The following is a 72,089-nucleotide window of genomic DNA, read 5'->3' as shown; positions in this document are numbered from 1 at the left end:
GTTGACTGTTGTGGGTTTGTGTAGACCTCCCAAACAGACCTCCCCTACAATGACCCATCCTAGGTCCAGTCTCTGGGCATAAGGAGTGTTGTGGGGACCGTTGATCTGTTGTCTAACCTTGTGGACTTGTAGAATATCTCTACCAGGGAGCAAGACTATCTGAGCCTCTGGATCAAGGTTTGGGATTAGGTGTGCAATATGCTTCAGATGAGGTTGATGCGCTGCTGCCTCAGGGGTGGGTATCTCAGGCCTATTGTCTGGAATTTAGTTGCATTCCAGTATAGTTGGCAGGGGCAGACACACCTTGCCATCTATGGACTCTACTACGTAGTCTCTTGCTCTCCTTCCAGCCGTCTGTACCATACCGGCACATGTTTTTAGAGAGTAGGGTACACTGGGTCTTTCAATATTAAAGCTATCAAAGAAGGCAGACTTGGCTAACGACCTATTACTTTGATCGTCCAGAATTGCGTACATTTTGATGGCTTTGTTCCGGTCACTTGCTGGGTAGATTCTCACTAGAGAGATTTTAGAGCAGAACCTGCCTCCTCTTAGGGCTCCACATACCTCTGTACATTTAGAAGTGACTGCTGGAGTGTCCGTATTAACGTCTTTTGACTCCCCGCTATGCTCTTGGGTTTGCGGAACAGTCCGCTGTGGTGGTCCAGGGTGTAGAGCTGAGTTATGTTCTGAGCTGTCACTTTGGATTGACCTCGCAGTCTCTAATGAAATGTGAAGTTGAAGAGCAGCATTTGAAGCAGATGTTGTTCTCCTTAAGGAAGGCTTTCCGGTCCTCCAGTGACTTTTCCCTGAAGGTTCTACACTTAAGTAGAGAATGTGGCTTCTTGTGTAAAGGACACTGTCTGCTTGGGTCCTTGTCTAGACATGGGCTAGACTCTTGGCGGACTGAACCTGTGGAGGAAACGTTAGTTTTGTGCACTTCTACCAATGCTCTACGAGGTTTACTAACATGGGTGGTACCACGACAACATGAAATCAAAGCTTGGATCATTTCTGATTTTAGCTTGTTCAGAGACAAAATCTACAAATACATTAAACGGGGGAAATGGCACTTTGTGAACCTGTTTATAGTGAGAACCATGTATAAGCCACTTCTCTTGTATATTATACAGGAGCTTCTGACCTATGGGGTTAACACCTCTGGCAGTATCAAGAAATGTCAATCCTACCAAATCTCCTTCTGCCGTTGCTACACACAACTCCGATAACAAGTCACTTAACCCTCTAAGCTTTGGATAGTCTCTGTTAGCTATTTTAGGAAGGTCTCGATACTTTTGAATAAGGCACTTTCTATGACGTCAGGTGAGCCATAGCACTCATTGAGTCTATCCCAGACCATTTTGAGACCAACATTTGGGCGATTTATATTGATGTCTCTGATTCTCTTAGCATGTTCTGCAGATTCGTTTCCCAACCACTTTACCAGGAGATCCAGTTGCACATGATAAACCTATGTCTCTGGTGGCGTTTTGGAAAGAGGCTCACCAGGCTCTGTAGTTTTCAGCACGATCAGTGAACTTTACAAGTCCCTTGGTGACCAACTCACGTCGAGCAAGGAACCTGGCAAAGTCCATGGTGACTGGAACGGCATTAGAACCAGCTGGTGGTGTGTTGTCAAAGTACCTGTGTGGTGTGTAGTCATACCTGGTGGATGTCTCTGGTTTAGTCCAATCTGTGTAGTACCTTTCAGAAGCAAAGGGTGTCTCTCTAAGTTGGGAAGTATTTTGGATCTTCCGCTCTGGGGGGGAGTTGTAGCCAGTCTTGCATTGATGTGCGTTCTCTGGTTTGTAGTAAGCAGAGTGGTAGTAGTCTTCCTGGTGATCTGCATAATCAGGTTCACTTGGTCTGTTAACGAAGGGCTTTGTATCTCTCTCTGCATCTAAGTGGTCATCTGATTTGGAATATTGGTAGACGTATTGTGAGGTATGCTGTTCTGGATCTTGGAGTTCGAGTTCTGGCTGGAGAATGTCGCGACGAATATCGGATTCTAAAAGTTCTGCAGCTTGTAAGAATCCTGCCTTCTGCTAAGGCGGCTGCCATCTATTTCTCAGCATCGAGGCGTGCTTTCTCGGCATCGAGACGTGCTTTCTCCATCCTTAATTGTATCTCTTTGGCTGTGAAGCTAGACATTCATGATTCCGGTGACGTGTCCCGCGGTCCCGGTTGGAGGGAGGTATGTCCCGATTTCAACTCAGATCTGCGTCCAGAGGACACAGATCTGAGTTGAACACATACGCGGATAAAGCAAGGAGCTGAGCACACTTCAGCTCCTTGCTACGCCGCTGCATGCCGCCTACTGGCTGTGTAGACTCAATGTGATGACGTCACATCGCGTCTACAACTGTTTGCGAGTGAGAGAGAGAGGCGCGGAGAGAGCGGCGGGGGAACGAGGAGAGGGTAAGTGCAATGTGTACACTGAGGTGGAACGTGAAACTGGGGGCAGATGAAGGAGAGGACGGCATGACACTGGGGGCAGAGATGTGGGGACATGAATCTGGGGGCAGAGATGGAGGGACATGAATCTGGGGGCAGAGATGGAGGGACATGAATCTGGGGGCAGAGATGTGGAGACATGAATCTGGGGGCAGAGATGGAGAGGACATGAATCTGGGGCAGAGGTGGAGAGGACATGAATCTGGGGGCAGAGATGTGGAGACATGAATCTGGGGGCAGAGATGGGGGGACATGAATTTGGGGGCAGAGATGGAGAGGACATGAATCTGGGGGCAGAGATGTGGAGACATGAATCTGGGGGCAGAGATGGAGAGGACATGAATCTGGGGCAGAGATGGAGAGGACATGAATCTGGGGGCAGAGATGTGGAGACATGAATCTGGGGGCAGAGATGGGGGGACATGAATCTGGGGGCAGAGATGGGGGGACATGAATTTGGGGGCAGAGATGGAGGGGACATGAATCTGGGGGCAGAGATGGGGGACATAAATCTGGGTACAGAGATGGAGGGGACATGAAACGGGGGCAGAGATGGAGGGGACATGAATCTGGGGGCAGAGATGGAGGGGGGACATGAAACTGGGGGCAGATGAAGGGTGTATATGAAACTGGGGGAGAGATAGAGGGGGGACATATAATTTACGGGTGACTGTAGGAGAACTATACTGTGTGCGGGCACATGAAAAATTAATGAGAATGGGCGGAGTCAACACAAAAGTGGGCGGGGCTAAATTTGCAGCGGCACGCAGTACCAGTACCTGGACTGTGGAGTATATACAGCTGAGTATCCACATCCTAGCCCACGTCCCCTGCTCATGATGACAAAGGACATTGGTGGCATCCCCTCTACAGTAGCTGGACTGTGGACTAGACACCCAGCTGGGTATGCACGTCCACGTCCTCACCCACGTCCCCTACTACTACGTTGCATGATTTGCTAGCTAGCTATTATTGAGCTCTGAAAGGAGCTGTTATTATTGACAACGGGTTTTTTCAATTTTTTTCACTGCCTCCGTTGTCGTAGTTCCTGTCCTACCTGCCCTGCACAGTTATTGGTGCAAAAAACGCGCCAGGGAAGGTGGGAGGGGATACGAATTTTTACTGCGTATGCGGCCTTGTATTCGATTGTGAATGAATACATCGATATTACCGATAATACCTATTCGATCAAACGGCGTTCTCTCATCTCTATTGGTAATGTGTGTGTCCAGGAGCACTGTATGGTGGAAACACGTTATGTATCTGGATGCAGAAACACACCTTTATATAGACTAATGTCCCACAGCGGCACCTACACATGGTATTATGTCTCATGGTGGTCTCTGCACATGGTATTATATCCCATAGTGGCTCCTCCGCATAGTATCATAATCTAACTTTAATAATATTCCAATTTTTGACATTCACTGGCTATTATTGTACTATGGGGTGTTTTTAGGGGGAGGTGATTAGACAAAAAAAAAATATAATGTTACTCACCTTCCCTGCGCTCTGGAGCTGCTCTGTTCTCTTCGGCACGTCTTCCTGAAGTCAGCGACCACTGATTGGGTCTCAGGGGTCATGTATGTATAATGCCACTGACATGACCCCTGCGGCCCTATCAGTGGTCTCTTCCGTCGGGCAGAAGAGCCAAAGAGAAGGGAGCGGCTCCTGAGTGCAGGGAAGGTGAGTAACATTATTTTTTTATGTTTCATAACTTTCCCTGGCGCTCCACGTATTACTCTCTGGTGTCTGAAGAGACCCCACAATATAATAATAGCAGTTTCGTTCCGGCGATGACTTGGCTGCCTGTGCCAGGGAAATAAGCATTGCCAGGCATTGCCGACCCCTGATGTAGACTGCAATATCTCACTCACTCTCACACATATATCTAGTTGTACAATGTAAGATAAAAGTATATCATATCTAAATAGGAATTCTCATTGTATTTTCTTCATGCACAGCTAAAAAAGTGCACCAATCTGCGTCAAATTTGGAACATAGATAAATCAGACGCCTCTGATGACTGCAGACTGAATATTTTAGAATTTCAGCACTTTAGATCATACCATTCCTGAGATATTCCCAACGGATCTACCTCTATATTACATCATATAACCTGTATTAGCCAATAGACGCTCACACTAACTTCACAGGAATTACAGCATGATCAGAGGATGGAACTTTTTACACCACTTTTTAGGAAAATCGGTGGTGTGGAGTGTGTTACGAGGTCAAGGCATCTTACTTCTGTTGCGTCTCACAATGATGGTGTGGGGGGGGGGAGATATTGGGACTGGTATAGGAAATACCATTCTTAGTAAATTCCCTCCATTGAGTACAATTTTAGACACCTTTTATGATACACTGTACAAATTCATGACGGGACTAAAAAACCTTCTTGAATGTCAAAAGAGCAAAGTTATGGGTACTCTAGTTTTGGAGACTGAAAATTACCATATTTAATATCAGATTTTATTCCATTTCTGTTCTGAGTATTTGATCATTTCCAATTAGCCTCCATTCATCAAGAACATGTGACCATCTAACTCCATCATAAGACCATTTACATCAGTACAGAAACAGACATCGCTGCGGCTTTCCATTGCATGGTATGCAGCTAACTTGGTGTGTCGATGATAAAAGTGTGAAGTTTTGGTGCTGGACAGGTCTGGGTATGTCCATTGGAATATTTCCAATATATAATGCATTAATATTATAACTGAATAGACTTCACATCTATAACTTAAAAAATCTAGACGTGTGAGGCAAATTCTGAGTTCATATTTGGAATCAGTGCGCTGATTTTAGTATAATCCACGTATTTTTCTCTCAGAATCATTGTTGCACAGTGTTATTTATTAAAAACTACTCGTGTTATTTGATAATAGACATTACATTGTTACTACTTATTGTAATTATTTAATTATTGATTGATGTAGTTAAAACTCTTTCCACTAGATGGCACCAGAGTTCTCCTAGCTCTATAACTATAAGTACTGATGGGGATTTCCCATTAGATTCCTGGTAGTCATCATAGGAAAGTCAACAGAACTCTGGTGCCATCTAGTGTCTCTAGTGTCTCTCTGTCAGAGAGACTAGGGGCAAGAACTGGTCCAGGTAGCAAGTGACTGTACTGCACGCTTCATACTACTCACTGGGACTGATGTGCAGTGAATAGTAACAGAGTGGCCTCAAGGTCCCAGAGAATTGTAGGGAGTATAATGCTGTGTGCGACCGCTAAGGAACATTATATTGTGTTGGGACAACTATGGAGCATTATATAATGTGGGACAACTAGGGAGCATTGTACTGCATATAGGGGACCACCGCAGAGGGAGCTTTATACTGTGTGTGGGACAATAGGGAAGCATAATATTTTGTGGGGGCGACCACTGTGTCACTAGGGAGCAGCACACTGCGGGGGCCACTGTGGTTGGGAGCCAGAGATCATTTGACATTGTGTGCAGGGCCACTGGCGAACATTATTCTGTGTGTGGGCATCAATGGGGAGCTTCATACTGTTTGGTGGGACACTCTGGAGCATTATACTGCATTATACTCGGCCTACCCTGTGATATCACCACCATCACTACAACTCCCATCATTCAGTTCTCTCCATTGGTTGTGGCTGTTATACACGGAGGGATTTTCAGAAAGAGATTTGTCTTTGCTGGACAATTCTGTTTCTCTTCAACCATGACTAAGAAAACCCTGACTGAGTCCTTGTGCAATTCTTACATGGTGACCACATGACCTGTATAACTATGTAGGATATATGAAGCTCTGTATCAGAAGAACACAGCTCTGGCCGCTGGAAAGAGATATAATGTGATCATATAATACTGTGTGGGGGCCACTGTGGAGCATGTATAACTGTGTGTGGGCCACTGTGGAGCATGTATAACTGTGTGTGGGCCACTGTGGAGCATGTATAACTGTGTGTGGGCCACTGTGGAGAAAACAATACTGTGTGGGGGCCACTGTGGAGAAACTAATACTGTGTGTGGGCCACTGCGGAGAAACTAATACTGTGTGGGGGCCACTGTGGAGAACATAATACTGTGTGGGGGCCACTGTGGAGAACATAATACTGTGTGTGGGCCACTGCGGAGAAACTAATACTGTGTGGGGGCCACTGTGGAGAACATAATACTGTGTGGGGGCCACTGTGGAGCATGTATAACTGTGTGTGGGCCACTGCGGAGAACATAATACTGTGTGGGGGCCACTGTGGAGAACATAATACTGTGTGGGGGCCACTGCAGAGAAACTAATACTGTGTGGGGGCCACTGCGGAGAAACTAATACTGTTTGGGGGCCACTGCGGAGAAACTAATACTGTGTGGGGGCCACTGTGGAGAACATAATACTGTGTGGGGGCCCCTGTGGAGCATGTATAACTGTGTGTGGGCCACTGCGGAGAACATAATACTGTGTGGGGGCCCCTGTGGAGAACATAATACTGTGTGGGGGCCACTGCGGAGAAACTAATACTGTTTGGGGGCCACTGCGGAGAAACTAATACTGTGTGGGGGCCACTGTGGAGAAACTAATACTGTGTGGGGGCCACTGTGGAGAACATAATACTGTTTGGGGGCCACTGAGGAGAAACTAATACTGTGTGGGGGCCACTGCGGAGAAACTAATACTGTGTGGGGGCCACTGTGGAGCATGTATTACTGTTTGGGGGCCACTGTGGAGCATGTATTACTGTTGGGGGGCCACACTGTAGAGCACATAATACTGTCCCAGTATTGTTTACATGCCGGGTGCTGCACTGCTCATCTCCGTATTCTTGATAACTGCAGCTACTAATGCTGTATCGCTTTCAAGTATCCTGCAACATCTATAACCGCCACTATCAAGAATTTGCTCTATCTAAGGAAGGGGTAGTGGGCCCTGGACAAAAGTTTGCACCGGAGCTCACAACACTTTAGTTACGCCACTGGGGAGGAGCGTTCCCTTCATGAATCCACCAGACTCATAACTATAAGGACCTTTCCCCATACTATGCTGCCGCTAGAGACAATGAGAATGAGAATTATTACATATAAGTGGAAATCTGAATGTTAAAGTGTTGTTACTAGAGAAATAACGGAGACGACACATAGTTCTAATACTAAGTAATCATTTATTTCTAACAATTATTATTATTACTATCACTACTTGTGTCACTGGAGAAATAACTCGAAACTACATCCCTATTCCTAAAGCTGTTGATCCAGAAGAAGGCAAAAACCCCTGGACACATTCAGCCAATTCGTGTCACAGGGGGAAAATTCCTTCTTGACCCCAGGAAAAGGCGATCAGTCCGAAGACCCCGGATCAAAGCTGCTGAAATCTATTATAACTTATCACTATAATTAATTATCCTAAATAATGATATAATATTTTTGTTGCTTTTTTAGATTATTATTACAGTATTTTACTAATGTTACTTTTATTACTATTACTAGACTATTAGTACTCTTAGTATATTATATTATGTATATATTTACCACTATTATATTATTATTACTATCACTACTAATATTTATTTTAGAATTCTCCTATGAACTCTAAACTACATCCCTGTTGATCCAGAAGAAGGCGAAAACCCCTGGACACATTCAGCCAATTCGTGTCACAGGGGGAAAATTCCTTCTTGACCCCGGGAAAAGGCGATCAGTCCGAAGACCCCGGATCAAACCTGCTGATTCCTATTATAATTTATTACTATAATTAATTATACTAAACACTAATATAATATTTGCTTTTTCTATATTAATACTGTATTATTGCAATATTATTACTATGCATATTATTATTATTATTATTATTATTATGCTATTAGTATTATTATCTTATGTATAAATTTACTACTATTATTCTGTTATTACTAATATTTATTTGATAATTCTGATATAAATCTAAACTACATTCCTATCCCTAAAGCTGTTGATCCAGAAGAAGGCAAAAACCCCTGGACACATTCAGCCAATTCGTGTCACAGGGGGAAAATTCCTTCTTGACCCCGGGAAAAGGCGATCAGTCCGAAGACCCCGGATCAAACCTGCTGAAATCTATTAAGATTATGCTAAATATTACCTATTAACCTAATTATTGCTATTATTATTATTATTATTAACTGCTACTACTAATATTATGAAGCTCTATGTATATTATTATTATTATTATTATTATTATTATTATTATGCATTTTAATTATTACTAATAATTATATTGATACATTGCTATAACTATAATTAGATCCCTATCCCTATAGCTGTTGATCCAGAAGAAGGCAAAAACCCCTGGACACATTCAGCCAATTCGTGTCACAGGGGGAAAATTCCTTCTTGACCCCGGGAAAAGGCGATCAGTCCGAGGACCCCGGATCAAACCTGCTGATTCCTATTACAGTTTATTAATTGTTATAGCTAATTAATCTAAATGATATTATTTTTTTACTATTTATTGAAGAATATTATACTATTACAACTATTTTTTGAAGATTATTATTATAATACTATTATTACTATTCTATGCCTATTAATAATTATTATTAATACTGTTATAGATGCTGCTGATGTTATTACAGCTCGGAGCTCCCATACTTTACCTGCACCATAGATGGAGGAGAATGTTGGACATGATGTTCTTCTTTCCTCCCAGCGTCCTGTAGATGTAGTGGAGGAGGGAATCTGGGTGAGTCGCTGGTCTTCTTTCCTGACTCTGGTCTTGAGGTTTCTCGCTGGTTTCTTCCTCATTCTTTGTCTCTTCATCTTCCCTTTTCTTCCTCCTCTTCATCTCTTCTTCATCTTTACTGGGCTTCTTCTTAATGGTCTTCTTCTTCATCTTCCTCTGAAACCTTTGTGTCTCTTCTCGTATCTTCTCTGTCTCTTCCGTCTCCTCTTGGTAAATCTCAGGTTCTTCTTCATCCGGTGGAGAGGGCAGGTACTTCTTCTGAGCTTCAGGGTTGGTTGGCATCAGGCGCTAAAAAAATAAGGAATCAGTCAATTGTCTATTGAGAATTTCTTATACAGCTTTTATACATCTATAGTAAGGGCATGTGTGAATCTAATGATAACATAGTAGGCAGAATGATCACTAACCTCCATCTTGAAGAGAGGTGATGGCAGGAACTTCATGGAGTAGATGAGGACTTGAAGATTTCTTTCCTCCACGGTGCTGGGATAATCTGAAGAGAGAACAAAATCAGATAATAGGATCAGTCATAAGATATACAGTAATCATTATATCCAACAAAATACAGTAAAATTCCTATATTCACTGACAATGTAACCCTCTAGGTGCTGGATTATCAGATATGCTGGATTATAGGATGGGCATCAAAAACATAAACAAATCCTTCAGTTTCATCAATGAGATTATGGGGCTAAAGATACTCACTCAAGAAGGGTGTCAGTCCGTACACGCACTCCTGGTGGCGGTAGATGTGCTAAGGAGAAGAGAATACAGTAAGTGTCACTTATCAGGGACAAAGCAGAGGACAATAGGACAAGGGATCAGGTATAATGAAGACACTGACCTCCATTGATCTGCAATCCATATCTGTAATCCGTAGCAAAATCTGTAAATCCAAAACCAAACTCACAGATGTGATAAAGTCTCAAACACTGCAGCTTTCCCCATGTACTGATAGGGGGTGTACGTCCAGGTGTCGCCCCCCTGTATCCCGTCCAGGTATCCCACTCAGAGGTCCAAATCCCCTGAAATGCCACAGAATAAAACTATAAATTGTAACTGCCTGCAGCCACCACTAGGGGGAGCATAGGAGCGCATTGCAAACTGTTGTATCTGTTCAATGTCTAAACCAGTGTTTTCCTACCTTCTTAGACTTGGGGCACCCCTGAAAAAAAAACATTTCTTGGGGCACCCCTACCAAATATTTTACCAGAAGACAAAAAAATGCAGCTTTTATGAAATTATTGGAGCAGTCTTTGCATTTACATGTTATAAGATGCTTTATTTGTTTCAGTTGTGATATTGCACCGTGAATACATCCTCAAAGCTACACTGCCCTATACTTCCCACCCAACCATCCCCACACAGCACATATGAAAATTCATCTTTTACCATCACCATGCTCCCTTACTGACCCCCACATAGTATCCGGCTCCCCAGGAAGCTGAGTCATCATCAGCAGCAGCAGCAACCTGTGCATAGGAAACAATAGCAAAGGAGGCTCACAATGCATCGTGCACCAGTCTAATTAGCATATGAATATAAACTGACTTATTCAGAAACCACTGAGGCAATTTACATACTAAAGGTAGGTGTGGAATAGCCTTTCTAAAGATAATGCAAAGCTGTGATTAGTTAAAAATGACTTTTCACAATGATAGCGCCCCTTTAAAAAGCGGCTAGCTAAGAAACCACACAGATTCCATTGACTATAACATACCTACCAACCGTCCTGGATTCTGCGGGAGAGTCCTAGATTGTGGGTCATGTCCCACAGTCCCGGTCGGTGGGAGGTATGTCCCGGATTCAACTCATCTGCGGACAGCTCCTGCTTCTCCGCTGTGCTCCCCGTGCACTCTGGTCATGGGTTGCTGTAGGCGCAATGTGATGACGTCACTCACATCGCGACTACAGCTCCTAGAACTCTCCGGGAGAAGAGACTGCCGACAGAGCGGCAGGGGAGCGAGGAGAGGTGAGTATCAGTGTTTTTTATGTTAAATTTTGGCTGCAAATTGAAGGGGAACATGAAACTAAGGGCAAATGAAAGGCGCACATTAAACTGGAGGCTGATTAAGGGGGACGTGAAACTGGGGGCAGACATAGAAGGGGACATGAAACTGGGGGCAGCTGTAGGGGGCATGAAACTGGTAGCAGTGATGGAGGGGGAACATTAAACTGGGGCAGATGAAGGAGGGTTATTAAACGGGACAGATGAAGGGGGTTATTAAGCTGGTGGCAGATGAAGGGAGGGCATTAAACTGGTGGCAAATGGAGGGGGTGGGGACATTAAATAGGGAGAGATTAAGAGGGACATTAAACTGAGGACAGCTGGAGGGGGACATTAAAAAATGTGGGTCACTGGACGGAGACATTAAGCTGGGGGTAATTGGAAAGGGACATTAAACTGGGGACAACATGTCTGCCTCTAGTTGCCCTACAGGTGCCCAACTGGACGACGGACGCCTGCGCAGTACGCTCTGTTCGGCGAACTTCGCCGAACAGAGCATACTGCGCAGGCGTCTGACGTCAAACCAAAGAAGGAAAGCGAGGATGCAGAAGAAGACAGGCGGCGCTGGAGTCGGTTTTCGAGCAGCAATGGGGACGCCCCCATCGCTGCGAGAGAACTAATTAGCATACCGGTACAAACCAGTATTTCGAACGAACAGCGTGGTGGAGAGCACTTCCAAAGGTAGGAGACGAATAGCCTTTCTAAAGGCTATTCCGACGTGTTACCTAGAAATTAAATTAAATTAAAACACATTTGAAAATAAAAACAACATAAAAATAAAGCCCTATGTGTCCCCGAAAAAAGACGCAAAAATTAGTTGACTGAGACATACGAGAAAAATGTTACAGACCTCAAAACCGCACATACAAAATAAACCTAAAATGTGTCTGGTCCTGGACCACAAATTGGCCCGGTTATGAAGTGGTTAAGTGAATGAGCTAAGCTGAGATATCAAGCACAGGTCTGTCTGGTGCTGTGCTTGGTAATTATTGAAGCGGCCGCAGTCCTCACCTGAATGCTGCAGTCTCTTAAAGAGGACCTTTCACCATTTTGCCCACAGGAAGTTCTATATACTGACGGAAAGCTGACAGTGCGCTGAGTTCAGCGCACTGTCGGCTTTCCTGATCTGGGCCCAGTGTGAAGAGCTTACGGTCCGGTACCGTAGCTCTTCTATGGTCAGAAGGGCGTTTCTGACAGTTAGCCAGAGACGTCCTTCTGCCTCGCGGCGCCTATCGTGCTGTACTGTGGAGCGGGGAGGAACGCCCCCTCCCTCTGCTCGCAGTACTCGTCCATAGACGAGCATTATCAGGGAGGGAGGGGGCGTTCCTCCCGGCTCTCACAGCACAGTGCGATTGGCTGTGCTGTGAAGAAGGACGTCTCTGGCTAACTGTCAGAAACGCCCTTCTGACCATAGAAGAGCTACGGTACCGGGACCGTAAGCTCTTCACACTGGGCCTAGATTGGGAAAGCCGACAGTGCGCTGAATTCAGCGCACTGTTAGCTTTCCGGCAGTATATAGAACTGCCTATGGGCAAAATGGTGAAAGGTCCTGATTCTCATCGATCGAAGAGGCCTCTTTACCACATACAAAGACACCAGTATTATAGACAGGACATGCTTGGTGGAGTCCCCACTGCAAAATTTGTAATGGGGCACCCACCTACTATGTGCGATCTATAATTAGAGTGTCTTCAAGTTATGCCTCTGGCTCATCTCATTGTGACCACCACAGTATAATGCCCCCTCATTGTAGTCACCACAGTATAATGTACCAAGCGAAAGGTCAAACCAAGGATCAGCCATGAAGAATATTTCCCAAGAAAAGAGAAACAGCCACATCCAGCTGGGTTGGAACCCCGCTGAACAGCTGGTTTAAAGAGGGCCTGGTAACTGGAATTGCATCCCTTGTAGCTGAGTGGAGCATTATACTGTGGGGGCCACAATGAGGGGAACATTATACTATAGGGGCCACAGTGAGGCGGCATTTTACTGGAATGGCTTCAGTATACTAACCCATTCATTTCTATGGTCACATACACACACTGATGTATTATCAGGGGCCTGTGTATGCAGAAGTGAGCAAGAGGAAAAACTCAGGTCCTATACTAAGAGCAGTGAATGGGCCATGGAGTCACAGGCAGCTCATAGATGTTATTCATGTGCCATCCTAAGGGCTACAACAGGAAATTCTATGGTGTGGAGACCACAATGAAGGGGCATTATACTGTGCTTAGAACACAATGGGGGAGGGGGGCTTTATACTGTGTGGGGAATACAATGGATGGACATTATACAGTGTGGAGACCACAATAAGATGGCATTATACTGTGTCTTAACTACAATGAGGTGGCTTTATATTGTGTTGTGACCATAATGAGGGGCCACAATGAGAGTTCATTATGTGTGAGGAACACAATGGGCGGACATTCTACAGTGTGGAGACCACAATAAGATGGCATTATACTGTGTTTTAACTACAATGAGGTGGCTTTATATTGTGTTGTGACCATAATGAGGCGCATTATAATGTGTGAGGAACACAATGGGCGGACATTCTACAGTGTGGAGACCACAATAACGGGGCATTATACTGTGTATTGGACCACATTGAGGTTGCATTATACTATAGCATACCTTCCAACCGTCCCAATTTCCGCGGGACAGTCACGATTTGGGTGACATGTCCCGCGGTCCCGGTTGGAGGGAGGTATGTCCTGATTTCAACTCAGATCTGCGTCCAGAGGACGCAGATCTGAGTTGAACACATATGCGGGTGAAGCAAGGAGCTGACACAGGTCAGCTCCTCGCTTCGCCGCTGCTGCCGGTCTCGCTGACACATATGCAGCTGAAGCGAGGAGCTGACCTGTGTCAGCTCCTCGCTTCAGCCGCATATGTGTCAGCGAGAGAGGCGCGGCGAGGGAGCGGAGGAGAAGGTAAGTTTAAAGGGGCTCTATCAGCAAAATCATGCTGATAGAGCCCCACATATGCGTGCATAGCCTTTAAAAAGGCTATTCAGGCACTGTAAAAGTTAAATTAAACTACCCTCCCCCCCCCCCCCCCGTTTTAAAATAATAACATATAAGAATGTTCTCTACTTACGGAACGTGCACCCTGGGCGGGCATTCAGGGTGCGCCGTCTTCTTCTTCCCCGCCTCTTCTTCCTCTGACGTCTTCGGGTCCCGTCCTCCTCCGGCGCTTGCTCGCGGACACTGATAAAAAAAAAATAGCCCGGGCGCATGCGCAGTAGCACGCGGCTTCTACTACGGCTACTGCGCATGCGCCCGGGCTATATTTTTTTATCAGTGTCCGCGAGCAAGCGCCGGAGGAGGACGGGACCCGAAGACGTCAGAGGAAGAAGAGGCGGGGAAGAAGATGAAGACACACCCTGAATGCCCGCCCAGCGTGCACGTTCCGTAAGTAAATCACATTCTTTTTTAAGTTATTATTTTAAAACGGGAGGGGGGGTAGTTTAATTTAACATTTACGGTGCCTGAATAGCCTTTTTAAAGGCTATGCACGCATATGTGGGGCTCTATCAGCATGATTTTGCTGATAGAGCCCCTTTAATGTGGAGATGGAACGTGAAACTGGGGACAGATGAAGGAGAGGACGGCATGACACTGGGGACAGAGATGGAGAGGACGGCATGACACTGGGGACAGAGATGTGGGGACATGAATCTGGGGGCAGAGATGGAAGGGGGACATGAAACTGGGGGCAGATGAAGGGTGTATATGAAACTGGGGGAGAGATGGAGGGGGGACATATAATTTACGGGTGACTGTAGGAGGATTATACTGTGTGCGGGCACATGAAAAATTAACGAGTGGGCGGAGTCAACACAAAAGTGGGTGGGGCTAAATTTTCCACGCCACACATTTATATCCTTTCAGTTCTTCAAAAATTGGGAGGTATGCTATACATGAGTCCCCCTTTGACAACAATAACAAAGGATTAAGTCCCGCCCTTCCTATTTCCGGTCGAAGATCTCTTTCCGGTTTTGAGAGTTTGCCATGTCTAGCAGGGGTATAGGCATACTGTTTCGTGGTTACGACGAGCCTGCTGCAGAACCTCATTTGCTAAATGCTATACAGTATATATATTCATTTGCCGAATGCTATATATATGTATAGCATTCGGCAAATGAACACTGATTCTGCAGCAGGCACGTCCTTGCCACGGGCAGGCAAGAGTTTTTCTCATTGGAATGAATAGTCCGATGTTAGACTCCGCCTCCTCAGACGAGCCTCTGGCAGAACCAGCGTTGATTGGCCAAATCACTGGCAACTGGCCAATCAACGCTGGTCTATTCATTTCAATGAGAAAAAGTCAACTGGTAACAGCATACTTACCTGCTCGTAGAAAGGACGAGCCTGCTACACAATCAGCCTTCATTTGCCGAATGCTATACACTGTATAGCATTCAGAAAATGAGGTTCTGCAGCAGGCTCGTCGTAACCCGAGGACCATACCCTGAAGTACATACCCAGCCCTGGTTAATTCACTAAGGAACAGGAAGTCTTCTTGCCGCCCTTCCATTGCGCATGTGCCAACCGGAAGTTCGCAGGGGGACTCATGTATAGGGTGTATTACACTATGTGGGGGCCACAAGGAGCCTAATACTCTATTGGGGCTATTAAAGAGGCATTGTACTGTGTGGGGGCTTGAAGGTACATGGATGGGTACAGGCGGTGCCAAAGTAGGCATGAGCAGGCTGCATTTGTGAGTTATGTTGCCTAAATTCGACATCCTTCTTTCAGTCCTTTGACAGTTGGGAGCATCAGGACCCCTTTAAGAAAGGCATTCACTTTTAATAATATGGAAAACCCCTTAATGTCTCATACACGAACATCAGGACTTTGCTGGAACCCATGTCATAAACCTGCCACCACCAATATGGCTCTCAGGGACGATGTCATTTTTCAACTATCTTTATTAAATCGTACAAGTCACTGAACTCTGACGCTGACAGTGGGCGGTGCTTGTAGGCTAATGGCGTCGCGAAGGCCTAAGTCCCCTCCGCCACCTATGGCGCGGTTTCCGCGGTGCCAGTCTGGACTGTACCCTATTGAGCTCGTCCTCTGACCGGCTGTCACTCTTCCGACCCTCCGGCCGCTTCTCTGCTCCTCTCACCGGTCTGACCTCAGCTGGAGTAGAGGCGCCGCGCCAGGCCTCGGCCTCAGGTAAAACTCGCGGCCGGAGCCGTCATAGCGTAGAGTGGCCTCACATAGTGGATGAACCCGCGGCCTGTATGTGGTGCCCGTGCCCGGACAAGGAGGCGAATGTGGGCAGTGGTAGGAGATTTATCCTCAGCCCCATCATCCTCATTGTTAGCTCCAGCAGTCTGACATATAACACCCGGTGTGAGGATGACAGCCATACTGGCCGCAGTGTCTGCACAGTGCCCTAGAATTATGTCACATTGGCCTTGTCGTCCCAGTCACTCAGTCCTGTAAGTGCGGATATAATGGACATGTGTATGAGCTAGTGATGCCAACCACAGTGCCCCTATAGCAGTCATATACCCATATCATAGTAGTGCAGTGACAGATCCCTCATAATGTCTCTGGTATGTGATGACAAGCGTATAGTTCCTGTAATAATGGTTATTGTATGTGATGCCAACCATGGTGTCCCTGCAAAAGTGCCTGCTCTATGTGATGCCAACCATGGTGCCCCTGCAAGAGTGCCTTCTGTATGTGATGCCAACCATGGTGCCCCTGCAAGAGTGCCTGCTGTATGTGATGCCAACCATGGTGCCCCTGCAAGAGTGCCTGCTGTATGTGATGCCAACCATAGTGTCCCTGCAAGAGTGCTTGCTGTATGTGATGACAACCATAGTGCCCCTGCAAGAGTGCCTGCTGTATGTGATGACAACCGTAGTGTCCCTGCAAGAGTGTCTACTGTATGTGATGCCAACCATAATGCCCCTGCAAGAGTGCCTGCTGTATGTGACTCCAACCATAGTATCCTTGTAAGAGTGCCTGCTATATGTGATGCCAACCATATGTATGAGCTACCAACCACAGTTGTATTAGTGCCTACTGTATGTGATGGCAACTATAATGCCCATATAATAGTTTCCCAATAGTGCCAACTTGTTCTGCAGCACTGACAGCCACACTGCCGGTGTAATAGTGGTGCCACTGTAAGGCTTATATTCTTCATAGTGCCTACTATCTGTGATGACCTTTGCCAATGTAATAATCTTTCAGGACACTCACATATTTTCTGGCCACCACAGTGTCCCTATAATAGTGCCCAGTTTAAAGTTCATATTTTCCATAGTGCCGTCAATAGCACCATTGGAAGGTTGGGGCAGTTTATATATGACTGATAGACCGCACCAGTCTGTGGGCTCCTATAATAATGCCTCTATGGTCCCAGTACTTTATATCACTTATTGTGCCTACTGTATATGATGCCAGCCAAGAGCTTGTATAATAAGGTCCATCATAGTAGTTATAGTGCCACTGCTGTTTTTTACACTCCGTTCAAAAATGGATACTAGCACCCTGTTCTTGGGATTGGTTGAGCCCCCAGTGGCCCTGTGGGTAAGTGATTATTAACTTGGTGTAAGCCCTTTCAGTGAGTTTGACGTTTGACTTGATATAAAAGAAACCATTTGATGGAGGACTACTTCAGGGACCCTGATCTCTTACCCACAGTAGTGACTGTCACCTGAAGACCTTCTTCATCGTCATTTACATAGAGCTATATTGTCTTCTCTTCATGGTCTTCCCTCTTACTCTCTGCAGGGTTCCTCCACAATCTTCCTTTCCACTACAATCGCGATTGTCGATGTGTCTGTCACCTACTGAGTGGAGATAAAGTGGAAACTCTTAACCCTGTCTGTAGTGACCAAGCATGGCGTCCGTACCAGTCTACTGCTTGTGCCGTCTACCCTATGACGTGACCCGCTTTATGATTGAATGTGATGTCTGCCAAGATTGGTTCCATGGGAGGTAAGCTATGTCATTTTCCTTCCTTCCTTCCATATTGATGACCTGTCCTTAGGATAGGTCATGAATATTAGATTAGTGGGGTCTATGGGCACCTCCACCGATCAGCTCATTTGAGGGGCCCGGTGCTTATTTAACTGCTGCATTCTCTTTATCATATACCAGGTGCAGTGCCATACCTATATAGTGGTTGTGTCTGGTACTGCAGCTTAGTCCAGTTGACTTGATCTGCAGAATGGATGTGACATGACATCACCTCATTTGTAGAGAAGCCATGATTCACAGTTTTTGCTAACCCTTCACTCCCTTAATGACAGTTGTGTTGGCGTGGAGGAGGAAAATGCATCTGAGATTGACCTGTATCATTGTCCGAACTGCCAGATCACTCATGGTCCATCAGTCAGTAAGTATTTGTATTATTTATGCATGGTACAGCCACCTCCCCCATCCTGTTGGCATATTTCAGGGGAGACCTCTCATAATACATAGTAGCCAGCTTATGCAAAGTATAACCCTAAGCTGCTCCCATACTAATTCTCTGATCTTCTATAAATTCAGTGAAGAAAAGACGAGGAAACGCAAAGCAGGATACTACCGTGTGCAAAGAAGTGGGGAAACCTGTACAGACTGGGAGCGCAAGCTTCATCAAAGAACTGAGGAGCAGGAACTTTCCAAGGTAAAGCCGACTTAATGAGGAGTGCTCGGCATATAAACAGTCACTACCTATAATTTTAGCCTGCGTTCCGTGTAGGTATGTTGGTATATCGTTACATCACCGTGGAGTCGTTTTCATTGCTGCTTTTGGTTCTCACTAAGTGTCCTGTATATCCAGTGCAGATGACGTGGTCCTGAAGCCGCAGGGCGCTCAGCTTACCGTGGAGTATTTGGAGGAGAACAGTTTCAGTGTCCCAATCCTGGTTCTGAAAAAAGATGGACTTGGCATGACCCTTCCCCCTCCCTCCTTCACAGTGAACGATGTGGAGTATTATGTGGGTAAGTTTGTGAGTGACATGTTTTGTGGTGACTCTCCAGTCTTCCCTACTACCAATGGTGCCGGTGTGCAGTGGGAGACACGGGACGTGTCTTCTTATGGTGATGACTTTTTTCTATGCTCTATATATATTAAAGAGGTACAATATGTCATCAATGTGTGATTGGTGGCAGCCTAACACTTGTTTCACCCCACAGATCAGCTGTATGAAGAGGCTAGCATCTTCTCTGTGCTGATGACGTCATGGTCATTAGTCACATGGTAAAGCTCAGTCCCATTCAAGTGCTGTGCTTGGTATGCAGTAAACAGGCACATAGATCACTGGAACCCTAGCCTTTTCAACCAGCCAATTGTTGGGGGTCCCTGTTTTCAGACTGCCACAGATCAATATGTAATGCCCAAAAAAACACTTTTTCCAGTTTCTAACGTTGATGGCTTATTCTTTGGATAGGTCATCACTATTAGACAGCATGGCTTTCTTAAAGGGGTTGTCCGGGATGACTGGAAATCCCTACACTAATCTAAACACCCTCCCCCTTCCTACTTTTTAAATAACATAATTAATCAAAAATGTATATTTACCCATATCCATGGGGTGGTCACATGTTACATAGCAGGAAGCTAAAGCAAGTAAACAAAGGCAGGAGACACTAGGCGCTCCCAGAGACATCCAGAAATCACTCAACACTGCTAAGGGTATTTGGATGCATCTATTAACCCATTAATGGCTCTAACAGACATTTAAAAACAAAAAATCAAAACATTTTTTTTGCCCAGAAAATTCCTTTAATGATAGGCCATTAATGTTAGAAACTGGATAACCCCTTTAATTGTCAGAATACACTTTTAATGTCATCTTAATCCTCTGTATTTCCAGGGGCAGAGAAGGAGATTGATGTGATCGATGTGACAAGACAAGCCGACATGAAGATGAAGCTGAAGGACTTTGTGAAATATTACAATAGCCCTAAGAGGGAAAAAGTGCTGAATGTTATCAGCTTGGAGTTCTCTGAGACAAGGTGATCTGCAGTTCTATTCTTAATCTATGGGATCCTGAATGTAATAAACTGATCCATGCTGGTATGCCTCGTGCAGGGCCTGAGGATGAAAAGCTTGACAGGGATTCTCTCTGCTGCTTTTTGTATCCTTGTGTCATACTCTGCGTCCTCAGGCCCTGCACTAGGCATAACACTTCGTCAAGACCAGTGTACAATACACACCAGCCAAAGGGGTCTTACTTCATGATGAGGCTGCAGCTTAGGCCCAAATCTATGGCATGCCAGGGGGTGCCATAGATTTTGTCATTGATGACACCACTTTTGGGGTGTAAATTATTATAAATATGGCGCTAACGCTGGCCTCCTCCACAACTAGACCGCACCCACTTTTGGAAAAGTGGTGAGGCTGGCATAAAAAAACCCACCACTTGCAACTATTTTATTTGCAAGTGGTGTGAACTAGTCACAAATCACAGATTTCTAATCTGCATCAGTTATATTTCTTGATCATATCATTTTCATAGGTTATCTAACCTTGTGGAAACTCCAAAAATTGTCCGCAAACTTTCTTGGGTTGAAAACCTATGGCCCGAACAGAGTGTGTTTGAGAGACCGAATGTCCAGAAATACTGCTTGATGGGCGTCAAAGACAGCTACACGGATTTCCACATAGACTTTGGGGGCACGTCTGTCTGGTACCATGTGTTAAAGGTAAGCATGTATCTGGTTTTACATTGAAAGAGTTTTTTTCTCAAGTTTTGACTTGCTCTCTGTTCACACTAGCGCGTGGGTTTCCATTCTTCCCCAAGCAGAGCTTATAGTGTCTTTGATATTACAGCTTGGCCCCATTCACTTGAAAGGGACTGAGCTGCATGGCCATGTGACAAATGAATCATCACTGTAGTAACAGTGGCCATCGTCAAACAGCTGATCTGTGGGGTCCAAGGTACCGGACTCCCACTTATTAGATATTGATAGCCTCTAAGGATAGCTCATCAATATTTATCTACTAGTCAACTCTTTTAAAGGGGTTATCTGCCTAAAGTAGTCTACTAAAAGCGATACAAGCAGTGTGGTGAATATGAACAGTGTGCTGCCTGATGAAATCAGTGGGCTATCCATTGAACATGTGGATGTGGCTTCATAGCAACTGGACTCTCAGAACATGTTAGAAGTTGTAGATTTTCAACATCTGGCAAGCACTAGTCTAAGTATTGGCGCACTCTGCAGTCATGCCTGCATGTTCAGCTGTGGTGTCTTGTGAGTGGAGCGTTCCCATATGTTATAATTCCAATATTTCCCAGTCATGGCCTTTATATGTGTGTGTTACCTCTACAGGGAGAAAAGATCTTCTACCTGATCCAACCTACCAAGACTAACCTGGCCTTGTTTGAGTGTTGGAGCAGCTCCTCAAACCAGAATGAATTGTTCTTCGGTGATCAGGTGGACAAGTGTTTCCGATGTCCGGTGAAGCAGGGCCAGACGCTCTTCATCCCTACAGGTGATCATGTTACTACTGCAGTGCCCATACCTATTTACAGATAATGTGTGGGGGGGTTTAGGCTTACATGTCTGCTCTCCATAGGGTGGATCCATGCCGTGCTCACTCCTGTGGATTGTCTGGCTTTTGGAGGAAACTTTCTGCACAGTCTGAACATTGCCATGCAGCTCAGGTAGGAAGACAGGCATAGTGTGCAAATCTGGTGTGGGTGTGTCATGGGGGGGGGGGGTCACTAATTTATTTTATGTATAAGAAAACCCCTATGTTTGCTGGCCTGTTTCTGTTCCCTGCCCTACCAACCCAGTATCAGCTCTTTGGGGTCTGACACCTGACTCCTGCACCGATCACCTCTCTGCAGTTTTCTTTTTCTGCAGTTTTCTTTTTCTGCAATGTGTGCATGAGATTAATAAAATTTCATTCATGGTACTGTAAAAGGCAGTGTTGCGACCTAAGGCTTAGGCTGCCCCTCCGTCATACAGTGCAAACCACATTGTCGCCTGTTTCCCCAATGATACCTCCTCTCCCAATAGACCTGAGTCATCCTCAATTCAGACTGAATGATGTAGATATAATTTTATCGTTTTTTTGGTTTGTTTTGTATCTAAAATGTTTTCTTTCATCCTACAGAGCGTATGAAATTGAGAAGAGGTTGAGTACAGCCGACCTCTTTAAGTTTCCAAATTTTGAGTCTATTTGTTGGTACGTGGGAAAGCATTTACTGGATACATTTAGAGGTAAGTATTTAACCCCTTTTGTTTCTTCCAGGGATCCTGAAAATGAAGGGCTGGTTCAGCGTTGTGGATCTTTCACTGTCTGACCATGCAGTTTTGGCCACCACCTGTGCTGCCAACTGTAGTGTAGCCCACTATACTGGATGGGGTTGGCTGCAGTTCCACATACAACTGATGTGAGGCTCCAGTGCTCACAAGCACCTTGGCACCTTCTCCTTGTCAGTGACGTTGTAGTCATCAGTGACCTGGTACATCTTAGTCCCATTCAAGTGACCGTGTGTAGGAAAAAGCATTAAAAAGACAGCAGGTCTAAATCACTGCTGCGCCCACTATAGTCTTAGGATTTCTGGGGGTCCTATGGATATGCCATCACTTTGAGATGGGAAAGTGAATTGTTTATGAAGCATGAGGGCTGGTCAGCAGAATCGTCCGTCCCCAGAAGATGGTGCATGCACTGACTCCATATTATAACTCCTAATAAGAATGTCATTCATTGTCTAATTTCCTGCCTATCTTTGTATATTCAGGTCTAAGAGAAAACAGAAGACATCCAGCATCTTATTTACTCCATGGAGCCAAAGCACTGAACACTGCATTCAAAGCTTGGACCAAGAAGGAGGTGCACTTCATTTGTATGTTAAGGGGTAGTCCATGATTAGAAAAGGGTCCTGAGTTCCCATCATCTGTCCTTGTGTCTCATGTACTTTTTTATAGGTTTTTCATCTCATCAACTTACCCTCTATTCACAGACGTTGCAGATCTCAGCGATTAGACCCCAACCCGTAATGACAATGTGGGGGTGTTATGCTCGCCATTTTGAATGGAGTGGTGGTCTAGTTAGTATGTTCCTCCTCCATTCATTTCAATTGGACCACAGGAGATGGTTGAAATATAGCGCTGAGCTATCTCTGGTGGTCCCAATGTATGCCGCCATATGTCCTGGGCTTTCCAACTCATTTGGATATGCTTTGATTTGCAGGCAATTATGGATCATGAGGAGGAGATCCCGGAGACCATTAGTACTGTTCAGCTCATAAAGGATCTGGATCGTGAAGTCAAATTAATGGAGGTGAGGTTTTCTATAATTCATCTCCCCACTACAAACGTCATGCCATGCATGTGTCATGTAATGTGTGTCCTTACCCTTAGGATATCTTCCATCAAAACATTGAGAAAACTGGCAATCTGTTGGGTATGACTCGTAGTCCTATCACTGGCACTTCGTCTCCTGTCATGTCACTCCTGGCCAAGAATTCCAAGAAGAAAGCTTTCAAAACCAAGGAACTGTTAAAGAAAGGAGGAAGAAGTCGTCAGGAGGATGACATGAGCCCAGAGCTGTCTGACATGCAAGGGAAAGCCTTGATCCCCAAGAAGGAAATGGTAGGTAAAGCAAGGAATGGTGACTTACTCTGATACCTCTGTAGGAATTGAACAAGCAGAAGATCTTTTATGGCACTCATTCAGTGACATGCTTCACTTCAGGGAATTAAAGGGTGAATTCTTACACCCCTCATGACATGCATTTGGTAGGCTGCTCACAAGAAATAGAGCACAGATGGTAGTGTGAGTGACTATAAGATCAGACTACGCCTAGGTCGTCTGACAGTCATATAGATCTGCATCCGAGTCGTATGCACTAAACAGACTTTGGTTCTCTATTTTGGAAGCATGGTAACAAACATTTATGCAAGATCTAGACACACCATTTTCTTGTGGACCTTCCAATATTAAAGCTCATTTCCATCTTGTAAAGTGATGGCTTATGTATGGGATATGCTGACAGTTTATGATAACTGGTATGGGGCTGACGTATGAGCCCCCATACTGGGAATGAAGGGCCACAGCACAGATTCATGGCCTTTTCCATGCGCAGCAGTGCATCAGCTGTCAGCTATGAAGGGAACTTCCTTATGACCCTATTCACTATAAGGGCTCCATACCATTGAATGGCCGACTGACACAGTCCAGTGTGTGCAGATAATAAGTAATCAGTGATGTGATTGTAGTTTGGGGGAGGGGTCTCGTTGCCCCCTCCCATTTCTTTAACTTGATGGCTTTCTTAATCTGTTTTATTCTCCTCTTTAGGGAGAAGAAGATTTCATGGATGACCTTGATGAAAAGCCTGAAGACTGCTTACTGGATTCAGACTTAACCGAGAGCAAACTGCGACTGGTCCTGGCCAATGGTACAAATATGAGGTAGGGGACTTGTTTTTCATGGTAATGCTGTGACATCTTAGTGTGAAGGACTGGTGAAATATAGAAGTCTCTCACAGTTACCTCTTTCTAAATCTGTGGTACTCCAGATGTCCTAATCTTACTACTCCTTTAGCTGTAAAGGCAGGTTTGGAGTTGTTGTCCCCTGGTCTAGATGAGTGGATTTTCCCGCAGTCTTTGCCCAGAAAGTCCACGACCGTTTTAGAAATCGCTGCATTTCTGCTGCTCAGATTTTTCTGTGATGTGTGGATGGGACTTGCAGGGACTGTAAAGTACTGCGATTTGACACCGTGGAGCCTTGGCCTTAGTGTTTTTCCCATGAAAGACTTTTATCCTAAGGGTATGCCATGATGTCTTTTAGATGCCACCTCTGGGACCTGCACCTGTCTTTAAATGAACCCTAAGATGCCGTCCTTGGCTGTAACTCATTCAGGGCTCCAGATGGCAACCAAAATGGTTACCAATGGGACTAAGAATCTGCAAATCCCAGCTTGCCTTGCTATACTGTAGTCTATGGTTACTCGACCTTAGATATAGAAAATAAGTGTAACCTATAGACCAGGTTTCATACTTTACCGTATATGTATAACACATGTCCCCTTTCACTGGCTGTTTCGCCATGCCTCTGTATATTGGACGTAACACTACACTCCTAGTCTCTGTATGTAGCACTGTGCTCCTGTATATCAAGTATAATGCCACATTTTCTTCCGCTGGTTGTTTTGCCTTGCCTCTGTATACTGGGTATAATACTACAACCCCGCACACTATCTGTAGCATAATGCCCAAATATACCAAATAACACCACATCCCTTTGCACTGGTATATAATGGTATATAACGTGTCCTGCGCTCAAGGACATGATAGGCCTTCCTTAAGTCATTCACGTCCATCCCTGCGTGTAACATTTTACGTTTTCTTTCCATTTTCATTCTAGTGGTAAAAAGATCCGAGTAGGAGCAGGAAGTCGGCGTCAGGGCGCTGGCACAAAAATCCCTAAAAGTGAAGCTCTGGACGCTGAACTTTCTTCCAGTGACCCTTTTTTTATGGACTCTGAAGATGATCTTCAAATTGATGAGACTCCACGTAAAGAGAGAAAACTGGCCCCTCCGAAAAGAAAGCTGCATAGTATGTACCCATTTCTAGGCTTGGCATGTATTTGCTCTTTATTGGGGATTGGCATCAGTGAGTTTGCTTCTCTATAGGGATTAAACTGAACTGTACAGAATTGTACCCCAGGAACATCTCACCTCTAGGCCATGGGCAGCTACTGGTACGGCAGCTCATCCTCATTCAAATATCAGTAGCAGATTTACCACTTTAAAGAGCCTTGAAATATGACTATAGATATTGGCCAAACCAGACACCGATCCTTCGTCATGTTGAAAGGCCCTTTTATGGGTTGGATGTTGTCTTATAGGTGACACCAGACATACTTGTCTTCCTTCTGGAGAGATCTAATTTGCATATTATTCCCAAGGAGCATTGTGGGAAGGATTTTACACCCCAATTAGATACCCCAACAAATTTTATCCTGTACACATCTTTTTGTCTCTAATTTTTCATCTTGCAGAGTTCCCCCGGAAGCTCCCAAGAGCAAAGCCATGTTCAGACCCCAATCGGGTGAGGGAGCCTGGGGAACTGGAGTTTGATGTGGAGGTAAGTGATATACTGATTTGTGTAAAAGGGATTGTCTAGGAATTGATGCAACCCCTGTGGAAGACAGGGAAAGTGTGAAATAAACAAAAAAAGTATGTTTATTCCCAGACTCCATTGTCTACTATGGTGTTCGTTCAGTCTTGTGTTGGAGCCTTATTGCCAGTAGCTCAGCCATGTGACTGCTGAGACCAGTCAGTGGTCTCAGCGGTCGCTGGTAAGGAGCTGGTGACATGTGAGTGATATCTCAGGTCCCTCTCCAGCGACCACTGAGGCCACGGCAGTCACATAGGGAGTAGGACTTTGAGAAACAAAGCACCAGCATGAGACCATGAGAGTATGCTTTCTTTCTTTATATCTCACCTGGCCTCCATAGGGGTTGCTCCAAATTCTGAACAACCCTTTAAAGGAACTCTCTGTGAAAGTCTCAATCTCAAAACCTTTTTTTCCTCACGAAATAGGAAGATTATACCACAGATGAGGAAATGGGAGAAGCTGATGGGGACCAACTTGGAGCTAGCAGTGGAGGAATATTGGACCTTCTGAAGGCTAGTCGACAAGTTGGAGGCCCAGACTACTCTGAAATTGAGTAAGGAGAAGATGCATAACTGCTCTAACATTGTCTAACGATGTAATTGTGCCGCTCAACCTTTTCATGCGGGGTATACTCATTCTATTGTTATTGCATATTACTTGGCTATTCCATAGCATTAGGATTGGTGAGGGGTCCAACTTTTGGGACTCCTGTTGACCCCCAAAAATGAATAAAGAGAGATCCTTCCATCTTTCCCCTACACAGTGGTGCCACTGGGTAAGATCTGCAATACATCTCCATTTAATAGTGCTGTGCTGCCATGTACTTATTGTTGGGAGAGTTACTGAAGGAGCTACAAAGCTCCCTATTGTGGTGACTTTGCCCCTAATTTTCTAACTCCTACTTATACAGTAAAGGGGTATTACCATGTTGCTACTATATGTGATTGGTGGCAATGACCTTTGGAACTCCACCAATACTAAGAATGAAGGGCTTGTATCAGGTGTAGTGACCACCAGCCTTGCAGGGTTAAACTTAATGGGGTAGTCCTAGAATTTTCATTAGAGATAGGCCATAAGTATCTGATTGGTGGGGGTTTGACAGGCGATCTTCACGTAAATCAGATGGAGCCACTTCCAATGCCTGTACTGTATATTACCCCGAGCCGGAATCGGATGACTCTTTACCCTGTATAGTGGTCGTGTCCTGTAACTACAGTTCAAGTCCCCTTGAAGTCGATGGGAGCTGTGCTGCATGCCATAAATAAATTTAAAAAAAACACCCACAAAATCTTGAGCAACCCCTTTAAAGGGATGCAGCTCTACACCAGTGCTACAGCTCCTTCTTTCTCAGGATGATTGGTGACCTCAGACATTGGACCCCCTCCTATCATAAAGTGATAGACTAGAAGTATAACATAAGATAACCGCTGTGACCAGGAATGCCATGACTCTGCTCTGACAAATAGAGGGGGCTGTCTATACTACCGCTATGATTTCTGTAGGTCATATGAAAAAGATTTTCCGCTGATTATGACTAGCTCCTGTTAAATAAAAAGATAATTGAGCGATTTCTGATTGTTCTCTTTTCTATTTGTGTTTATGTCATGTACAGTGAAGCTCCGGCCTCTCCAAGCACCCAAGAAGCTATCCAAGGCATGCTTTGCATGGCAAATCTCCAAGCCGCCTCCTCCTCCTGTACACCCACCAATCTGCAGGCTTGGTGGGCAGCAGGACAAGAGGGTGGTGCCTCGGGAAGTCTACCACAAGGTGGTAAAGCTGCAGGGAGCAACAAGGCTGGTAGTAATGGTACCAGCGGGGGCACGGGAAACAGTAAGGTCATCCTAAGGCCAGGAAAGAGGCCCGTAAGGCGACCAGCACATCGCAGCATGGACAGCGAAGACGATGACGACAGTGCAGATGAGCAAGAGACCTTGGGAGCATGTTTTAAAGACTCTGAATACAGTGAGTGCAAACTTTTTAGACTTGCACACTTCGGTTACTATGGAAACAGAAAATACATAATGAATTATACCTGAACCAAAGACGTCTCTTCCTAAAAACCGTACATTGTAATGTCATGTATTATGATGACAAATACTATGTGAGTTACATTTATTACACGACCACTGGGTTCTCATCACATGTTTGGAGACATGCAGTATCCGTCAAAAATCGCGGACAAGTTATGCAAATCTGGCAAGTTGTCAGTTAAAAAGTCTGACACCCGATGCGCCCCATTATGTTCAACAAGGTCCATCAGGCTCCGATTGTGTTTGCAATTTTAGCGGTCAGTTTGTCTTTCTCTTCTGGTCCTCTGATGGACCAGAACAATGGACATCCCGACACTAGTGTGAACCAAAGGTAATGATGCAGAGTTCATTGTCACATATAGTGATGGCGTTATACTCCTCTGGTTTCTACAGTTTATCCGTCTCTGGAGTCAGACGATGATGACCCAGCCCTGAGGTCACGTCCCAAGAAAAAGAAACAGACAGACGATGCTCCATGGAACCCAAAAGGTATGCGTGGCTGTGGCAGGTCTGGTTGCACTTGCTGCTGTTTTCTTGTTTGGGCGTTATTCACTTTCCCATCTGACAGTATTGTAGATTAAATCATAGTGCACATCTATCGCAACGTTCTCCTAGATTCATATAAGGAACCAAGCGATAAGGTGTTTTACCAGGGAGACTAGCAGGTATGCTGCATAAAAAAAAAATTGGCCAATTTTGTAAGATTTGTGATCAACTGATTGTACGGGCCAAGCCTCCTGGGTGAGTGCTGTGGCCTCTACATCACATCCACCAGTCACATGAGTCTTGCAGCTCAGTCCCATTAATGGGAATAGGATTGAGCTGCAATACCAGGCACAGCCACTAGACAGTGACTGACAGTGTGCCTGTTATGTAGTACAGTAAGAGCAAGATGGACATTTGAAGCGCATACGCTGTCATCTACTGGTAAGCTTTTACATATGTGAAATATAAGATATTGGATTTTATCCTGAATAGTCCTGGACCGATGAAATGTTACTATGGAAACCACATCTTACTATTTTTTTAGCGGTTACAGATGTAGGCAATGTGGCTATGGCTAAAGCCCCACATTGCGGAAACACAGCTTTTTGTTGTTGCAGATTTTGTTGTGTTTTTTTGAGCCAAAGTCAGGAAGAAGTATAAGAACTTCCTATATATTTCCCATTCCTTTTGTAGCCATTCTTGGCTTTAGCTCAAAATAAAACTGCAGCAAATCTGCAAAAAAAAAACCCAAAAGCTGTTTCCGCAATGTGGGGCCACAGCCTAAAAGGGATTTTCAGGACTTAGACTATTTGACTATTGAACTAAGGATCGGCATCAATACATAGCAGCTCAATCCCATTCAAGTGAGTGTGGCGGACCTATAATACCAAGCAAAGTACAGCACTGTGCTTGGTATTCAATACAGAGGCCACAACGCTTACCCAAATACTGTAGCCTCTTCAACTATCTGATCTGTGTGATGCAGGGTGTCTGACCCCACCAATCACCTATGGATGACCTAATTCCCAGCCAACATTTTAACCATTTGTTCTTTTTGTCAGCACGCGTTACTCCGACGCTTCCTAAGCAGGCTCGTCCGGTTCGTGAGGGGACACGTGTGGCCTCGGTGGAGACGGGGTTAGCTGTGGCTGCAGCAAGGCTCTCTCAGCAGGTAGATTAACAAAGTAGAGAACTGATGATGTGTAAATTGGTCAGTGCTGGAGTTCAGTATTGTATAATGTCATTATCTTTCCTCTTCTCTAGGAGCAACAAAAATCTCAGAAGAAAAAAGTTGCCAGTAAGAAGAAGCCGCCAAGTGAACCAGAGCCTCCCATTCTCCCATCTGAACCCGAACCTCCTCCACCAGAACCACAGGTTGAGGTCTTCTCCGGCAGCCTGGTGGATCATGAATACACAGCAGGACCCAATATATTTGGCATGGCTCAGGTCAACCGAGGTACTACCCCTATGGCACCAGGTGTCTTCCTATCCCACCGGCGGCTTTCTGCTACCTCTCCGTCAAGTCAAGTAGTTCAGGGTAAGGCGTTTGATACTGTCCGGAATATTCATGTTCCTCTTTCTATCATAATATATTATGATAATGCAAGTTGTATTTTCAGGGAAGAGACCCAAGAAAGGCTTGGCAACCGCAAAACAGCGTCTGGGCAAGATTTTGAAAATCCACAGGAATGGAAAGCTCCTTCTGCTGTGACCTTCCTTCCCTACGCTCTTGCTTGACCCTCTGGGTGAATGGACTTGTGTAGGGCCATGGGACAAAGCCCTCAGAAGGCAGAGCTGTCTCCTCCAGCTGTGCTCAACACTTATTTTTTTAAGAACTGCATATAAACATTACACGTTTTACAGAGAAACAAACCAAAAAGGCAGGCTGGACAAAAGACCCCGAGCGCAGAATCCCTGAAAGACAAAAGCAATGGATGTACCCGCCATGTGTCACCACCCTGTCCTTGTGTGGGCTTTCTTCTTTCATGAAGATCCCTGGCTTCATGTCACAGCATGGAGTAGGGATTACTTGGAAGGCACTGACGCTTTTGTGGCCTTTGGGTTGAGTTTTTAATTTTCCTGAATTTCTTTAAGATGGACAGAAGTCTAAGGACATGCAAACGGGTAGTAGAGCGAGAACAAAAGTCTATATTTCTCTCTACCAACATGTCCATCCCCGCACTTCTCCCCTGACATCACTAAAATCATGATTTTAAGGTGTTTTTTTAACATAGTTTTTCTGTAGCACTTGTATTGACCTGGGTGCTGTGAAACAGACTGAAGAAGAGCTTGGCCGTTTTCTTGGACGTCCAGGAGGATGTTAGGTCTTGGTTTCTCCACGTTTCAGCACGTGTGGTCTGTCCCTTGTCCATCCTGCCTTCCATAACCATCGAAGATCTTTTCCCCTTATGTAGAAGCTGTAATGATGTGACCTCCAGATGGACTGGTTAAAGGGAACTCCTACAGCAGAAGCAGAGTAGTTTTCTTAGCACACTCCGAACCTTTCTTCAGGCTCTTCACACAGGTCTCTGCTCCTTCGTCCCTTGCATATTTCCTCTTCACAGTGGGAGGAGGATGTAGAGGGACCCTGGGCCTCATTCATGGAGTTGACTTTTTTTATTTACCATCTGTGTCATGGATGTTCCTCTGCTTCTGGTGATGTTTGCAGTGCAGTAATATGAATTAGATTGGCTAGTGCAGCAGGATCTAGTTCTATACCATGTTACGCGTCTGCACCAGCCCTGAAGGGCCACTAGTAGTTTTGCAGGGTGTGAAGGTGCCAGGACTGTCGGTACAGCAGCTCGACTTGTTCCATACATTGTATAAAGCTGCATTATATTATTGGGTCGTCCTGCAATACATCAGAGGTTTTGCATTATTCCAATGCAGCTTTGGATGTATCTTAGGTGGCCAGTGCTGTGATGGTGAAGACACAGGCACATGGAGTCAGGTTGCTTTCCTTAGCGCTGTAGGCACTCCAGGCTGGGTTATATAATTCCTCCATACAACACTGTATTGGGGATCATTTCTCCTTAATTTGCTCTTCACTGAAACATTTTCTATCAAATTCTCTATGAAATTGTAAAACCCCCTAAAATTCTGTGGAGCCATACTCTTAAACTCATGCTATCTGTGCCGTATAAAAGTCCATATAGCATAGACTTTATATATAGCTGTGTGTAATAAGCCTAGGCAGCTTGGTGGCTCAGTGGTTAGCACTGCAGCGTTGGAGTCCTGGATTTGAATCCTGCCTAGGGCAATATCTGTATGTTCTCCCCATATTTGTGTGGATATCTTCCCACACTCCAAAGACATACTGATAGGGGTTCTCCAGAAGCTGAATATTGATGACCTAGGTTGGGAAGATCGGGGGAGGGGGTCTCACACCTAAGACTCCCACTGATCATTTATAAGGTTTGGAGAGCACTGCGGCCTCTTCACTGAATACCAAGCACACTGGGCTGTTAACTGATGCTCGCCCAAGCAGCTGATCTGTTGGTGTCCTAGTATTGGACCTTCACTGATCAGATAGACGAGTTAAAATAAGAATGTTTACTCCTTGGAAAATCCCTTTAAATATTACATTTCCCTATCACACAAAAAGTGGAAGTGTTAAAAAACAGAGAAACAAACAAACCCTTTGTCTAGATACATACTTATGGCACCTCCTGCTGTTCTCTTGATACCTTTTCAGAACTAGTCCCTGGACGGTGGTCACGCATGCTCAGTTGCTCTTTCTCGCCACCTGAAACGTTTTGCACGAAGTAATTCCTGCTATTGTCCACACCAGTCAAAAAGAATCAGCGCCCTAGAAATTACTTTTTTTTTAGTTTTCCAACAGCTCTGGCCATTGGTAACTAGAGGTGTGTGGTCCGTGTGGGAATCACAAGGAGGCAGCAGAGGGTACTATAAGAGACTGTTCACATGAAGGCATTTGCAGCAGATTCTGCTTTCCATTGTTTTCAGTTGTGGATGCAGAAAAGATAAGCGTCCTGCTTGATCCAGCTTTTAAAACCTGGTGTAATTAATCCCCTATCCCCCCTTCCCCATATGTCTGCAGCCTTAGAGTGGGATCCCACAAAGTGAGCATAATGCAGCCAATAGGGTGCGCCACCGTGCATGCTCTGTATTGGCGAGTCGCACCTAGGCACTGTATGATCTAACACTTGGTAAAACTCCCTACTTAGTTCAGAAACAGCGCCACTATTGTACATAGGCTATGTCCGGTAATGCAGTTTATTCGCACTAACATTTCTGCTGTACTGATGTGACCGCACTTTTCATACCTGCAAAGTAGATTTTTGCTACTAGAGACTCCGTATTTTTTACCGTATTAACCACATGAACGGCTCAGGAAGAAAACACAATAATATCAGAAATAATCAAGGACTTTACCAGCCAAGGGGACGAGGTTTTAGCAGTTTGTACAAATCGTTTTATTTAATTATTTTTTTTTTAACAGAACATGATGGGAAAAAAAATGCAGAAAAAAAGCCCCTTACAAGTCAGAGCACCATTGCAGATGTGTGAATAAAGCTCTCACTGTGTTTGCGCATCGGCTTCATACTGTCCGGCAGCTGTGTCAGGAGCTTCTCCTACCTTCAGGTTTCTGTTTATTACTTGTAATTTATATATTTTTTTAGAACGTCTGGTTTTCCCCCTTACGTAGCTATAAAGAATACGGCTGCCAGAATATTCCGTCTCTTTCTTGATGATTTCTGTGTCTTGTCTTTAATTCTTCACAAGGTTACCTTTAATTTATTTTCTCCTACCATTATTCTGATCCGCACTGCCGGTTTTTGTGAATTTCCTTTTTTCTTCCATATGCAAATGAGCCTTCAGAATGCACAGGGGGCGACGCCTCGGTTTTTTTTCTCCCAACCGCCTCTTTGCCGTGTCATCAGCCAGCAGAACCAACTGCGCATGTCTGTTCGGCTATTTTCCTGTGGCCAAACGGACGCTCGTGTAAGAGGCCACAGGAAAATGGCCGAATGGACATGCGCAGGTGGCTCTGACAGCTGATGATGTGGCGAAGAGGCGATTGCAAGAAGAGGACAGAGGTGTTGCTGAGTGTCTTCGCACAGCCTCAAAAAGCACAGAGGAACGCCCCCTGTGCAGTCTGAAGACTCATTTGCATAACAGAAAAAAAAAAAAAAAAAATCACAAAAACAGCGGTGCAGATCAGAATAATAAAGGTAGAAGAATAGCCTTTATTAAGGCTATTTCGATGTGGACTTCGCCTTAAAGGGATTCTATCATTAGAATCCCTTTTTCTACAAAAGCCCCACGGGACGTAAACGCCGTGATTTGCCCGCAGCGGAGACGCTGCAGGAAAAATCGCGGCGTTGTACAGTGCAGGAAAACTGGATGTGATTCGCACTTTGTGGAAAAGATCACAGCGCGGACACACTGCGATTTGCAAAGCCGTTGCGGCTTTGCAGATTGCAGCATGCCAATTATATCTATGGAAACGCCGGTGGCTTTCCCGTAGATATAATGGGAAGAGAAAGTCAGCGGAGGAAAACTCTGAACTTTCTTGTCAAAGCTCTGCAGAAAGAACCGCAATGCGATCACGCAGCGGTTCTTCCCGCAGCGCTTTATCACTGTGTTTATGGCTCGTGGGGCCTTAGCCTAAGACAATTTGCAAACTTGTTTGAGGTAAAAAAAATTAAAGGGGTTGGCCACTTTCAAACCAATATTGACAAACAAATGTACAATATAAAGATATACAATTTTCCAATATACTTTATCAGTTCCTCACGGTTTTCTAGATTTCGGCATGCTGTCATTCATTCTGTTACTTGGTCAGAGTTTTATTCTCTAGAAGTAACAGAATGAATGATAGCAAGCCGAAATCTAGAAAACTGAGGAACTGATACAGAAAGTATATTGGAAAATTGTATATCTTTTTATTGTACATTTGTTTGTCAATATTGGTCTGAAAGTGGCCAACCCCTTTAAACAGAAAAGTTGCAGTTTCATATAAAAAAATTTTTGTTAAGTGGCTGTTCTTCTACTGAATTGAAGTAACAGCAGGGTTGTTTTTGTGATCTCAGCTCAGTAGCACGTTATGCAAAACATTAAAGGGGACCATGTGAAAAAACCTGTTTAATATGCAAATCTCTAAAACTGGACTTATATTGGCACGTCTGTGTAGTTTGTGCTAGGTCATTATCCTACATGTAACACACATAGCTGATGGGGTGGGGGTTACCATGGCCGGACCTGGGCATTGGCCCTATAGCAAGACTGACTTATTTTGCCGGCACTCCTAAGGGTATGTTCACACAAAGAAATGTGGAGCTGATTTTAAAGCGGATTTGGCCTAAGTGTTATACATACAGTATATTGTGCCCAAAAATAGTACCGCAGACCCCTTATTATACAGTGCCACTAAGTGATGTCACTGTACTCTATAAATGGCACTACACCTACACACAGACTAGACTCACAAAAGTATCACACTCTCGAGTGGCCCCAAAACTAGTTCCATAAATTTAGGACTACCCCCAAATTTGCCCATAGTAAAGGATAAATAAGCCTAAGAGATGGTGCCCTCCATAGAGCCCCGTATAGATAATGCCTCCAATAAATAGCTGTTAAAACCTAAACTAGCAATATTCTGTGTGCCCCCCTTAAGAACCCTTCAGCAAATGGTGGGAAATACACAATCAGGGTTTTTACACTAAAGGGAAAAAAAAAAAAAAAAGGTAACTTTTCATTTGTTGACCGCCAGACTTATCATTTATTTGATGTAGGGAATGTAGATTTCCCTCCTCGCGCACGGCCTGGTAGAGGAGGCACTTTATAAATGAAGACTGGCATTAACTTGTGAAGAGAGTAGTTGAGAAATCAAAAAAGTTGCAGAATTCTTGTGCAAGTGGAACAAAAAAAAAAAAAAAGTTGCAAATATCTGCTTTGATAATTTCCCCCCAATGTTCGTTCACCGGATACTGTACCATCATAGTGGGTGCTGTTCGTGTTATACAGAGAGCAGCGGGTGCTGGAAACTGCTAGTGAATGAATGGCATTCAAGTAACCGCAGCAGTGCAGCAGCCCCACCCACTGCATAGTGGTGGTTCCGGTGAACTGCAGCGCCTCTCTCATTACTTGAATAGAAGCAGTAGTACATGTGCTGCCCGTCTACTTGCAGCTTCTGACACAGCTGATCTGTGCGGGGCCCGACTGTCAGACCCAAACAGATCATATACTGATGACCTATCCTGTCTCATACTAGAGGATGCCGGAGGAATAGTCACTGACAACCTTTTTACATCAATACATTTATTTACAGGTGAGTTGAAGTCAGTAGCAGATGTCTATGTACAATGAGATGAGGTGACTGATCTGTACAGCACAGACGGCAAGCAGATATTTACATATCAGGATTATTTACATAGCAAATTCATCATCTCTCTATACACAAGGGTTAACATTCATCATTCTGTACGTGACGTCCACTCTAGAGGTCCCTTATAGTCTATATACTGTCTATACGTCCATGTGGTGGGGGGGGGCGGTTGCACCTTTCTGAACTCGGATGTATTTTCTACATAGAACATATACCGAAATGACACAGTGACATATATACAGTTGTGCAAAGACCTACTATCCATCCCCTATCCCCATATCAGAGAACTTATGAACAGGGTAATGTGAAACGCAGCCAATCAGATTCTTCCTTTCATTTGTATAGTGAAGATAAGACTATGAGAGCCACGCTGTGATTGGTTAGCCTGCAGCCATTATAATGGTGGTACTTGTTTACTTTCCTCCATTTGCCTTGTCGCAGAGAGCAGCGACATAACCCTTGATGGTGAACATGGGAAACCCTGTACAGGGCAAATCCAACCATAGGGAAAGGAAATGGGGCTAATTTCACTTCCATAGTACCCATTTGTACATATACGTTGGATTGGTGGCGACTGACTACAACACTCCCCACCCCTAGGAGGTGCCACCGCTTTATTGCCCCAGTTTCCTGTTTGTTTTAGAAATCTTGCGGCGTAGTAGATGGGATGAGCTTAGGTCAAGATTACTATGTCAAAGTTGTCGGTGGATCAGCTCAAAGTTAGGCTTTATGCACACAACCATATTTTGCAGCTTATTTTTACAGCTCGGACAGTGATCTGTGAAAGCTATGGCCATGTATAGAATGAATGAGTCCATATGCAATGCCTTCTCACCGATCCGAAAAACAGATCACATACAGATCATGACCAAGACCGATTGTATGTTGCCTTAGTCTGACTACCCTGCCCCCACTATAGCGCCTCCCTTTTTGATTCATATTCCCTTTCCTTCAGATTAGGGGCAGTCATTTCAGTGTTAGGATTTCTATAAAAATATACTGTCTACCCTGCCAGCTGAATACATTAAAACCCAATGTGTCACATAGGGGGCAGTAGTGGGACCGGATTATTAATAACCTTTTATAGCTTTTCCTATAGGATGAAAATATACAGTAAAATGGTTCCAGTTATATAAAATTAGAGTCTCTTATGTTTTATGCCGTGAAGATCGTTCACTGATTTCTAGGCGCCGTTTTATTGCCGTGAGAAAGCGCGTTGGTTTTTCGATGTGCTTTAGGGTATATTTCAGGTTCATGAATTTTGGATGATGATACGGCATGGAGATGACCGAAATTACGACCACTAGGTGGAGATCTAGTCCTCCCTTATAGCCAGTGGCTGCACAGTCTGGCATGGCCGCAGTTCTTTATGCCCAGGTGTCGGTGCATATATTGTCTGCCAGCAGATTTGGCATGCCCGTGGTCAGCGTTTCCATCATGTCGGCATAGGCTTCATATATATATATATAAAAAGTGGTCCATGGTATCAGATTGTTCTTTGTGAATGGATAAGCACGTGATGCTGACATCTTCCCTGGAATTTTAACCCATTCTATCTCACAAGAACCAGCATGCACTGCGGTGCGATATTTCGATGCCCCCCCCCCCCAAAAAAAAAAAAAATATTCCCCTCCCCCCAGAAAAGTCATAAAAGTGCTAGATTTCCTCCATAAGCAGTCCTGGATTCATTGCTTTGGACACGTCCTTTTGTTCCCCAGGCGACATCGCTGGGCTCTTTGTTATAATTCACTGAAGCGAACGGACGGTTCCAATTTGTGTGAGAGAGCGGTGAGAACTTTGTCAAACTTGTCGTATCTCTCGGCTTGACTTCCAGCTGCTCCCCGGCTACCCCATAGCATCCGCATCTGGAATTCAGTGCTGGACACTTCTAAGAGGTCTGATCTAGGGTGGAAACCTGCGTAGTCAAGGCAAAAACACCATCAGACAGGCGACACTAGAAATTTTGCATAAAAGTCACCAGTTAGGGCAAGTTCACACAGTACAGAACTCCATAAACCCACATATAGATCCACAGCACATTAGTGGAAGAAATCTGACAGATAATGGTTGTACTGCGGATAAGATTGTCCGATCCACATAAGGTCTGCAGGAGTTAGATGGGATTTGTAATCTATGCCAAATACACAATGTGCGATAGCTTAAACAGGTTTATATTGCTAATTTATTTATTAAAACCAGATAAAATATCACTTTAAAAAAATTAAAATAAAAGGCTTTTTAATTTTTTTTCTTTCTTTAGAAAAGCTTGGTTTAAACAATAGCTAATTTTCAATGATACTTTCCCTTTAAAGGGGCTTTCTGAAATATTGATGACCTATTCTTAGAAGAGGTCATGAATATTAAATCAGTGGCTGTCTGGCACCCGGGACACCCAACTGCTCGACGTGGCAGCAGCATGTCAGTGAGCACTACTTCCGCTTCACAAGCCATGCCATGTTCTGTCTGGTCTGTTTGCAGCTTATATGAATAGGGCTGCGCTGCAATACAAAGCACAACCACTATACAATGTACGGCGCTGTGTCTAATAAGCAATGAAGAGGTCGCAGCACTCAAACAAACGCTGCGGTTCTTCAAACAGCTGATCGGTGGAGGTGCCAGGTGTTGGACCCCCACCAATCTAAGATTAATAACCTATTCTAAGAATCTTAGTCCTAAAAAATCCCTTTAAAATCTAATCTGTGTATACTATGCTGTCTTTTTCTAAACACAACCATATCCCCTACCGAATAGAATCTGGTTCTCACCTTGTAGCCTCATCTCAGCATTTGTGCGGTAGAGGCCCCCATGATGTGCCACCATCCTGGCAGCTTCTAGATGAGACATAACCACTTCTACTCCATTGTCAATACTGTCCCATGGCTCTCCACCATCCAGTAAGGGGTTGTCTCTCTCCAGAAGGGTGATGAGGGGGATGATATGGGGGAAGGTGGTGTTGCTCAGTGGAAGGCTCTCTGTAGGGAAGACAATAGAATGGATTATAGTATGGTCACAGATCAATAGATAAGTCTTATACCATCGCCTTCTCTTAGTATTAACCATAATGAACTCTTACGATGCTTCTTCTTTCCTTGTCAGAACATGAACAGCAGCACTCGTGTCCTCTGACAAGTAGAGAAGAAGCTTAAAAAGTATAAGCCCTGTTTGTGTCGATACAGATTTGAAGTACTAGCCAAGTGGGCAATAACACTGAATTCTCTGAGGGAAGGGGAGGGTGTTGATCTCTATATGGTGGTGCCCACTTGGCTAGTAGACCATAATCTGCATCAACAGTAACAGGACTTATCTCTGGAATGGCAAATGCATTTTTCATGGAGTTCAATCAACCGTGTCCCTCATTACACAGTGAACTCCCTCTAGAGATGGCAGACTAAATCAAAGCAGGGGATCTGGAGCTTTGTATCAGAAAAACATAACTATCACTGGTTTTAGTTAGATTACTAGTAATAGGCTGCTTTTCCTGTCCAACACCCCATCCCAAAGCAGCAGACTTACCTTTGCCTTCATTCATACTTTTCAAGAACGGCTTCAGTTTCTTCTCATACAATATGGCTCCCTCCGTGTGTCTCTGCCTCAAGGAAATCCATGTCTGCTCTAATCTGGAGATCTGGAAATGAGATGGAGGGAGAGTCAGGTCTTTGTTACTCTGCATGTGTTGGGTATAGCACCATTCCTGGCAGGTAGGAGGCTCATTGACCTGATTCTGTAAGACCCAACCTGCCCCAGAGAACCCTATATCATTGTATAGTGGCTGTGTTTGGTATTGCAGCTCAGTCTCATTCATTTGAATAGGACAGAGCCGCAAAAAAGACACATGAAGAGTGAACTGACAACAGGGGCCTTGGGCACTCATCCAAACACCACTGACACTTCAACTAGCTGAGCTATGGGGGTCCTGGGCATCAGAACCTCACCAATCTAGTATTGATAAGCTATTCTAAGGATAGGTCAATAATATTAAACTCTGGGAAGACCCTATGTGTATACTCCTAGACATTAGATAACCAGCTATGAAATAGGAAACTAATGGAGTTGTATTTGTTTGAAAGCAGGAAAATTTTGTATATCCTTTCCCAAAATTCCTAGGGGGGCATACATGGCTTTTATTTATACATTATAAATAATACTAATATTCATGTCTTCTCAGTCTCCCTTCACTTATATGGCAGTCAATTAAACCGAGTACTCCTCCTGACCCGCCACAGCTGTAAAATATTAAGTAGCATTGTTGAAGCTTGAGCAATCCTGCTAACAGCAGCTAGTCACTGACTAAAGTCTATGGCCAAAGACTTCTGCAACGGAAAGTGATCTCAATGCAGAGCCTATACACAATACAGCGTATACAACGGCAGAAAGTCCCTAGTTGGAGGAGAAAACCGGAGTTTTTGATGTACCTGAGCCAGTTCTAAAGCGTTCATCACAGCTGCGAAGCTGTACAGGTTGCCCAATGTGCCCTTCAACTCGGCCGCCAGCTGAATGGTCTTGTGGAGCAATGCCGCCCTCTCCTCTGTGCTCCCCGTGCAGCCCAAGATGTCGACAGCGATCATGATGGACATGGTGTGAAATCTGGGGAGAACAAAAAAAGTTATAGATTATTTTATGTGACCAACAAAATATAGACGTCCTCAGAGGCCCATAGGCTCAGCAGCTCCTAAAGGGTTCTAGTAGAAGACACCCGCATGGGCCAAATTAGTACTGTGTACCTACATAAAAGGGTCCCGAACCTACAGCACCCCCTAGGAGTCCCTTCTCAGTGTGTATTCAGCTTGGCAATGGGTTTGGCGCACATCGGCACTGTGATTTCTTCACTGCTTACCAAGCACAGCGCTACATATTGTATAGTGGTTGTGCTAGAGACCTAAGCAGCCTTCTCCAAAGGCCAAAAAAATTCCTAAGAACCCCATTACCCATCTGTCCCAGGTAAAACTTGATGTACTTCTCACAGACCTAACAGGACTGCCCTAGTTCTGCAATGACTAATAGGACCCCTGTCTGCTATGGGGGAGCAGGATTTCCATTGCACCTGACATGTTTTTGCAGTTCGGCGTGACGCTAAACCCACGCCATTAATTAGGTCTGTTCTCTACGCACCTTTCCAGAAGGTCAAGCCGCAGCTGGCGGCCATGCGGCAGCGTCAGGAGCTCCATGCCGGAGCTGACTCCCATGGTCCTCTGCATCTCCTTGGTAACACCGAGTATCCTGGCAACCTGTGAGCAACACGAAGATGGAGATTAATTTCTCCTAATTGCAAATAGATTGTCGCCTCATCTTGCGGGAAGGATTCCCGGAGGGGAGAATAATAAACATGATCATGGCAATCATTTTACTAGCGGGAGGATAGGATGATGTCATGGTGACATCATTGCCATAACTAAATATAATCCGCATCTGAGTCAGCCTTAATCCTTTTTCCATGCAGAGTGTCTAGACCTTTGTCATTTGTGTCACTTTAGTAAGATATTTACTATAAAGTTATTACATAATCCAGTAATATTAGCTATATACGCCTTCCAAACCTGACAATTTTGGCTGGACCCGCCGACCATCAAACACATAAGAGGTTGAGCATGTTGGGTTTCAACAAGCCAATACATTTGTTCCCAGATAGAAGTATTCAGACCTTATACACAATTGAGTCAAGCATGCAAATTGGGGAGGGGGATTAATTGGGAGTCAAGACAGAGATTGTGTGTGCAGGGGCATACACAAAGGGGCAGTTTCACAGTTAAAACCAACCCCCTCTTGATCCTGGCCAGCCGCTTTTCTTAATGAAGAGGTCGTCACCATCATCATCATCCTGGAACCAGTTGCTCCCCCTCCCCTTCCCACTATCTGACAACACTCTTGAAGTCCTGGTGCAGGATGGCAGTAGCATTGAGGAAGGATTTGCTGGGGGTGGGACATTCTGCTGGGTTTTCCGTAGCTGGGGGAGGGTTGGGTGCAGATGTTGACCCCTCCCTGGAAACTGGAAAACCCTGGGTACAACCCTGTTTAGAAAGGGTTCCCTGATGATATACTGATCACAGGGCGACATTCTGCTGGGTGCCCCACAAAGCAGTAAGGTATTGGAAAAAACAGACAATTTAAATTCCCCTACAGTGCCTCTACAGGAAAAACCAAGTATTACACAGTGTCAATTGAAATCAATGTACTGCCTGTGCAATGCCTGGACATACAAGATCCAAGTAGCCGCTCTCTGCTCTGGCTAGTAAGACAACCAGTCCTAAATGGGAGTGTTCACCCTTCTAAGAACTAGCAATAGATGACTACAAGTCAAATTGACTCTTTATACACTTGGATGATGTCTTTGTTCCTTACCTCGCAGTCTGTTTGGGTGATATGCTTGGCAATGGTTTTTGCATCAACCTCAGAAAACAACTCTTTGACCTTCTTCAGGATCGACATCTCCAGGGGCTTATTGTCCGCAGGAATCAGCATGGACTTGAATGTTGATGGGCTGAAAGACGACTTGACTTCTATGCTTGGGATGGTAAAAGAGACTCTGTCCTTGTCAGTGTCTTCCACCACACGGTTGACGCCTGCTCTGACGCCTTCATCAACTTTTAACCTTTCCACATAGGTCTTGGCTGGAAGAGGTTTGCTGTGAGTGTCAAGAGTAGGGGAGGCTGGGCGAAGCTGGCAGTAATGTCCATTATCCGGGTCACTGTAACTGTTTATAGAGGGTGAGGGAGAGATTTGTGGGTACCCATGACTGGGCGTGGAATGGGAACTTTCAGCCAAGTTTAGTGTGACCTTGTTATTTGCTGGATTTACGTAAGGCTCGCTGGATCGTCTGAGCACTGGGGAACCTGGAGTCACACTTCCTGCTGGAGGGCCCTGGGGTTTCACCCTGACAACTGAATAAAGACAAATTGTTAATATATTTCCCCATTAGGATTAATAGTCATCACTAGATTACATTTATATTCACTTCCAAAGAAGTGCTTACCTGTACTATAGGCTGGGGATCCAGGGGTTTCAGAAATGGGGGACATTGGGGAATGCAGGTCTTGGATTTGGTCTACACTGACTGCACAGGTCCTGATGATATCTCTATGATGTGGAGATGAAGTGCTAGAAGAAGAAGAAGAAAAAGAAGTAGTACTGAATGTCATTATATAGGATCCTAGTTCACCTGCCCTTCTAGATGGACCATCAGAGGAGAAGATATGGTAAAGACACTAGAGATGGTTAGAATTGTCCTCAATAAGTGGACATGTTCCAATGCCCATATCTCATTCAAGACATCTACATTTCCCTCAGGTTCTCAGGCTCCTGAAAAGCCATGAAGTTCTAAGTTTGTCCAGATATTTAGTCCTAACCATATACAAGGATATGGATATTCTAAATGGTGTTGTATTCTCCAGTAACTTAATGGCCACCTGCTCTACATACCTTAGAACAGGTGGCCATGTTCCAAACTACATCCTTCATTCAAAACATCTATATCTTGTTCCCTAGGTTTCTAAACAACAATGAAGTCCTAGGCTTTGTGTACAGAGATATATTGCTAACTGTATGTAAGGAACTGTATATTCTAGGTGTTGAGTTCTCCAGAGACTTCATAGGCAGTGTCCATACCTGTTTGGGCATCCATTGCTCTTGGTGATCTTGTCTGCTGTCAGACCATCAGTCATTGTGATACTTCTCCTCTTCATATGTCCCTTCTGTGGACTCTGAGAGCCTTGCCTTCCAGGCGAGAGCCCATAGCTGGCCTCCAGATATCGCAGGGGAAATGTACGATTGATCGGACAGTAGATGAGCGCACCACTCTGATCGGAAACCATCCTTCGACTACCAACATAAAACCGCACTAGGGCTGGGATATTGTCAAAGCTCTCCTGCTCGAACAGATACTGTATACGGGTGTAGCTGTCGCTGGTTTTCACCATCACCTTGTTGATCTTGAAATGTAGAGGTTCATTTTTCCATCGACAAGTCAGTACATAGTCACCCAGGCTGGTCAATGAGTCTCTGATAAGAAAGTCCCCATTTCTCTGTACCAAACTCTCTGACACCTGATTCAATGGAAGAACATGCACAATTTACTCACTCTTCACGGTATTCTATATAGAAAATGGAGATAACAACAGAGGATTAAACACCACATTACCTCTCGTGGTATGCGCCCGTGGTACCAGGCATGGCTGCGGAGGTCTGAGCTGTTAAGCTTTAGCTCTTCCTCTAACTCCTTGTGAAGTTTCTCTGGTGGAGTATCCAAGATGTACTTCTCCTTGGAGAACTGTGGGGACATGAAGCGAATTTAGAACATGTACTATTTGTCACATATTCAGCAAAAAGAGTCCTTACACAACTTCAAAGAGCGTTGTCTGTAATATTTATAGGAAACATGGCCAATTACTCTTCCCTTCTATCTAAACTGTAACCTCACATCTTATTGATCCAAAGTCTTCTGGATCAAAGTCAGCAATATCTTCTCTGTAGACCATGACTATATGAAGACGGCAGCTTCAGTATTAATGTGGACATGTGGCGTCAGGGCTAATGTGGGCAGATGGAAAGATGACTGGTGCTGTTCTGGTTTTTGGCACCAATGTGAGGACATATTGCTCCATCAGTGGACTGTATTCACCATCTGACGAGAACTGGAAGGACAGACTGCTGGGCATAAAACCTGGAAGTATCTAGCATTTGGTAGCATTGTTGGGGCCATCTATAAACAGTTTTTTGTTTGTTTTTAACTCAACTTTCCTAGACTGCTGGTGGATGGCCAATCTTCCCAGTTATCGGCTCATTCTCTGCTCCATAGAAACTAGTCAGATTCACAGTTTGGAATGACAGCAGCCATACTCATTGGCACAGAGTTTTCTCAATAGCGAATCTGCTTAGTTGTACAGCTATACTGTTTGCCATTGTGGAGTCTTGGAAAGCTGGGTGATTTAAACAAAAGAACTGAGAAATATGGGCGACATCCACTATGGAAGTTGTCATGAGGATTCTGTTGGTAGTCACTCTTTCCAAAAACAGATAACTAGGAAACCGTTGAACTTAAAATTTTGGGGCCAAAATCCAAATTTACAACAGCACCCAATGTGGGTCTAGGCTCTAACACAATAATGGTCCAGGAAAAGACCCCCAAAACAGATTAATGTGGTCTATGATCTGGTGACTCCCAAGAAAGCTCAGTCCAACACTGCCCGGGCACCCACCTACCACGTGTTATCTATAATAGTGATGTCCTTTTATGTGGCAGAGGGGCTTTGAGACCCTACAGCAGGGCCTCAGTGCGACTACTACCTTTGCATTCCCCTATAACTATGCCAATATCCTTCTGCAGAATACACAGACTGGCAACTAGGGTGAAGGGGCAACATGGGTCTCCATTCTGCCCCATATAGTCCATGAAGCAGGTTAAGGCTCTATTCAGATAAAACAGACGCAAACTGATGGTTATTCATTTACGTAGACAATAATGTTCTAAAATAATGTAAAAAAAAAACAAAAAAACAACATGAACTGAACAAAACCCAAGTTTGCGCCAACATTAGGTGACATCATTGCCTACATGCGATGACATCACTAATGTTCACCCAAAAACCTGACAGTTAACCCATGAATTGCACTATGGCAATACTAACAGAGCAAACCATAGAGATGTGTAATTCCGCACCTAGGATTCTTTACTTACAGAAGAGCTACGTGACCCCAGTTTAACAGGATCAGCATAAACCATTTAATTCTGCCTGGTAATTCCCTTTCACATATGGCGGCGACAGATCTGACTATTAGCGGGTATTGCAGGGAATAGCTTTATAGCAGAACACGAAAGAATTAAGGCATTTATTCTTTATCAGTCCAGGTGGCGGCTCCTAGTCCCTGCCGTAACCCACGCCAGCATGAGATAATCCCCCTCCGCAGAAAATCGTATCAAAGCTGGTCTGGCTCCTTGAATAATACAGACAGAGGCATCGTCTGCATTGTAATGAGCTTTTGTGGCCACGGGAACACCTGAGCCGATCACCCGTGCACAGCCCCCTCTGGAAAGGCAATGATGTAATGCTCTTAGTCAGCTGGATGACTATAGTAAGGCATCGCCTTGATAGGCTCTACTATTAGATTGCAAGCTCTTTGGGATCAATGAGCCTCATCTGTACCAAAGATAGCAGGAATGACATAGTATATACTATAGATTTATGCTGAAAAGTCATAAGAGGATTTTTATTGTAAATACCGCCATGGTACCATCGTCGACCATAGACTTGGGCGCCATTATTTTACCACTTGACTCCGGTGTATACTGTCAGCACATTTTATCTGGATTTACAATGCCATTATGGGGAGTCTTGGGAGATTTGTATAAAATGTGGCTGTTTAATACAGACTGGAGATCACTTAAATGGATCGTATTTGCAGCTAGTGAGCCCACTGGGAAATTAAGGAAACCGTAACAAGTCTTTCCCGCCCATCGTAGGATTAATTAAAGTAAATCCGAGGGTCTGTACCCGGCAGCTGCTCACGTCATGTGATTCGCAACACTGTTTCCCCCTGTATTAATTGCATGCATATAAAATTGGTAGCCTGACCCATAAGATTATTTCCAAGAGTCCAGGAGGGAGGTGCAAATACTATATGTCATGCAAGAATTATGTTGCTGGTGGGGGGAGGGGAGGCAATCATAAATCTTATGAGATTTAGGGTAGCATTTGCCACGTACATGGTACTGGTGAGTAGTATATAGGGTAATACTGCAACTCCTACATACAGATAGGGGTGTGGGGGCATGGCCATAAATCTTATAATAGGTTGCATAGGTCATAGGATTTATGGTAGCATGGCGTTGGTGGGATGGTTTTTTAGAAGAAGTAGTTGTAATACTATGCGCAAGATAAGGATAGCACAAATAACCATTTTACCCCATATTTATTGCATTTTGGTCATGAAGGAGGACCACTGAGGGGGGGCTACAAATATGACAACATTGGCAAAATGATGGGGAAATTCTGCCATATTGCTGGACTGGCCCAACAGCACCAGAGGATCCTCCAGTGAGCCCAGGCTCTAACACAGTAATGGTCCAGTGGAAGACACCTAAAAACGAAGGGTACTATGGCCCATTTTCTAGGGATTGTTGGCGGGTGGGCCCCAGAATCATTTTATCTGGTGGGCTCAAGGAACCTCAGCCCCACACCGTGCTGCCATATATCGCTCAATGTATACAATCCATCTCATAAGATTTGTACCAAGATATTGGCTTAAATCTTACAAGCAATACTAAGGCAATGGAGCTGCTGGTATAGATCTTTTGACATAAGCAAATGACCCACAAGATTTAGGCCAATGTCTCCCTATCTTTGTAGCCGCCTTCTCACCCCAAAAGGTCAGGTTTTTGGTTTTACGTGCAATGCCAGTGGCCTGGGGGAAACGTTGGCATGATAAAAAACCCTAATTATTTCTGCCTATGGGGCAATACTGTAGGAGAAGATACCGGCATAAATCACTGAGACAAGTTACTAGATGAGCCCCCCATCGCCGCGGCATTAACCATAATATTTCCCAGGACCCCCGTCTCCTCTGTCTACATCAGACAACCTCTGCACAGCACCATTATCCTGCGCTTGTGAGTGGGGGGGCATGGAGAGGAGGCCGCCCTAATTACTGGTGGGGACATTCAGCCTAAATATTCCCTGGAGAGGCCAAGGCTTAAGTAGATACCGTCGCCATGACAACCCACTCCTGTCAAGGCTGCGGCTTCTCGGTGCGGCCTGACAACTTCCTTCTTACGAGATCTGTCTACTGCCACAAACCCTCAGCAGTCAGCCATTGATTCTACTACTATACACGGAAAGGGAGGGGCGGCTGCGAATATGAGGAGGGGGGGGGGGTCAGCTGTGCCGAAAATGAAGGATTTTATGCATTACATGGTTATATTACTGAGCTATATATCTGTATAGTATATGACGACACCACTATATGATACATTGTATAAAAGCGTAATTATATATAATTTATTATGTCTCTATAAGATGACGTTAGCATTAATATTTCCCGATCATAACCCCCCCCCCCCCCCCAGCTGTTCACCGAAATGACCAGTAGTCATGCAGAATATTGCCAATGCCCTGTGGTCACCCGGCTTGTAAGTGCTCCACGTTTCTGGTTCATTTCATTTTGCACATCTGACTATGTCCAGAGGGGACGTGGTGTCTGATCTCTCCCCAGAGGGGACACAACACATGGCATCACTCGCTTAACCCCTTCCTGCATCCTATATTCACCTTATAGAAAGATACGATTCATTACATGTCATTCAATACCACTCCTTCCAAATCCTGACCGCTATCGGATATCGACATGTATTGTTATAGCCCGCAATTGCTGCAGGAACAATAGCGCCCCCAGGATACACCTGTAACGATTTTCTTCCTAGTCTATTCCATTTGGGGGTCCTGAGCTCACCCCCAATCTGTGGGTGCTGCATATGCTGTCTGGTCTGTCATTGGTTAGAAATGATGTCATTGCTCCAAGAACATGGTAATAAGCTATTGGCGGAGGTGCAGAGATGGTGACATCACCAGTGTAACACCCAGTCATTCATACATTGCTCCATCACCCATCCTCAGTAACCCTCTCCGTGCCAGAATGGAAAGATTTACTTCTGGGTTTATTTGCGCTCATCCATAACTTTCGCCTATAGGACGTGGCACCTTTTGCCGCAGGGTAACTGCGACGCTCGACTCTGCCATATTATATATAACCCATTACATACCTTAAAATCTTCTTACATGCCCATAGGTCCCAATTACTTTATGAACCCCATTTTTTTACCCACGTCTTCCAAGAAAATTACACAAAACCTCAGAATTCATAGAAATCCATGTTTTTTGAAAAATCAAATAGCCAATAACCACACAAAAATATTTAGCCATAGCCTGACCATATGCAATGATATAATGTGGTCGGTGAATAATGGTTATGTCAGGATGAAGGGGTTTGCAGCGGTCACGTACGATCGGGGTGGACATATATGCACACGTGTTTAACCCTGAGTGCTGCCTATATCATAAACACTGACGTCACCTTAGACCGGCTCAGACCTAGAAACTTCACTCCATTGGCAAGCAGGTAGCATCGCCTGCATTTACTGTGCCAAGGCGATGTGCTCAGAGAACATGGTTTGTTTCTTCCTTATCCCTATAGATTATATTTTAGTATCCAAATATTTTACTAAACATATACATCCTGGGTATATCCTATATTCACTTCTTTCGATGCAGAAACATATCGAGACGGGCAGTGGGACCCATGCAAGCACTCGGCTGGTGGCATGTCATGCCCTCTACTTGTGAACGGTTCATCTAAAGCAAGGATGGATCGATGGATGAAGGATGGTGGTAGAAATTGATGGAAGACTGATATATAGGCGATTTGTCCCTTGTAGGTCCTTACCTGCACCTGCATGAAAGACCCCCGGTAAAAGCAGCATGCTGCCGCTGACAGGGCACTCCATAAACTGCACCGTTCAGTCATGGTGAAGTCAAATCCTCCATCCAAATATAGAAAAACAAGAAAAAACCCCAAATGTGATGTTGAGTGGTGATAAATCCCCTTGGTTGGTGGGTGCAGAGCACGCTGGTGGTGGAGCAGCTTGTACGAGTGATGTTGGCTGCTGGTGCTGATGCTGCTGTTGGATTGCAGGCTGATGCTTCAAGCATTACCTCATCCCTTGTCAAAAGAGCATCATGGGAGGAGCCCGGGCGCTCATAGAAATCCAGCTATGGCCAAAGCCTCTCCTCCCCATCTCCCCTCCTCCCTCTTATCTCCCACTTCTCCAGGCTAACACCTCCCCCTTTCTAGGGATTTTAGGCTAAGAAGGAGGGCTATTTCGTGTGGGAATGAATGAAGTTTCTGCTGGTGGGGGGCAGGGCAGGAATGTGAGGTCACCGGGAGCATCTTAAGATTGTGGTGCAGGTCACCTGAAGAAAAGAGTTGCCTAAAATGCATTTGCATGTACAGACCTGGCCAAAAATGTGCAGAAAATGAGAAAATAACTAAAATATATATATCTAGAATTAGGTGATAAATCTGACCTGCTTGTAATGTGTCCCTGATACCTGGAGTATAGCTATCGGGGGTGCAGAGCTAGCAATCACTACCGGGCCCTGGAGCTACAGGGATCCAAAGGGCTCTCTACAATATAAGAAGATAACTGTATTATAGATGGTAATGTTGCCGATTTTGCACTGGAGCTTCAAACTACGCCTCTGATAATACTTATTGCTGTATAAGGCCACAGAGAACCCCTTTATATCATTAGAGACAAGATATCAACCCTCTATAGACCTACAGAGGGTGTCCCTAAAGACAGCAGAGGGCCCCAGCACAGGAATAGTAAATGGGACACTCTCTGTCCAATAATAAGCTCTGAATTCAACGCACGATCGGCTTTCCCATTATGTGCCCCCGCTGAAGAGCTATCGGTGCCAGCAACATAGCTCTTCAGTGTCAGAAGGGAGTTTCTGACAGTCTGTCAGGAACGCCCCTCCTCACGGTAGCATCTAGTGCTCTGTACTGTGAGAGAGGGCATTCCTTACCGCCCCGTCCATAGACGAATACTGTGGGGGGGGGGGGGGCACATTTTTCACTGCTCAGCGTCATGACTGGGTGGTAAGCAACACCCCTCTCACAGTACAGCGCAATAGACGCTACCGTGAGGAGGGGCATTCCTGACTGACTGTCAGAAACACCTTTCTGACACTGAAGAGCTATGGTAATGGCACCGATAACTCTTCAGCGGGGACACAGAACAGGAAAGCTTTCTATCAGTGCACAAGGCAGCAGAATCCACTGCATACATTGTGATCCCATAGACTTCAGTGGTTGGGGAGGGGAAGCTGCTACATTCTGTTAGCTTGGGAAGAAAAAAAAAAAAAAAAAAGATAGTGGAAAAAAAATAAATCGCTCTTCCTCATCGTCAGGCTGATTCCATTCCATCACTGAAGTGAATGGGAGTAGGAAGATTTCTGCATGATGGATCACAGTACAGCTGTTGTCCCATGGTATGGTAATAGAAGTTATAGAAAATTAAGTTTGTAATATTTTAGGCATTAGCTAACAGAATAGTGGCATGTTGCCATATAGTTCCAAGATAATACTGCCATATGCAGCACCATATAGTGCCCTAACAATGCTGCACACCATAAACAACTGCCAGTTGAATCCCTGTTTGGCCACCGGCTATCCCATTTAACCTCATATACACATGCACACAGATCCTCTGCAAAGTATGCATGTGTCCATTGAAGATGCCATTGCAGTGCACCTAAAATCGGCAGAGATAAAAGGTCCTACATGGAAAACTTTTTCCTCCTCCGGTTTTAGTTTATAATGGGTTCTGACAAGTGTCCGTTGTTTTTGGTCAATGGGGTCTGCTGGTCTCCATGTGTAACCGCTATTTTAGCAGTTCACCTCTTGTTTAGTCAGTTAGGGAACCTAGACAACCAACAGAGATGCAACACCATTGTGAACCGCCATATAGTTCCCACTTTATATACATCATCATTTGTAAATTAGGTTTAGCTACAAGTTTCTGACAAGGGTTCAGTGGTACTTCTATTAATAGCAGCCATCCTTCTATAAGTGTCCCTGCAGTCATAGCTTGTAGGAAGCGGCATGTCTGCCGGGTGCCAAGTTTTGTAAATTCTCAGGGCTGAGTACTTGGCAAGGTTAAGACTACAGACAAGTGTCTGTCCTTGTTGGCCCAGATTCACTTGACAGATGCTCTATTTTGTGAAGCTGCGACAAAGGCAAGCAGACATGTGGCAGTGCGGAGACTCACAAGAGCCATGCTCTCATCTTCAATGTAACCAAATGGATGAGGGGGCTGAACTCATTAGACTGCATAGTGTAGTACACAAATGGCTCAGCCCTAAGGAGGACAGCTATCATCTTAAGGCAAAATGTCTATCTTTAGATAGATAGTTCCTGAAGTCATAAAGGAACACTCTAGGAAATAATAGTAACCTATAAACTGGGTGAGATCCACTTACATTTCACAGGCCAGTGATGTTCTGTTCACTGGTAATGTGGCCTGTTTGGAGCTCAGTCTCATTCAAGTAAATAGGCTTGAGCTGCAATACCAAGGACAGCCACTTTACTATGTATGGTGCTGTGCTTGGCATTCAGGTGAGCACTGCAGCCTCTTCACTGAACACCGATCTCCTCCATCAACTGATTGGTAGCGGTCCTGTATGCTGGATCCTAAATTATCACAAACAGATGACCTGACCCAAAAGATGAAGAAGTCTTAAACGTCTTTAACGAAAAAATGGCAAATATCAATGCACAGTCCATTGGACCCAGGCCTTGGCTTTTGACTGTGAACCTGCTTCTGAGACTGGAACAAACAGAGTTGACTAATGTTATAGGAAGTCACTGGCAATCTGCCACTGACATACCAGCATCTCTATACGTTTACACAAGTTGATGTGCTGCCAAGAAAATATGTCCTACAATTTTCATTCTGGCCACTAAGCCTAATAATAGGGGGTTTTCTTCACTATTTACATCACAAACATTACAGACAGGATTACCATAGAAGATAAACACCTATTTAGATAACACTACTGACCCATAATTACATCCACATCTACTCTCCCTCCCTGCACAGAGCAGGTATAGAAAACTCTCCCATCGACTGAATTAATTGAGGTCTATTGTTTCCCATTTCTATGACTGTGCTGTAAAGCAGATCACTAAATGCTGTTAACGGAGCAGAAGAAGAGTTGAGACAAGATGGTCAGTCTCTTAAACTCCAGTTAGAATAAGTTACCCACTATCCAAAGGATAAAGGTTAAACTGCTGATCGGTGGGTTTCAGACAGAAGGGACACTCACAAACCTTGAGAATCGGGAAATATGGAAATAGAGTATACATTTTTCTAACTAGAACACCCCTTTAATCTTGTACAGAAAATAAATAAAAAATTCCTCAGTCTGCAAATAACAGATGACAAAATCTGTTGATCACGATTAGAGAAATATGGCTGCTTTATTCCAAAAATAGCGCCACTCCTGTCCATGGGTTGTGGCTAGTATTGCAGCTCAACCACACTGAAGGTAATGGGATTGAGCTGCCATACCACATACAACCTGTGCACAGGTGTGGTGCTGTTTTGCATTTTTTTAATCCTAACCCCTTTAAATATAGGTAAAGTGCACCCCTGACACATGTATGTGCGGTATAACACGTGTGCTCCTGTCTGCAGCATCTCCCTGTGGGAATTGACTGATGTCATCGCTTGTGTATTGGGTCCAGCTAATCCTCAGTGCGAGGCGGCAGGTGGCAGATACAGGATAAACACACAGTGATACGAGACAGACTGATCCTTACCTTCACGTACTCGCTGCCACCATCCAGACTATTACAGGTGCTGCAAGAGAAGAGGGGAGACATTAGGATCATTTCCAGGAGAAGAAAAAGGGCTTAGATTTTTATTTTTTATTTTAGAAACAGCACCACTTATGTCCAAGGGCTCTGCCTGGTATTGCAGCCTGACAGTTCTCAATAAAGAATGCAGTTTATAGTTAGATTTGACAAATTTGATCTACCACAATGGATATTTTATAGTCGATCCTTGGCCTGAATAAGCCCAAGATACAGGAAACCTGTGTGCGCTCTGCCATTTCTGAATCTCCCTGTGGACCCATTCAGCTATGAGGGCAGCGGACATGGTGTTCTCTGTCAGGTTTCCAGGCCGGGGTGAATCAGAGAAGGGTCAAGAGGCAGGGTGTGACTCCTCCTGGATGAAGGCGCAACGCAGGAAACAGCATGCTACATCCATGAATGTGGACAATGGAAAGCTTCCTCTCCGCTCTCCCTGCATCCTCTTGTGTCAAGAAGGGGAACATAATAAGTTTATAACACACGCACGCAGTCGGTCACCTGAGTCATAGTCTACATGTATAGTATATAGACAATGTATACCTATCCCATTTATGCGTTGCTGTAAATATGGATCTTATTATGAATAAGCATAAGGTGTCACTTTTTTTGGCTAAGCCTAGGAAAATTCTGGCCAGTAACTAGATCAGGCTTATACCGAAATTGAATTTGTTCTACATCAGTTCTAAGAGGTCACTTCTCAGAATGGAAGTCATGTGCAAAAATGCTGCAAAGATTTCTGCTCTGAAAATTGATGAATTGTGAATGCAGCTCTGGAGCTTGATTCAGCTTTGCAATTTATGCCTAGATGAGATTTTATACTATACCAAAATGTAAGCTATAAACGGATGAGCCCACACTTTCATAGTAGGATTGGTTGTATGGGCATGGGTATTTCTCCTGTGGTGGCGCTGAAGGGATATTGGGAACTTTCTACCAGATCTCAACAGATTATAGATGATCTATTGGACAACTCCTCAAGGCTGGGCATATTCCCAATGGTTTAGTCACTGGTGAAATCTCTGGCCGCTAACCCACTGCAATATACAGTACCAGTGTAGTGGATTGGATTCAAGAAACCCCAAGTATACTGCGGCAGGGCAATTTCTTTCTGTATGTTTGGCACAGTTTACAACCTTTGCAATGCCAAATATGAAAACTTATCTACTACCAGGGCAAAACCTGCAGTGAAAACCAACCAATTGTAGCTACTTCTTTGCAATAGTCAGGTATGCGTTGCGGGATGTCCATGGCAGGCGTATCACAGCAGACCCAATATGTGTGGCCTTAGCCTAAAGGGGTATTCTCCTCCTGGTAGAGATCTTGCTGCTGAAGGGAAGGGGGACATGGCATATTGGTGGGGGTTGTCTATCAATCTATTAGTTGTGACCCATCTAGTGGATAACCTGATATTACTGGAGTACCCCTTTAAAGTCACAGTGCTGCCACCTATGGTTACTGTGAGACATTCCCAGGTCACAGCCACTGGTGTATTGCAGTCTCATAATTCCCTCGTATAACCTTTTAATATGTTAGGAAACATTACGTCACATTGATATCTATATTATCTCATATGTATGGGGGACTCCCAACTGTCCACCAGTGGCTGAGGTCAGGGAGGGGGAACAAGGGTCTAGCATGCTGGATTGTAACATGGCCAGCACTAGGCTTGCTGGTATGCCACCACCAGAAGAGTATTGCAGTGGTAAAATATGTTTATCAGTAAGTTGGGGGGTAACAAAACCCAAGAACTATCCCCTGGGTATTGTCATCTTAACTGCTTAGGTGCCACACAGAGACACCATGCAGCACCCTTAGGACAGTCTACAGCTCTGGAAGGCCCAGTTGTAATATTGCATATATTAAGAATACTTACACATTCCTGGAGAACCCCTTTAAACTTTTAGATTCCCAAGACTCTGTGAGCAGTACTGTGCTGACACAGTAAATCCCATTACACAGGCGGCCCACAGTGCAAACAACAGGCCAGGGGGGTAGGATGAGATCACCGCTCTGTCAGGGGATCTGCGACCTCCCTAAAAATAACTAGAATTTTAATCATTACCAGATGATCCCAGTGAGATAAGTTTGTTCGTGGGAAAGAGGGAATCCCAGAGATCAGAGGTGCAAGATGTGAGAGCAGCTTTGTGGAATGTAAGAGTTAAATGTAAGACAGGCGTTGTGTAATTGACTAGGACATGTCCACTCTATATAGAGGTCAGTATAGCTTCCATGTGTGCCAATGTGCCATCCTCCATAACAAATATATATTATATATATATATATATATATAGGTTAAGGGGATCATAGACATGGGATTACTAAATCCAACAGCTCTGCGGCCTCGATTGTACATCAGTGCAGTGCAGCGAGCCCACCCTACAACATCTCCTAGGAAAGACCATAGCACCCTACAAACCAAGGTGTCCGCTGGAACATTAACGTATTAGGGCCTGGGCCAGTCTGACACTAAACCAGTGGTTGTCTATGGACTGACGAACCATACAGACCTATACTGCCCAAGTGGATGGTAATGACAAAAAACATGTCGGGCATCGACCCTAAGAGACTAGCTCTAGTTGGCTAAATAACATCTTATCGTTGGCCAACATAACTTGACCCTTAATAAAAGTTTATCACCCCCTCTATCTAAAGGAGAGACATATTCTAGTGACCTCATAGCCCAAACTTTCGTTTTTGGACACTTTTCTGTCTCCTGAGATGAGATCAACATGTTCCAGGGGAAGCAGATAACTGAATGCGTACATGAAGTCTAAGATGTAGCAGTGAAGAGTCTGTCATTTGACATGACCTATAGAGATATCACAATCTATGTCACGTATCGGAAATACGCAACAAAGTCAGCTCTGCTAGATCTAAATGTCCATCACAAGCACAATGTCCACCGCCGTGGTGCAAGGCTACACTTTCTATACCAGATCTATTGCGGTAGATCATATACTTATGGCTAGTATAGGTTGCTTACCAGTAGCCCATGGGGTAACATCTTCTCCCCACATCAGTCATTGCTCTGAAATCTAAATTCATCTCAAAGTGATAAGTTCTCCGCTCCTGAACAGCGACCGTTTGTGAACTTGGGAAAGTGAGTCCTGGACCTCTCCAGCCTCCCTCCTCCCAGGCCCGCTCGTCCCTCCCTCCACTGCCCTGTATGGAATGTACAGGGGAAGGCTCCTCTGTATTCTGGCAACTGAAGGAATTCCAGGTCATTAACATGCTCAGGGCATCACCAGGGCCTCCTCCCCAAATCCACAAGATCCCCAGAGATGAGATTCAAACTGTAAAAGAAGACGATTCAGATCCAAAAGTTGGAGGCTCCAGCCCCGATAAACCTCACACCCCTGCAAGGAAACATCTCCAACGGCCTGGCACACAGCTCTGAAGGCTGCTCAATGCACAGTCATGAATCCTGCACTTCTCAATTGCATTGTCTGGCAGCGGGACAAGATTATTTGAGTGGGAAAATAAGTGAAAGTCACTCTGAATATTGGGAATTGCATGAATACCAGCTCAATAACACAGCATTGTTAACTCTTTATATGAGGGAGTAATCTCAATACCACCCTCTAATGCTGGGTGGGATTATTCACACCCCTGGCACTGTCAGCAGAACACGGACCATGAACCACACTGCCGACAGAGTCACCAGATTGTAGGCATCATGAACAATGCTGTCAGCAGAATACAGGCACCATGAACACAATGCCACCAGCACAGTCAGCAGAATACAGGCACCATGAACACAATGCCACCAGCACAGTCAGCAGAATACAGGCACCACGAACAATGACACCAGTACGGGACCATGAACAATGCCACCAGCACTGGACCATGAACAATGCCACCACAGTCAGCAGAATAAAGGCACCATAAACATTGCTGCTGGCACTGTCAACACAATACAGGCATCACCACATTGCTGACACTGTCACCAGATTACAGGCACCATGAACAATTCCGCCAGTAGAAAACAGGCATCATTAATGTTGCAGTCAGCACTGTCAGCAGAATACAGGCACCATGAACACAACACTTCAAACGCCACTGTGACAGTCACATGGATAGAATATAGGCGCAGTCAGTATTTTTAATTTGCTGATGGGTCCTGCAAGCAGTGGTCAAAGAGATCATATATTGGGCACATACAAAATTCCCTGAGAAACTAACCCCAAAAATACACTAAAGGGGGCAATATTAGTGGGGCCCCAAAAATGCCAAATCCAGATGATTCAGTACATCCCCAAACACATGAGCTATTTGGCCAATATTGGCCAATTGTCAGGTTTAGGACCACTGTGTTGTCCACAGATCCACGGTCATGATGATGATACCTCGAACATGGCAGAGCACAGATGGGGGGATACAACATTAACTTATCCAAGTCCCAGAACACCCCCCCCCCCCTTACCATCTGTAACTTTCCATTCCACATTGCTGAGACGCTGATGCAGCAGGTTGCGGTGTAACCTTCAGATGTCATGGAGACCATTGTGTTACGTGGAGGTCAAGGCTACTGCTTGGCATTGAAGAGGCCTTTTTATGAAGCACTTGACGATAGCAGTATATTACACCACAATCCACAGGAGGGGGTCCATACACCATAGAAACATATAGGATGGAACACATTCTTTACATTCTGTGGAGTGGCTCCAGTGCTAACATGGGATTTCACTAGATTTAATGTATTGCAGATGACGGGTGTATTACAAGGTGATAGGGTAAGGACAGCGCCACACAGTGTAAAGAGGGCACATCACACAGAGTATAATGTATGATGTTCTTACTAGGATTATGATATCAGTCCTAGTGATCACTCACATTACTACAACCAGCTGCATTGCTTCCGGTTCTGTTGTTTTTGTTTTTTTCTCTGTTGTTTTGCTTACTGGCGTAACTACATGGCGGTACACAGGGGGATTTTCATCTGGGCCTAGCTTCCATCGCACCCAAAGGACTCTCTGCCATATAAAACACTAGTATTGCAAATGGCACATGGTCGGTGCAGGTCTCCATTACATAAGGGCCCAGGGGTGTTAAAGGTGTTGTAGAGGATTAGAGAACATGACCCTTCCAAAACCAGCTCCACACCCATCTTCAGGTTATGTTTGGTATTGCAGCTCAGCTCCATTCACTGAACTGCAATACCAGACACATACTGGGGACAGGAGTGTTACTGCTTTAATAGTATACAATCCCTTAGAGTTGATATTGATGGTCACTCCTTAAGATAGGTCAACAACATTAAAACAGTAGGGGGGTCAGACACCTAGTATCCCCACTGATCAGCATTGTACAGTATACAGAGCCAGAAGAAGTCACCTCTATACATTGTGAATAGGCTATGCCACGCAGCTGACTGGTGGGGGTTCCTGGTGTCAGACCGCAGGTGATCAATATTTGATCACTTGCGGTCTATCTTAAGGAGAGGCCATCAATATCAACCTTTTGGATAACTCCTTTGACCCTCTGAATGGTCAAGAGAGACAAATTTTAGCCAGACCAGTTGACCATGTAATGTGTAGTGAGGATCCTTGGCTCTGCCCTGACAGCTGTTAGAGTTAAGTCCTCCATCTTTGTATTCTGGCAGCCATCTTGTACTCTTTCACATATAAACTGTATAAGTATGTATTTTTTCTGCTTAAGTCAAGGAGGCCCCTTGTTAGACTTTAAGGAATGTGATAATGAAAGTTAATGCATAGGTTGCTAATCCTTATCTCTCAAGGGCCTCATTTTGAGAAGATGCAGCTGATTTTGTATATCTCTTATCTCCTTTACATGATGTATGGACACATAACCAACAAAAGTATTAATCTTATGGTATCTGGGCACTTTGTCATATTTTATGGTATATGAAGGTCACTTAGAGTGTGTATTGAGACAGAGTCTATGTAGCTTATTGTTAATGAGGTTGAAACGTGTCATCTTATCTCTTTTGCCATGATATATACATATAGACAGTCTGGGATGCTAGCTCACACATAAGTATTTTGAATCCTTCTTTGTTTCATGGGAAAGTCCATCCCAGTGTGGAAAGCTATAATGAGATGCAGATTATAATGAGCCTCAGCCAATAGTCATGTGCCAGGCTTGTCTTATATCTCCATAACCAATCATGTTGTACTGATTAGAATAGCCAAGCCAGCTCTTTGTCTGTAATGTATTTAAACTACCTTTTTCTTATAATAAAATTAGAACTCTTTTGATACACCACCATCTTGTGTCTTAATCAGTTCTCCAGGCCTAAAAAAAAGATGGCTGCAGTCCATCTAGGCCTGTTAATTAATTATCTAATTAGGACCTCTACAACATACGGAGGGATCCATATGTCCCCATCACAGCTGATGACCTAGAAAATAAGGGTAGGCCAATCTGGATTTTAGTATGTCCCTTTCCTATTTAGAACGCATGCACACCAAGTGTGCATGTGTATAGGGAAATCAGAAGGAATAGTCGTCTGAAGTGCTTAGCAATTGCTGTGCAACATAATGCAATCTAAGGCCTGGTTCACATCTGCATTCAGTAAACCGTTCAGGGAGCCCACATGGGGAGTCCCCCCCTCCGCCCGAACAGACTACCAAATGCATTGGCAAGCAGTAAGCTTATGAAAGCACACAGACCCCATAGACTAGAATGGGGTTCGTGTGCTTTCCGTACGGAACATGTGGACAGAAAAGTACTTCATGATCTACTTCCAATGGCAACATGACTCGTGCGGAGGCCGCGCTGAAAGCACACAGACCCCATTACAGGGTCTGTGTACTTTCACTGCACAACGCTTGCCAATGCGTTCGGTAGTCCATTTCGGGGGGTCCCCATGCAGAGTCCCTGAACGGTTACCAAACACAGATGTGAACCAGGCCTTACATTCTTGGTCATCTGTAGTTTCAGAAAGACTTGAAGTTGGATGTGCTGCCAGCCTGGACAGCATGCAGGCACCCAAAATCTGCAACTTACATATAGTTACATTTGCTGCATAACTAAGCAGATTTGCCATACAAAAGTCTGGGAAGACTACATTCCAACCTCTGTGAAAGTTATACCGGCCGTCACAGAAGCAGATACATCTGTAGTAAAATCCTTTGTATTTGCCTACACTAACATTGATGTAGAGCTGTGACCTTTGTATTCTTATGGTTACTGCTCTTGCTGCAGAACAGCGGCATACTCTCAGGATGTGGTCACATTTGGGTGTAGATGAGCAGATCTTTAGGTTTTTATCATTGTGTAGTAACTAGCAGCTCTGTGGTTATGTCTTGGTAGTGTACTCCACCCCAAGACTGGATGAAACGCTGCAGAACATTCTACTATGGCCTGCAGCTAGATCATCTAGAATGTAGCTGCTGTGACAGGACTAGAAAGCTTTCCTCTGCTTGTAGCTAAGATTCAGTTTGCTAACTTAGCCCTATGTCTACAGTAAATACCCTGACCACAGCACTATTGCCACTGCAGCCCCATCTTACCTATTGCCAAAAATCTGGGGCATGAAGTTTAGTAAAAGACAGCCTCACAACCCAGCCATGTTGGAGTTCTTCCGTGCATCATTGACCAAATATTACAACACATGAAGTGTGAAGCAGGCCGTACACAAGATAATTTTCGAATGAAACACCCCCTCCCTATACACAAACATGTTTAATAATGGAAAGAAGGGAATAAGTCTCTAAACTCCTCTGGTGGGGTTATATCCCCAGATAACAAAGACTGGGCAGGAAAAAGCCAAGTGTCCAATCTTTATCTACCTAAACATTGGGCATGAGTGGTAGGGCCTTATATATATCATGATTGACCAACTACCCACCTCCTCTCCAATATGGCAGGTTCAGTCATCACACATCTAAAGTACAGGGCCTGCTCAAGTCAAAATCCCCAATGATTGCAAGTACGAAAGGAACAACTTGCCAAGCTAAAAGTTTTTGTATCTCTGAGATGCCAATGGACGGCCATTCTAACAAAAATCGCTGTCAAGCACGTGTACCATATTGGATATGACAAATTAGGAAATGTAGGTGTGTTTAAGGTTTCCTTTTAACGCTTGACTATGGAGACCTCTCCTCTTACCTCTCGTCACTGCCATCTTTGCTCTGAACCAAGTCATTCTCCTCAGCTATTTTTTGACCTTCTACTTTCTCAAGGACATTTGGTGTCATCTCCAAGTTCTCTGGACTGGAATTACTTGGCTGTCCAGCAGAGACATCTTTTATGGTGCCTTTGTTCAGGTCCTCCGCACAATCTTGTACTGGAGTTACTCCAGTCTTTATTTGTGTCTTTAGGGAGGGAACCACTATAATATCATTGGCATCATCATCCAGAAGGTCATTCGTGGAGTGTGATGCCATGGTTGCTGCTCGCCCCTTTCTTTTCTCTTTCTTGGATTTTGAGAGTTTTTTGCTGATTCTAGGCATGGTTCCCATGTGACTGTACATGTCACTAGACCTGGCATAAGAAGGGCTCTTGGGTATGCTGGAGAGGTCATCTTGGGTCTTCTCAAATATATTGTCTATGCTGACATTGTTACTTGCCTCCGGATTTTGGGAATCTCTTCGTCGGAAAGCCCTGGGCAGGCTGCTCAGACTACCAAACACATTCAGTAACAACTCTGCAAAAAATAAATAAATAAAATTACAGAACAATGATGAAACAGCAAATGTAAGAGAAAATCTGTTGATGTGAACGACGTGTACAGAGAGAACTGGGATAATAAAGGAGAAGTCTCACTTCATTTTATGCACTGAAAAATACATTTCTAAATATATTACAAAACTTTCACAAACTAAACCTAAAAATAGAAGATTTCAACAATGGAGGAACAAAACCAGTAATGTATGTGCCCAATAGGATGCCAGAGGGATGGCGCAATAATGTCAGCCCTGCACATCTAATCCAGAACAGAAATTCAGTTACTAAAGTTACAGTCGCCAAAATTTTCACTGTCAGAATCTGGGCATTAACGTCCCAGGTAGGAATGCAAACTCTTTTGGGGTTGAGTTTGCAGAAATATTGTCTTTTTTTTGGTTAGCATTTACCCGGGACAAGCTGAATTTACAAAGCATACGGCAAATGGGCTGTTACCTTTATTGGCCATACACATTACATAGAAGTTGTCATAGCCACCTCCCCCCCCCCCCCTCATTATCTGCTGGGTGCACTGGACGTGTCGAAATCTAACCATACACTTTAGTGATCCGTTGGTCCTACTTGCGTTCGACAGACAGCTATTCACCTAACTCTCTCATATACATGCACACTTGGCCCCATACACAAAACCGACAAAATTTGCAGGTTGGGCCAACACAAAATATCATTCTTTTTATACCTCATGGCATTCTCTAGCAGGTCACATGACTATGTGACCTCTATGATCTCTCCATTTCATAGTAAGGATTTTATGACCCATGTGCTGTGCTTTATGTTGCATGTTTAGGTATATGGCTATCCACAGGATTGATTAATGGAGGAATTGATTGATTGCCTGATAGAATGCGCTTTAGAACCACTTAGCTGAGTGTTTCCTGTGTACTCAGTCCTAGGTGTGGAACCTGTGCCAAGACTAGGAAACCATTGGCACGCCACGTCATAAGAGGATGTTCACTTGATAAATCCGGACATAGCTTGGATATATAAAACCTTACGATTTTTGTGAGATGGTGTGTGCTGCTATTATCTGAAACACTGCTGTAACTATAAAGGAGAAAACAACCATTATTAATGCTGTATATAGTCTTTATATAGTAGCCCCAAGCACAATGGTTGGCATCACAAGTCATGATAGTGACCCCATGGCACCTCTCAGTAAGGATGTAGTATAGGGATCCCACTGTAATAATGCTTATTTTAGTCCTTACACTCTTTTCCTTCCACCAAAGTGGAACCCTTACATTTTTGGCCTCAGAGGCAAATATGCTTTCTACCCTGGAAGTTATGTCCATGCCTATCCTCCAAATAGGGGCTTCAGGGCATGCTGAAGTTTATGTGCCCCATTATTGGGATCAAAGCCCCTTGCTCTTCCAGGATTTGTTTAGTTTCAGGACCAAGATTTGTTTAATATATATATTAATATGTTTACATTGGCTTAAAACAGTGTATGACAGTCTGGGCTCCCAGGAACCCATCTATAAAATATACTGTATGACACGGTCAGGGCTCCCCAGGAACCCATCTATAAGACATACTGTATGACACTGTCAGGGCTCCCAGGAACCCATCTCTCTATGTCAAGACACACCAGAAGTTATGTCAAAGCAAAAGTGACATTATACTCTGGGTCTTCAGAGTTAAAAATATTTATATACATACCCATTCTTTTAGGTTTTCTAGCTTTGTCTGCTGCTCCCTCTTGGCCTACTCCTCAACATCATGGGCCTGCACACTTTGGAATATTCAGGTCCAACCCAACTTGGTATGAATGTCTAGTCTCTACCATTAAGAGGAGTACTCCTTGGTTGGGGTTTGAGGGTTCGGTACAGGTTTTGCACTGGGGCCCAGAAGTTTCATGGTACGCTGCAGTAGCCCAATATGAGATAACTATAATCTGTGTGCACATGACATGTCGGAAAATCATGTCAACAGATGGTCAAGTTAGATAAGTGATATCAATCTGGTGACTTTCCATTGCGAGTCGAATAATGAACAACAGGAAGGCAACTATCTAGATCAAAAATGTCCCATTTTAACTGCAAATTTGGCCTGGGTGAGTGTTTAGATCACTATCCTTCTATATATGCAAGTGAAGTGTCAAAGAAACCCAACCGACAACCCTGTATGGCAACTGTAACATTTAGACCCCATACACGCAAACATATATCTGGTCCATGTGCTACATGTTATTAGGGACCCATACTAACAGATAGCATAAGGACACATTAAATTCTATGGTCTCATACAGACACCTTTAGTTTTATGGGTGGGAGCCATAGCACCAAAGCACAAAATATGGGACAGGTCCTATTCCTCTCTGTCTTTGCGACTTGGTCCATCTATACTTTTGATAGGGGCTGTGGAAAACAAGGACTGTACACAGATGCTATCCATGTGTGGTCCATGTGGTTTCCCAATATGGTCGTGTGCATGAAGCCCTATAATGGAAATGTAATGGGTATAGTTTGTGCCCCCTTAAAAAGCCCTTTATAATCCTTTGCAGGCCCATATCATAACCCACCATAAACCAATACGTCAGGAGTATATAGACAACCTTGTATTTAAGAAGCCAAGAAGAGTGTGGGGGGGGGGGACCCACACAACAACAATTTAGCCTACATGAAGATTTCTATTATTTCAGCTTAGGGCCCCTTCACATGGCGTAAGCGCGCCGCTCATTTAGACACGTATACACGTATCAGAGCACGGCACTTCAAAACAGAGCCCATTGATTTCAATGGGAAGCGTGAGTATATCAGCATCAATGGACTCTGTTTTGAAGCGCCGCGTTCGGACACGTGTATACGTGTCTAAATGAGCGGCGCGTTTACGCCGTGTGAAGGGGCCCTAATAGCGTAAAATTGTATTACATTTTTTTGTGATGACCAACCTAGACCTGCTTAAAATTCTATATTCTAATGCAAGGTTATTTTAGAGCTTCTGTGAGTGACCTATAGCCATTAGGACAACACGGGAAGACTGAATTTATGGTGATGGCGCCAAGACCAATGAAATATCCAAATTAACACATTAGAGCTTGATAATCTGTATATCCACAGTCACTGAGCGAGAAGCCAAATCAATATCACTGTAACCTGCACGACCTGGTCAACCCCAACCTGACCTTAGAAAGTCCAATTAAAATTTCTCTGCCTGAAGGCGCTAAAAGCGGAGTCTAGGTGGGGTAGATGGAGGAGATACGGCTAGCTAGAGATTGATTTTATCTACTGATTTACTATCAGCGGATGTCTACTAATGCACAGACATACTATAGCAGGTGCAGCGGTGGCAGTCACACCCAAGCCTGGGGCCCTTTGAAGGCCCAAAGTCTCTCCTGCTGCATAAGAAGACACAAGTATTGGGATTTTTTAGACTATGAATCCTCTGTGTAAACCTGTGTTTGATGCGTATGCTGCAGGATACACCTTATGAACGGCAAAGGGTGAAATCCTTCTTTTTTTTTTTAAATGCAGCATGCAAGTTTGTTTAATGTCTCCTGCACATGGCTATAATGTGTCCAAATCACGGTCACAAATTACACCCCCTCCATGGGTGAAATAATCCAAATATACAACATCATAGGTATTGTATAATGCTGTAATTTGGGGTAATTAGACCTGAGGTAGGAATAGTGCTTGCGGCCGTAATAGAGTCTGGAAAATCCTAATGGCTGTGTGCAATATCCTAAATCTCATTCACTTTGCTGCTACTATAAAACTGCATATCCACCTTGTGTGAATATATCCTCATAATTGGGGTCTCTACCATACACAGATTTTCAGTTAAGGCCCGTGTGCGGTTAGGCTTCAGATACTAGCTCTCAAGAAAAACCTTTTCTTTCCAAAAACAGCACCACACCTGTCCAAGGGTATTGCAGCTCAGTTCCAGGATGCAAAAGGCACCAGACATACCGCCACGTACAGATCCATCACACGGACTGCGTTTTCTCATGGCTATGTACATGGGGCCTAAAACGCACAACCTGTGGAGAGGTACAACACAGTTTCTAAAAAACACATACACCTGGAGATAAAGGAACAATGTCTCCTTGCCCAATCATTAGCGATCACCCAGCTTTCCTAGTAGCAGATTGAAATAATAAATGGAGCAAAATAATTAATATCCCCTGGTATTTTTTTTATGTTAAAAGAAAACATTTTTCAATATATTCTGCCATATTTTAAGTAATTGGACAGACAAAAGGGACAGATTGAGTTTCTTTGTCGTCATGTCCTCTGCTTCACGAGTGCCAGACAAAAGAGAGACGAACAATGGCTGGCAAGATCTCCTAGGAAAAAACACTGCACATTGGAAGATCTTAGGTACTTTTTTGCAAAATGTGTATTCCTAGTAGGTGAAGGAGAAAAAAAAATAAAAAAAAAATTGGGCAGTACAATAAGGACAAGAGTGGACGCCATTAGTAAATGATGAATATGAATGAGCCCCTTGTGTAGTGTTATCAGACTATGATATGTTTTACAGACACCCAAGGATTAGCATTTGCATATCCTCAGGATAAGGGTGTTGTGTCATTTACATATGTTTACAGTCAGGCAGAAGACAAATTGGTGCTGGGAATTTAGAGGACACCACACCCAAAACAAAAGGCCCCTCCAAGAAAGAAGAGGCCATTGATAGCCCATCAGTGTTATACAGAGGGTAATGTGATTACAGGGGGCAGACAGGCAGCAGAGACAATTAGGCGATTAACCCCCGGGAAGATAACATGCCTCAGAACAGGTCTTCAAGAAGGCTGGCAGCTGAGCGAAGAAAACAGCAATTACGCACAATGTGCCAGCTTTAGAAAGTCCAGACGCTTGGCCAGCATAAATGGAAGATCACGTCTTCTGCAAATGCCAATTAAAAATGTAAAGACCTTTACTGTCTAATACTTTGCCAAGTTTATTTACAGAATTTATAGATACAGTAGATACTTTATGGTGGGTTAGAGCTCAGCCCTAGGCTACTATCTCCAAGGAGGTCCCGGAAAGTGATATTCCTTCAAGGAAATCTTCAGAAACTCATAATAAATTTGATATAGCGCCAACATATTCTGCAACACTTTACAAATTGTAGAGCTCAAGTACAGACAAAATGACACATTATAGAGTAAGAAGTCAATTCACACAATGGGATTAATCTTAATATTGCCTTCTTATGTAACTTTGCAGAGCGTAGCTAGGCTTTCCTTTACCTGAGGCAAAATTTCAGGTATTGGCCCTTCCCTATATCTAAATACCCTACTCAAGGCAGAGTGCCTTCTTGGTGCCAGCGCTTCACATCCAGTATGAAGGTACTTGCTCTACCAGGTAATATTTTCAACATGCATTTATACAAAAAATAAATACTGTAAATAAAAAAATGCAGTTTTGGGCACATATTGCAGAAAGGCAGTATTTTTCTTTTAAAAAACAGCAGTAAAAAAAAAAAAAAAAAAACAACTGCAAAGTGTATAAGATTTAATTTAGTCTCCTCTCCACACTATGGAATATGCAGCATTTACAAAGACATGTATTTTCCCAATAGAGTTATATGGGGGGGAGGGTGGCAAGTAAGGGGGCTTTCACACTGAGTATATATATGCTCACTGATTCTGAACGTGTAACTCATTCTGAATCAGCGGCGTTAAAACAGCTCCCATTGCTTTCTATGTGAACCGGCATACGTGCGCTCCCCATAGAAATGAATGGGCTGCTTTTTTCCCTATTGCTTTCAATGTGATACACAGTGTGTTAATGCAGCACAAGGTCGGGGGTCACACAGGTAAAAAGTTGCAAATCTGTACAGTTGCAGATGAGTGGATGAGATGTTGCCAAACTTCAAGATGTGCTAAAAAAAAACAAACAAAAAAAAACAAACAAAAAAAACACCTGCTGTTCCACAAAGTGATCTGCGCTGAGGTGTATAACCCCATCATGTCAGTAAATTCTGCTAGTGGAAAAAAAAAAAGCTATCAGAACCCATTGAAATCAATGTTAGGGTGCATTCACACTACTGATACGCTGACTGATTCTGAACGTTAAAACACGTTCAGAATCAGCGCGTATAAAGCAGATCCCATTCGTTTCTATGGGAGCCGGCATACGAGCGCTCCCCATAGAAATGAATGGGCTGCTTTTTTCACTACGAGCAGTCCCATTGAAGTGAATGGGAAGTGCCTGCGTGTACGGCTAGCTCTGCTCATGCCGAGCCATACACGCAGGCACTTTCCATTCACTTCAATGGGACTGCTCGAAGTGAAAAAAGCAGCCCATTCATTTCTATGGGGAGTGCTCGTATGCCGGCTCCCATAGAAATGAATGGAACTGCTTTATATGCCGCTGATTCTGAACGTGTTTTACGTTCAGAATAAGCTGCCGTTTACGTAGTGTGAATGCACCCTAAGGGTGCATTCACACTGAGTAAACGCTAGCTTATTCTGAACGTAAAACACGTTCAGAATAAGCGGCGTCTAAAGCAGCTCCATTCATTTCTATGGGAGCGGAGATACGAGCGCTCCCCATAGAAATGAATGGGCTGCTTCTTTCACTCCGTGCAGTCCCATTGAAGTGAATGGGAAGTGTCCGTGTGTACGGCAAGCTCTGCTCATGCCGGAGCGTACACGCCGGCACTCCCCATTCACTTCAATGGGACTGCACGGAGTGAAAGAAGCAGCCCATTCATTTCTATTGGGAGCGCTCGTATCCCCGCTCCCATAGAAATGAATGGAGCTGCTTTAGACGCCGCTTATTCTGAACGTGTTTTACGTTCAGAATAAGCTAGCGTTTACTCAGTGTGAATTCACCCTAAGGCTTTTTTTTCAGTGTGGAAAATTCTACACCAAATTCCTCACAATTTTCCTCCGTGTGAAAGGACCCTTACTATTGGGGGGATCTTACTAGCGGCTCTCAGGCATTGGTTGTGCAAAGGTTGAAGACCATGGGAGGCCCGCAGCAACTTCTTCAGCGGTGCTGCTACAAAAATTAAAGAAAAAAAACAAAAAACAATTTCAGGTTTTTTTTTTTCAGCAGCTTTCACGGAAACTCTCTGCTGAATTTCCCTGACAGAAATTCAGCAGCACGTCCACCGTATTTGACCCCAGCCTGAGTCATAATTTTGTGGTTGCCATGGTAACAAAATTGCAGTAAAAATCAGGTAACAATGAAAAAAAAAAAAAAAAAATAAAAATAATAATAATTCTCAGATGTACATAAAATCTCATTATGTGAATGCTTGAGTCAGACCAATACAATATAGTTAAATTATTACCCGTATTATTATATTGTCTGGGGCCACAAGGGTCACCATTTTCTCAGGATAACAACCTTACAGATGGGTGAAACGCAAAGAACAGAGGACTCCATGGGGAAGTTTAACACCAGTCGTCATATCGCGTGTAATGGCGAAGGGTGCGTCTCGTGTATGACATAACGCACTCTTCCTATACGGGCACACTTTGCTGGTTCATGACTCTGACCATAAATCTGAGGAGATCTATGGCCTCGCCCACACCACATCCCCTTTCAGCAAAGTGATGAGGGAAGAATAAAAAAAAATAAAAAGTTGCAAATTCACAACTTTTCACGCCTTGTACACTAGACATAATAAATTTGTCCTAAAGGCTTTATACTAGGGTAATGGTAAACTAGGCCTCATTTGCCCTGCCAGCCTTGTTGCCCATAGCAACCAATACAAAGGCGTGTATGTTCATGGAACATATAATAGATATAAAATAGACTTGTCCAGCGCTACAGATAAACTGGTTATAATACAGAAACCAAAATAATAAGTGTGACTCAGTTTCAGTGGTAGAAATGGGGAAGCCAGACAATGGTCACTGGTTGGGTGTGTGAACGGGGAACCCGTGTATGTTCTCACTTAAGAAGCGAGAATCCAGATCTACACCCAAAACCACAACTTAATTCTTAGTTTCAAAAGGACAAATACGGTTCTCCTAAAAGACAGTTCATATGGACCAGAGATCGGCCGAACAACAAATGCTGATTCATGACTATTGGCCTATGGGAACAGGGCATGAAATGTGTGCAAATGATCCCAATATCCCATAATACCATGGCCAGCGCCACATTACATATATGAAAAATATAAAACAAAACAAAGACACCGAGCGCACTAAGTGTAGTATTTGAGAGTACACAAATTATTAAAAACTGGGTAAGTATTAACGTGGACCAGATGGCCTCTCACCTTATGAGGTTGTGAACAGTCACAAGACTTGAAATCGTATTAGGGTGAGAGTGGCAGCAGTTCAATCCGTCACCGGAGAACCGGAGGAAATACTGAAGAGGAAAAAAGGGACCAAAGGTCCGTTGAGGGAGAACCGCGCACACTGGTATGTTTAGGAAGATGGTAAACCAGGGTCCAATCACATAGGGTTTATTGGGTAGTTATATGCTGTATTTTTAACTACCCAATAAACCCTATGTGATTGGACCCTGGTTTACCATCTTCTTAAACATACCAGTGTGCGCGGTTCTCCCTCAACGGACCTTTGGTCCCTTTTTCCTCTTCAACATTACATATATGCAGATTATAGAACCATCACAGTGTCAATAAGATGTATCAACACACGCAGACGCCATCATCAGTGGTCTCATGGAAAGACAATCTAATCCTCTTCATTATTTTTCCCACTTAGCAATACATTGTAGATCATAGAGATCTATCAGAGGACATACAAGTTTGACAAGTGACCCTAGAATCCAACAATCTGCTCTAAAGTCAGTGCTACAGGTAGTTCTACCCTGTGTTGACCATGGAGGCTTTGATGGGGTGTCCAGGAGTATATTGGCGGGGGTCCTAACATCAAGACCACTATAAATCAGCTATTTGAAGCGGTCAGCATGCCAAAACTAGTACAGCTACGTACACTGTGTAGGATCAGGAAAAGATACTGCAAGCTCTATGCATAGGGGTGGCACCTGGGAAAGGCACATGTGCCTGTGTAGTACCCGGGAAGGGCACCACAAGCTCAGTCACATTGACTCCCAGCACCCCCACTGATCTTCTATTGAGGACTTATGCTTAGGGCAGGTCATCAATATTATATTTTTGGACAACCCCTTTAAAGTGCCTACTGCCCTTCCAATCACAGTAAAGGGCTTTTCAGGTAAACCAATGCTGCTTGCGTTATTGCCAGGCATGTAAAGATAGATTTATGGAACATACTCAAATGGATCAATGTTTTCAGTGATAGATGTATGTTTCTATCATCTGGATAAGGCAGACATTGCATGTAAAAGGCATGACTGACAAATTTCACATTTATAGCTAGTTTATTACCCAATGCCCTGATGTAGAAGCTGTACCTGGGTCCATCCAGCCACCATTGAGGTCACCTATCACTGTATGTAAGAAATTCCTGCTATACATAGAAAAATATATATTTATTAATTATACTTTCTGTTCATTAGTTTAGTGTACATATATCAGTCTACAATAATCTGACTTTCTTTGGTGGACAGTTGGCTGCCATAGGGTGGGACAGCTAGCCCTGCAACTGGTACCAGGCACCTAATGTACCAATGAAGAACCTTGCTCAGCCATGGAGACCCCTAGAGAGGTCCATATTCCCACAATGAAAGCAAACAATACACAACAGATGAGATTACAGATAACCACAAGAACCTTACGGATGCAAGGGTTTTGCTGATGGTTTCTTGAAGGAATTGATTAGACAATCCCAGACATCCTGCCCCTTGCTTACACTTCACTAACACTTTGCACAACGCTGCAAAAAATACAGTTTACATATTGGTCAGAAGATGGAAATCAATGCACTTATTGCTCCGTCAGGATGGGAAAAGTATGAAAGCATTTATGTATTCCTTGAAAACCTGTTAAAACCAAGTATTGGGACAATATTCCACTAAAAAGAGAATTATTTAACCTGCTTGTAACATTCTTGTA

The 72,089-nt window shown here is 44.2% G+C and overlaps 2 protein-coding genes across 3 annotated transcripts; one reads left to right on the top strand and one right to left on the bottom strand.

Annotated features, from left to right (window-relative positions):
• The first annotated feature begins 16,110 nt into the window (after positions 1–16,110).
• On the top strand, positions 16,111–33,452 carry PHF8 (PHD finger protein 8). Its single transcript, XM_075259717.1, has 22 exons — positions 16,111–16,335; positions 17,911–18,117; positions 18,432–18,517; positions 18,673–18,790; positions 18,947–19,107; positions 19,983–20,124; positions 20,628–20,814; positions 21,442–21,604; positions 21,689–21,776; positions 22,232–22,338; positions 22,863–22,954; positions 23,315–23,404; positions 23,485–23,715; positions 24,421–24,533; positions 25,489–25,679; positions 26,125–26,210; positions 26,669–26,796; positions 27,856–28,205; positions 28,667–28,762; positions 29,821–29,930; positions 30,023–30,296; positions 30,379–33,452. Exons 2-22 carry the CDS (start codon positions 18,020–18,022, stop codon positions 30,468–30,470), a joined length of 3,003 nt encoding a protein of 1,000 aa, XP_075115818.1. The 5' UTR covers positions 16,111–16,335; positions 17,911–18,019; the 3' UTR covers positions 30,471–33,452.
• Positions 33,453–37,749: 4,297 nt separating this feature from the next.
• SH2D3C (SH2 domain containing 3C) lies at positions 37,750–56,614 on the bottom strand. 2 transcript variants are annotated; one of them, XM_075260419.1, is made up of 11 exons: positions 56,515–56,614; positions 53,478–53,517; positions 44,242–44,370; positions 43,710–44,146; positions 43,078–43,202; positions 42,447–42,985; positions 41,220–41,335; positions 40,523–40,694; positions 39,624–39,735; positions 38,876–39,082; positions 37,750–38,025 (listed from the first exon to the last, which is right to left on the bottom strand). In XM_075260419.1, exons 1-11 carry the CDS (start codon positions 56,574–56,576, stop codon positions 37,850–37,852), a joined length of 2,115 nt encoding a protein of 704 aa, XP_075116520.1. In that variant the 5' UTR covers positions 56,577–56,614; the 3' UTR covers positions 37,750–37,849. The 2 variants fall into 2 exon arrangements, with proteins under 2 accessions (XP_075116520.1, XP_075116521.1); XM_075260420.1 differs by lacking the exons at positions 53,478–53,517; positions 56,515–56,614 and adding an exon at positions 49,536–49,804.
• Between the last annotated feature and the right edge of the window lie 15,475 nt (positions 56,615–72,089).

This window comes from Leptodactylus fuscus, chromosome 11 (genome assembly GCF_031893055.1).
Source record: "Leptodactylus fuscus isolate aLepFus1 chromosome 11, aLepFus1.hap2, whole genome shotgun sequence".
NCBI classification, from domain to species: Eukaryota; Metazoa; Chordata; class Amphibia; order Anura; family Leptodactylidae; genus Leptodactylus; species Leptodactylus fuscus.
Note: the sequence above shows the minus strand (reverse complement) of the source record. Positions and strands in the feature narration are given on the sequence as shown.

Coding starts and splice junctions, on each gene's coding strand:
- SH2D3C (XM_075260419.1), bottom strand. CDS start 56,576: ATGAATTTAGATTTCAGAGCAATGACTGATGTGGGGAGAAGATGTTAC. Junction 53,518..56,514: donor TGTTACCCCATGGGCTACTG/GTAAGCAACCTA, acceptor CTTCTCTTGCAG/CACCTGTAATAGTCTGGATG. Junction 39,083..39,623: donor AAGTATGAATGAAGGCAAAG/GTAAGTCTGCTG, acceptor TCTTCCCTACAG/AGAGCCTTCCACTGAGCAAC.
- PHF8 (XM_075259717.1), top strand. CDS start 18,020: ATGGCGTCCGTACCAGTCTACTGCTTGTGCCGTCTACCCTATGACGTG. Junction 21,605..21,688: donor GACGCTCTTCATCCCTACAG/GTGATCATGTTA, acceptor TGCTCTCCATAG/GGTGGATCCATGCCGTGCTC. Junction 26,211..26,668: donor AACTGGAGTTTGATGTGGAG/GTAAGTGATATA, acceptor CTCACGAAATAG/GAAGATTATACCACAGATGA.